Source organism: Prunus dulcis, chromosome 7 (assembly GCF_902201215.1).
Source record: "Prunus dulcis chromosome 7, ALMONDv2, whole genome shotgun sequence".
NCBI lineage: Eukaryota > Viridiplantae > Streptophyta > Magnoliopsida > Rosales > Rosaceae > Prunus > Prunus dulcis.
This window is the reverse complement of record NC_047656.1, coordinates 804,143-876,231: the sequence shown is the minus strand read 5'-3', so window position 1 is coordinate 876,231 and position 72,089 is coordinate 804,143. Positions and strand designations below refer to the sequence as shown.

The 72,089-nt window shown below is 37.7% G+C and overlaps 3 protein-coding genes and 1 long non-coding RNA gene across 4 annotated transcripts; 2 read left to right on the top strand and 2 right to left on the bottom strand.

Annotated features, from left to right (window-relative positions):
- Positions 1–16,778: 16,778 nt before the first annotated feature.
- LOC117635730 lies at positions 16,779–19,038 on the bottom strand. Its single transcript, XM_034370087.1, has 2 exons — positions 17,773–19,038; positions 16,779–17,220 (listed from the first exon to the last, which is right to left on the bottom strand). Exons 1-2 carry the CDS (start codon positions 18,571–18,573, stop codon positions 17,104–17,106), a joined length of 918 nt encoding a protein of 305 aa, XP_034225978.1. The 5' UTR covers positions 18,574–19,038; the 3' UTR covers positions 16,779–17,103.
- A 13,135-nt stretch (positions 19,039–32,173) lies between these two features.
- LOC117635874 (5'-adenylylsulfate reductase-like 5) lies at positions 32,174–37,805 on the bottom strand. The gene is made up of 4 exons (XM_034370253.1): positions 37,322–37,805; positions 33,706–33,887; positions 33,090–33,214; positions 32,174–32,937 (listed from the first exon to the last, which is right to left on the bottom strand). The coding sequence occupies exons 1-4, from the start codon at positions 37,469–37,471 to the stop codon at positions 32,519–32,521; spliced, it is 876 nt and encodes a 291-aa protein (XP_034226144.1). The 5' UTR covers positions 37,472–37,805; the 3' UTR covers positions 32,174–32,518.
- A 6,209-nt stretch (positions 37,806–44,014) lies between these two features.
- On the top strand, positions 44,015–46,958 carry LOC117635166. Its single transcript, XR_004586888.1, has 5 exons — positions 44,015–44,330; positions 44,442–44,692; positions 44,791–45,021; positions 45,141–45,273; positions 46,717–46,958. It is a non-coding gene; the product is annotated as an uncharacterized LOC117635166 (long non-coding RNA).
- A 2,927-nt stretch (positions 46,959–49,885) lies between these two features.
- On the top strand, positions 49,886–53,957 carry LOC117635162 (eukaryotic translation initiation factor NCBP). The gene is made up of 6 exons (XM_034369505.1): positions 49,886–50,238; positions 50,671–50,766; positions 50,853–50,957; positions 51,127–51,204; positions 53,342–53,461; positions 53,586–53,957. The coding sequence occupies exons 1-6, from the start codon at positions 50,059–50,061 to the stop codon at positions 53,715–53,717; spliced, it is 711 nt and encodes a 236-aa protein (XP_034225396.1). The 5' UTR covers positions 49,886–50,058; the 3' UTR covers positions 53,718–53,957.
- The last annotated feature ends 18,132 nt before the right edge of the window (positions 53,958–72,089 follow it).

Genomic DNA, 72,089 nt, shown 5'->3' with positions numbered 1-72,089 from the left:
CAAACCATGCATGTGGTGACTGTTTCAATCCGTACAATGATTTTCATAACCTGCAAACTATTCCAGTCTGAGTAGTATTATATCCAGGAGAAATGTCCATGTACACCTCCTCCATGAGTTCGCCATGTAGAAAATCATTCTTTACATCAAACTGATGTAGTGGCCAATCCAATTAGCTGCAAGGGACAATAAGACTCTGACGATGTTTAACTTTGCAACTGAAGCAAAGGTTTCTTCATAGTCTATACCATAAGTCTGTGTGTACCCTTTTGCCATAAGTCTTGCCTTGTATTGCTCAATAGATCCATTTGCATTGTGTTTTATAGTAAACACCCATCTACATCCGATAGTATTTTTTCCTCGTGGTATAGTCTCCAATGTCCAAGTCTGATTTTTCTCAAGAGCTTTCATCTCCTCTTTTATAGCTTGGACCCATTTAGGATCTTTCAATGTTTCAGAGATCTTGGTTGGAATATGAATAGCAGACAACTGATGCACAAAAGCCTTGAGTGGTTCAGACAGCTTCTTAGTGGATACATGATTTGCAATTGGATACTTGGATATCTTGCCAATATCAGGTGAATAACGGTTTGGTGGCTTCCCACGATTTTTCCTGAAAGGTAATTGATATCCAATTGTTTTATCCTCTAAATGCATAAGTCTAGTAAGAGTGGTTACCTCAAGGATATTCTCAGGAGATTGGTCTGTTGGTACTGTTGAGTTAGAGGGGGGTCTTCATCTTATTGTTCTGTGTAGTCTGTAGGTGTGAGACTCGGATCAGAAATATCTTCACATGACAATTGATCGCTATGAATGGGCGATTGGTCACTTTTCAGTAGAGAGTAATCTGGTGCTCCAGACTCGGGACGATCCATCATTTCTGTACTTAGGGGAATTTCTTCGTTTTCCAAGTTGCTCCAATTCTGCTCTTCACTTTGTATCTCTCCCTGAAGCGTAGAATTGGATGATGGGTCATGAAAGAACAGCTCAGATTCCAGAAAGGACATCCAAAGTGACATAGGTACATTGGGTAGGAGGGTGATAACAGCGGTAGCCTTTCTGATGAGTGGCATAACCCACAAAAACACAACGAAGCGCACAAGGATCAAGTTTGCTACCTTGATTTTTGTGAAGATGAACAAAAACCACACATCCAAAGATTCGTGGTGTGAGTACCAAAACAGATGGCAGAGGTCTATGTTGAGCAAGCACCTGTAAGGGGGTTTTAAAGGTCAATACACCAGAAGGCATGCGGTTGATCAGGTGAACTGTGGTGACAATAGCATCATCCCAATGATAGCGAGGAACATGAGCGCCAATCAGAAGTGCTCGGGCAGTTTCAAGAAGAGGTCGATTCTTTCGTTCAGCAACACCATTTTGTCGCGGTGTCTGAGGACAAGTCGTCTCATGGATAATTCCATGTTGTTGGAAGTAAGTCTAAAAGTCATGATTGACAAATTATCCACCATTGTCCGAGCAAAGAATCTGGATTTGAGCATTAAACTGAGTTTTCATCTGTTTATGGAAGGACTGAAAACAGGAAAACACTTCGTTAAAGATGTTAAAGATGTTAGAAAACCTCTTTAAACTTTTCATCTGCTTCTTTGAATGATTTAATAACTTAAAGATGTTAGAATTTTTTCTGATGTTATTCTATTTATGTTTTTGCTTAGCATCTGTAAAATTGATGTATCCGTAGGTACATTACTATTATTATTAAAGTAAGAATAACGTTAGTACAATTTTTGAGCTACATAATTTAATCTTAATATGCCCACAACCAATAATGTACATATGTACATGTTCATACTTTAGTAATAATATGCCAACATGAAGGAAGAAAATCAATTCAATCAAATAATTGTGCTTAATGAAAATTAGATATCATTAAAAAATGAGAATCTAATTTTTTAATAATAATTATAACATGAAGGAAGTTGAGGTTTCACCACAAAACTAATTGGCAATGGGAGTAGTAGTCTAAGCACGTTCTTCATAAATATATGCTCATTAAACTTGTGATGAAATCTTAGGAGCTGTCACAGATGGAAATCCTATCATTGCACCAGTGGAGGCAACAAATCGACAGTTTACATACTGTGAGATCCTCCAGATCACCAACAATTTAAAGATGATTCTTGGCGAAGGTGGATTTGGAACAGTTTATCATGGATGCATAGACAAAACTCAAGTAGCTGTCAATATGCTTTCACCGTCTTCAGTTCAAGGGCTTCAACAATTTCATTCTGAGGCACGTTTGTTAAAATAAGCTATGCAATCATTTTGAGCTCAATCTTATATAATAAACTAAGATGTTTCATTGGGGTCTCTTATCTTCTAATTTGTTGGAAAACGACCAATAAATTACCAGAGGCTTTGATTTTTTTTAGCACTAGAAATCTAACTTCTGCAGAAACATTCCTTGATCTCCACATTATTTTTTATTTTCTGTGGATGCAGTCAGCACTCCAGGACTTGGGAAGGTAGACTTCAAATAGCTACAGATGCTGCACAAGGTGTGAAACTAATAAATTATCTTATACTCCCTTTTAGCTAACATCTCCTCAGGCCTTTGCCTAATGCTTCTTATGGAACACAAATGCCGACAGATACCTTGTCACTTGCCGTGCGGTATGACACTGGTCCAACAGCACTTAATTATACACTACATAGGTGAGTGCAAAATCACCCTGTTCATGATCAATAGATTAACTAATAACTAATGATTGATAAAATATATATTTCTCCTGATTGTCTACGTTTCGTCTATGTCTATGCTTTGGATGTCATGGACGAAAATACAACTCGGGTGTACTAGTTTAGAGACCATTGCAACAATTAAGTCCAAAATATATTAATATTAATATATAAGAGTATTGTACCTGCAGCTAATATATGGTGTTGCAAATTTCCATTGGCCACTTACCCATAAACAAGTGCCACAGTGTCACCTTCAACGCAATACCCAATTAGAGAAACCAAGTTCGTACGGTGAACTCTCATCAACAATCTTGCATGTTTGAGTTGAAATTAGTCCCACATTGGAACACTAGAGTTCCTTGGAGGTCTTTATAAGACTTACTCTTACAAATAGAGTAGATTGGCTTGACCATGCAAGTGGCCCAATTGAGTGGCTTGTGGTCATATGACCTTTAAGTCGATGGTTAATTAATATACATTTAATTAATCAAAAGATTGGCCTTGGGCCGGGCATAGATAAACCCAACAATTTCGCTAGAAATGGAAGCCCTAGTGCTAGGAGTTTGATTTAGAAAGTTGTATTCTTGTGGAGCAAACGCCATATTTAATTTCATTCTTCTATTTGTTGTTTAAAATATAATTACTAGTTAAAGTAATTAGAAAAGGCTAAGATATTACTTAATTACATATATTAAATTAAAGAAGTAGGCCAAAAAACCAAAGTTAAGAACTAATTTTATATTTTCAAATATTTTTCCAAAAAAAAAAAAAATTTCCCAGATTAAATTTTCATTTCAAAAAGCATAGCGCACGGCTATATTATTTATATACATAAAAAGGGACGCTCCCAGGGGCCTAGGCGCCACGTGTCAAATGAGTAAAGCCGGGCGGCTATACTATTTTTGGGAACTTAAAAAAAAGGGAAAATGAGTATAGCCGAGTGGATATACTATTTCTGAAAAAATTTCAAAAAGAATCTGGTATAGCCGGGCGGCTGTAATGTATATGTATGCATACAGACCCGCCCAGCGCTTATGCACCATGAGTCAAACGAGCAGAACTGGTTTTTCTGTTTTAAAAAAGTATAGCCGCACGGCGATACTATTTTGAAAAGCAAATAAGGGTAAAACTGAGTATCGCCGAGGGGCTATACTATTTTATTTTTAGTATATATAATTTTTATTCAATAATATGTGAGAATTATGTGTTCAATGGTTAATTAATGTATATTTAATTTGTAATATCCCAAACCAAAAATTCATAATGAAGGAATTTTTTATTTTGCGAAAAGACAATTTTGCCCTCGTAATATTTTATTAAGAAAAATATGACTTTTTGATCGAGAAGGAATTTGACAATTCCGCTTGCGCCATTGCGTAGAGCATGGCGAAACGAGTTCATAGACACGTAGTGGGCCCGAATCGGAGTTGTAACGAAAGAATTATGGTCAAAGAGTCTCAGTGGCATAACCATAAATATCTCAAAGTTGGATCTATAAAACCAGCCAGCCTCTCTCTCTCGCGCAAAAACGAGCCGCCGCCTTCCAGAGCTTGCTGGCGCCGCCTCAGGGCACCACCGGTCACAGGACCGGTGGCGATGAAACCGCCGTCGAGTCCCCTACCTTTCCCGATCGATCCCCCGCCCGCCGACGACATGGGTTGGCCGAAAACTGTGAAAGAACGACGGGAACTCACCGAAACTTCAAGGCCTCCGATCTCCCTCCTCTGGCCACTATTCCCGTCGACCCAGGTATGGATCTTGAACCTCTCGAGCTGTTCTAGCTGCCTGTTGGGTCGGATTAGATCGATTTGTAGTGTAGCCATCGGATTTTTGAACTTGAAGTTTCAGCCAATTTTTGGCCTCTATTTTCGGCCACTTGCAGTCACTTTTTGGGGTAGGTCCAAGAACAAAAGTGGCTCCACATATGGTGTTTTACCTAGGGTAGGAGTTTGGAGCCGTGGTTTGAAGTTTTTCCGGCGAGCCAAAATCGCTTTAGACACCCATCGCTGCCGGCGCGTGCTGGGTCGAGTGGGCGAGGGTGGTGCAGTGGCACTCCGTCTTGTTACGATCCTTATGTTGTCACGAGCGCGTAGGATTTCGCGGATCTCAATTTGGATTCCGTTTGAGCCCCGAACGGATTTTTCATATTGTGTGATTTCCGGGTTCAATATTACCGAACCGTTGGATCATGCTCAATTTTGGACATGTTGTTCCAAATAATTTTAGGATCATGTAGGATTCGACGGATTGTGAATCGGAGTACCGGATACTCTGAAACCGCGAACCCTGGGGCTAGGGTTTGGAAATTATATGATTTCACGATCGTGGTCAATCCGATCGTCAGTTTCAGACCAAACTTGCAGGATATGGTTCCTTAAAGGTGAGGAACTTAAAAGAACTCTTAGATTGGTCATTGGAGGTCGTGAACCCCACAAGGTTCCGTATCGACCAAGGTGGAAGTTTATCGCTTAGTAAAGTCTTGAGCCTTTTCAGACGATTTTAAATATCTAAAATGCCTAAGTGGGCAGGAAAATGACTTTAAAGTTAGTGCAGGCACTTGTAGAAGTCGGGGGTCAGGATTTTACTTAAAAAGTTATCCCGAGCAGTTTTATTAATTAAATATTCATGATGGTTTACCCAGGCATCCGGGACCAGACAGGCCCGCAGGAGAGATCGTCAGGAGGTTTAGCGAGCTCGGACCAGGGGTGAGTGGACTTTCTTCCATAAATGATTTTACATAAATAAGTTATATAAATGAGTTTATATAAATGATTTTATATGATTCTATATAAATGAGTTTTCATAAATGCGTTTCTATGAATAAATTTCATTACTTGAACTTGAATAAGTTTTATGGAATATTTTCCGAGTATCATTTATGCCGTAAAGTATTTTTATTTCTATGCTGCTTAGTTGAGCATGCTGAAAAGTGATAAAAGCAGAGTTTGAGACTTTTACTAGAAGAAATAGCAGTTTCATTTCAAATCTACCGAAATGCAGTTATTTAGCAGATTCTTTCTAAGATATTATATTTTTAAGACCACCATGTACCCGTTTTTGGTGATTACCCTCAGATGGACCGATATCTATGGAAATCCAGTCTATTTACAGTTCTGTCAGTGCACTTGACAATGCGTCACGATTTTTGGGGACGCTCGGACCGTGAGTGCCAGGATATGCGCTGGGCAGACTTGGTGTCCCTAGACCTGCCAGGATTTGCGGCTCGACAAACTTGGTGTCCCGAGACCTGCCAGGATTTGCGGCTCGGCTGACTTCGTGTCCCCGAGACCTGCCAGGATTGCGGATCAGGCTGACTATAGTCCCCTAAATCCTGCCAGAGCGGCTCGAGTTGACTTTGTGTCACCGAGCCCTGCCAGCGGATCAGGCTGACTATAGTCCCCTGTATCCTGCCAGGATTTGCGGCTCGGATAGACTGTGTGTCGCCGAGACCTGCCAGGGGAATTGACGGAATTACAGGGGTACATCCGAGTGGTAGTTTTGATTAATTGCAGTGCTTTAATTCAAGTTTTGAGTACATTACTTTATTGCAGGTTTGATTTCAGTACTTTTATGCAAATTGGATTTCAATGCTTTTATGCAAGTTTTATTGCTCTTGAAAGCGATTGCATATATTTCTATAAATATGTAACTGCGTTGATTTTCATATGTTTCCAAGATAGTTTAGATATTCAGTCTTACTCAACTGTATTTGATTTCATTGTTTTTATGCGAGAAGTATCGAGTTCGAATATGATTTACATATAATGCCTTGAGTTTAGTATGCTTTAAATGCAGACTACGTGTTTAGATTTATTTCACTATTCTTACAATGGGGGTTAGTATATTCTTAGATATTTTATGAACCTTTATTTTTGGTCCACTCACACTTTCAACTGTTTTGCCCCCCCAGGCTGTAGCGTGCACAAGACATCCACCACCGGGCCATCTTGACTTCTGCGCCTTCTGGTTCAAAAGTGTTGGTATGTAAAACAATTAAGTGATCCGTAAGCTATCAAAATTGCTCTGATATATTGCCCTAGATAGGGAATGAAACTTTTGACAACTTTATTGAAGTGCTGGCTGTTGGTTGTTGGATATTTATGCTGGTTTCATAGGTGTAAGTTTTGGGATTGAGCAAAATATAGGGGAGACTCTGCCAAAATTTCGGTAGAAGTCAAGATCAAAATTTTAAGAAAAAGGGCAAATAGGTCTTTTGTGCCCGACATTCGCCAAGTGTCGGACAAGCACAGGGTTCGACTCGAATTCCAAAGCGGAATTTGATTCGGGTCCTGTCATAATTAATCAAAAGGTTAGCCTTGGGCCTTTGGGCTCTTGGGCTCTGTGATTTAAATCAAACATTATTGGTTAATTAATTATTTTTAAATAATGTTTCGAGTTTGTCCTATAAATTCGCAGCATCATTCTTGTATAGCCGCATAGATAAACCCAAAAATTTCGCTAGAAACGAAAGCCCTAGTGCTAGGAGTTTGATTTAAAAAGTTGTATCCTTGTGGAGCAAACGCCATATTTAATTTCATTCTTCTATTTGTTGTTTAAAATATAATTACTGATTAAAGTAATTAGAAAAGGCTAAGATATTACTTAATTACATATATTAAATTAAAGAAGTAGGCCAAAAAACAAAAGTTAAGAAGCTAATTTTATATTTTTAAATATTTTTTTAAAAAAAAAAAATTTCCCAGATTAAATTTTCATTTCAAACAGTATAGCCGCACGGCTATATTATTTATATACATAAAAAGGGACGCGCCCAGGGGCCTAGGCGCCACGTGTCAAATGAGTAAAGCCGGGCGGCTATACTATTTTTGGGAAGTTAAAAAAAAAGGGAAAATGAGTATAGCCGCTGAAAAAATTTCAAAGAGAATTTGGTATAGCCGGGCGGCTATAATGTATATGTATGCATACAGACCCGCCCAGCGCTTATGCGCCACACATCAAACGAGCAGAACTGGTTTTTCTGTTTTAAAAATGAATAGCCACACGACGATTCCATTTTGAAAAGCAATTAAGGGTAAAACTGAGTATAGCCGCTATTTTATTTTCAGTATATAAAATTTTTATTCAATAATATGTGAGAATTATGACAGGACCCGACCCAATTTCCACTTTGGAATTTGAGCCAAGTCTTGTGCGTGTCCGACACCTGCAAATGTCGGGCAAAAATGATGTTTTTACCCTTCTTACTTCAATTTATCTTTAAAATTCCCTTAGACTTCTGCCGAAAATTCAGCAGAGTCTCCCCTGTATTTTGACCAATCCCAAAATTTTCACCTGTTAAATATTCAACAAATCCACACCAACAGACAGAATAGGATAAACCAATATTTGCCAGTTTCAGTTTTTCCACTAAAGCTCGATATCAGAGCAATTTTCCAAAGTTCACGGGCTTTCAAGGATTTTTCTACAAACCCTACCTGACTTTGAAGCGCGGAGGCTAAGAGTGGTCCGGTGGTGGATCCTGTGCACTTCTACGACCTGGGGGCGAAAAACAAGTTTTAAACTGTGAGTGGACAAAAAGTGAAATTCTTAAAAACAATCCAGAATATAATACCCCCGTTTTGAAATAACTAGGGATATATATTTATATATCGAAAATTTAACTATATCTCAATATAAAAGATTCTATAAGCATGAATCAATATGCTGATGAATAAACTTACATAATCGATCAAATATACAAAGATATCACTGCCTGGAGGAATCAAGAACTGGTATAACAGAATAAAGATATAGAGATATAACTGTGCGAATACTAAAAAGCCGATATAAAATCGCTGAAAGTCATCCTTGAATAAAAGAAAACTCAAAATCCTTTGAAAATACCACCTATTTGTACCCCTGTCATATCCGTCAATTCCCTGGCAGGTCTCGGGCGCCACACAGTCCACCCGAGCCGCAAACTGGCGAAATCAGGGGACTATGATCAGCCTGTCCCGCCGGCAGATTCCTCGATGACACCAAGTCAGCTCGAGTCGCTCTGGCAGGATGCAGGGGACCGTAGTCAGCCTGATCCGCAATCCTGGCAGGTCTCGGGGACACAGAGTCAGCCGAGCCGCAATCCTGGCAGGTCTCGGGACACCAAGTCTGCCGAGCCGCAAATCCTGGCACTCACGGTCCGAGCGTCCCCGTAACTCGTGAGGCAAAGTCAAGTGCACTGACTGAACTATAATCAGACTGGATGTCCGTAGACATCGGTCCGACTCTGGGTAATCACCATAAAGAAACGGGTACATGGTGGTCTAATTAAAAATCTGGTAACTTTCTGAAATCTGATAAATTGACTGTAGTCTCGATGCTGTTGCTATTCTGTTATATAAAACTCGAGGTATGCTACTAAACATAACTTTCATCATATATGTAACTCCAAATATTTAACAGTATAAAACATGCTCAAAGATTTGCAAAATACTTATTCAAGATCAAATAATAAGATTCGCTTATAATAACTTATTTATAAAAACTTATTTATATAAAATCGAGATAAAATCCTTGTATAAAGTCACTTATAAAATCTTATTTATGGAAACCTCTATATAACTCATTTATATAAGATAATCCATGAAAGAAAGTCCACTCACAGATGGTCCGAGCTAATTTGGCCCTTTGAAGGTTCCTCCTGCTGATCGGCTGGACCTCTGATGCCTGATTATCCATGAACAATAAATCAATAAACCGCTGAAAAAAGAATTAAATTAAACACCCTGCCCCCGGCTCCTAGAAATACGTGCGTTCAAATCCAAGTTACTCTTGAGCCCACACTAGCCTTTTCAGACACTTGGACCAGTTTCAAAAAGTCCGACGCTCCGCTAAGCGATACACTGCACGATCGGCCGACCCGGGACCCCGTGGGTCCACGACCTCCGATGGCCAATCTGGGCTTCCCTGAAGGTTCCTTACAGAAAGGGAACCATGTTTTAGGAGTTTGGTCCAAAACGGACGGTCGGATTGGCCAAAATCGTGTTATCGCTTAAAATCCAAACCCTAGCCCCAGGGTTCGCGATTCCGGAGTATCCGGGACTCCGATTTGCAATCCGTTGAATCCTACACGATCCTGACATCGTGTAGACCGACATATCCAAAATTCAGCGCGATCCGACGTTTTAACGACATTCTTGTATAGCCGCATAGATAAACCCAACAATTTCGCTAGAAATGAAAGCCCTAGTGCTAGGAGTTTGATTTAGAAAGTTGTATCCTTGTGGAGCAAACGCCATATTTAATTTCATTCTTATTGACAGGACCTGAACCAAATTTCACTTTGGAATTCGTGTCGGACCCTGTGCGTGTCCGACACTTGGCAAATGTCGGGCACAATTGACCTATTTGCCCTTCGAACTGTATTTTGACCTTGACTCCTGCCGAAAATTCGGTATAGTATCCCCTGTAAATTGCTCAATCTTAAAAATTTTCACCTGACAAAACGAGCAAAAATATCCACACAACCAACTGCCAGTACTTCAATATACATGCCAATAGTTCCATTCTCACTCTAGGGCAATATATCAGAGCAATTCTAATAGTTTACAGATGAGTTAACCTTTTTACAAACCAACACTTTTGTAATAAGACGGCGCGGAAGGCAAGATGGCCCGGTGGTGATTTTCCTGTGCACGCTACAATCTGGGGGCGCAAAACATTTGAAAATGTGAGTGGACGAAAATAAAGGTTCATAAAATATCCTAAGAATATACTAACCCCCATTGTAAAAATAGTTAAGTAAAACTGACTATGTACTCTACATTTGAAGCATACTAAACTCATGGCATTCACATGTTGAAATCAAGGTCTTTATATCTTTATATAAATATATACAATCGTATTCAAGATCAATAAAATTTGCATGAAAGCACTGAAATCAAAACTTGCATAAAAACACTGTAATCAAATAAAACTACCACTCGGATGTACCCCTGTAATTCCGTCAATTCCCCTGACAGGTCTCGGCGACACAAAGTCTATCCGAGCCGCAATGGATTCAGTGGACTATAGTCAGCCTGATCCGCTGGCAGGTCTCGTTGACACAAAGTCAACCCGAGCCGCAAACTGGCAGGATTCAGGGGACCGTAGTCAGCTTAATCCGCAATCCTGGCAGGTCTCGGTGACACCAAGTCAATCCGAGCCACAAATCCTGGCAGGTCTCGGCGACACACAGTCTATCCGAGCCGCAAATCCTAGCAGGTCTCGGTGACACCCAGTCAATCAGAGCCGCAAATCCTGGCACTCACGGTCCCGGCGTCCCCGAAACTCGTGAGGCAAATGTCAAGTGCACTGACAAAACTGAGGGTAAACTGAATGTCTGTAAACATCGGCATAACTGAAGGCAACAACTGTAGCTGGGTACTCATGGTGGTTTAAAATAAAATATCTTTGAAAAGTCTGACAAATAACTGTATTTTGGCAAATCTGAACTATGCTGCTATTTTATCTGATATAAATCTTAAACTCTATTTTCTATAACTCTTTAGCATAATCAACTAAGCAGCATATAAGTACGATATTTAACTTCACAAAGCATGCTAGGAAAAATCACGATTAATAAAACTTATTCAAGATCAAATAATGAAACTCATTTATATAACTCATTTATACAAAATCATTTATGAAAGAAAGTCCACTTACTCCTGGTCCGAGCTAACTAGACCTCCTGAAGGTCTCTCCTGCGGGTCTGCCTGGTCCCGGTTGCCTGGGTAAACCATCATGAATATTTAATTAATAAAACTGCTTGGTATAAGTTTTTAAGTAAAACCCTGATCCCCGACTTCTAGAAGTGCATGCACTAACTTTAAAGTCATTTTCTGCCCACTTAGGCATTTCAGATGTTTAAAACCGTCTGAAAAGACTCGAGACTTCACTAAGCGATAAACTTCCATATTAGTCGATACGGAATCCCGTGGGGTCCACGACCTCCAATTACCAATCTGAGAGTTCCTTTAAGTTCCTCACATTTAAGGAACCATGTCCTGCAAGTTTGGACTGAAACTGACGATCGGATTGACCACGATCGTGTAATCGTAAAATTTCTAAATCCTAGCCCCAGGGTTCGCGATTTCGGAGTATCCGGGACTCCGATTCATAATCCGTCGAATCCTACACGATTATGAAATTATCTGGAACAACATATCTGAAATTGAGCGCGATCCAACGGTTCAGCAGTACTGAACCCAGAAATCGCACAATATGGAAAATCCGTTCGGGGCTCAAACGGTATCCAAATTGAGATCCGTGAAATTCTACGCGCTCGTGACAACCTGAGGATAGCCACAAGACACAGTGCCACTGCACTACCCTCACCCACGCGCCGCAGCACGCGCCGGCAGTGATGGGTGTCTAAAGCGATTACACCTCGCCGGAAAAACTTCAAACCACGGCTCCAAAGTCCTACCATAAGTAAAACACCATATTTGGAGCCACTTTTTTTCTTAGACCTACCCCAAAAACTGACCGGAAGTGGCTGATCACGGAGGCCAAAAATCGGCTGAAATTTCAAGCCCAAAAATCCAATAGCTACACTACGAATAGATCAATTCCTACCCAACAGGCAGCTAGAACAGCTCAAGAGGTTCAAAATCCATACCTGGGTCGACGAAATTGGTGTTCGGAGAAGGGAGATCGACGGCTTTGAAGTTTGGACGACGTCGGCCGCTTCTTCTCCAAATTCCGGCGAATCCGCGGCGGCTGGCGGCGGGAGGTAGCTGGGGTAGGAAAAGGAAGTCGTCCGGGTCATTTTGGTACCGGCCCTGTCCACAGCCGTGGCCGGTGGCCGGAGATACGAAGGAGAAAAGGAGGGGGGGCAGAGAGGTCGCGGAAGAGAGTGAGGGAGAGAGAGAGAAAGCTGGTTTTTATAAATCCAACTTTGAAATATTTACGATTATGCCACTGAGACTCTTTTGACCATAACTCTCTCGTTACAACTCCGATTCGGGCCCACTACGTGTCTATGAACTCATTTCACCGTGCTCTACGCAACGGTGTAAGTGGAATTGTCAAATTCCCTCTCAATCAAAAAGTCACCTTTTTCTTAATAAAATATTTTGAGGGCAAAATTGTCTTTTCTCCAAATAAATTACTAATTAAATAAGAATTTTTGTTTTGGGTTATTACACATATCATCATTCTTGTATAGCCGCATAGATAAACCCAAAAATTTCGCTAGAAATGAAAGCCCTAGTGCTAGGAATTTGATTTAGAAAGTTGTATCCTTGTGGAGCAAACGCCATATTTAATTTCATTCTTCTATTTGTTGTTTAAAATATAATTACTAATTACAGTTATTAGAAAAGGCTAAGATATTACTTAATTACATATATTAAATTAAAGAAGTAGGCCAAAAAACAAAAGTTAAGAAACTAATTTTATATTTTTAAATATTTTTCAAAAAAAAAATATTTCCCAAATTATATTTTCATTTCAAACGAAATAGCCGCACGGCTATACTATTTATATACATAAAAAAGGACGCGCCCAGGGGCCTAGGCGCCACGTGTCAAATGAGTAAAGCCGGGCGGCTATACTATTTTTGGGAAGTTTAAAAAAAAAGGGGGAAATGAGTATAGCCGCGCGGCTATACTATTTCTAAAAAATTTTGAAAAAGAATTTGATATAGCCGGGCGGCTATACTGTATATGTCGTTGATACATCGTTAAAATTTTATACTTTAACCTAACAGTTGTCCATATGTTCAACCATGAACTCGATTTTAAGTGTATATTTTTGTGGCGTCAACTTATGAATAACGCAGTATGTTCACAATGTAGTCAAAAACTAGTTTTATTATGAATTATTGAAATGTTAACTATGGTAGGCGTGCAATTTGGAGTCGAAGTAAGAGGTCCAATTTTTCGTTCTCCGTGCGAAACATTTGTTGTTTGCGGCAAATGCTCATGCATCGAGGGTTGGTGTACGTGTTAGCCACCTCAAGACATCTCTACACACCTGCAAGCAAAGAAGAAAATTCCATAATTGGTGCTACTATACCAAAGGACAATCTTCATGGGTGAGAGTGACCCTAAATTTAGGTTTTTTCTCCAATCTTGCATAAGAATTGTTCAACTCCAAAAAGATTTTGTGCTTAATTTTTCTTAAGTTAATTCCATGATCATTTATTTTTTTGAACATTTTAAAATAAAAAATCCTAATTTATTATCAACAAAAGAGTATGTATTTATGTACTTTAGGATGATTTTTGAGGTTAAATTAGTTAATTAATATTTTGACCATTGAATTTCATTTTGGGCCGATCTTTTTTATAAGGTTATTTAATAATAATAAAAATCATGGCCATTTGAGGTAAATGTCTAAGTTGTTATTTTATATAAAATAAAAACCAAAAAACAAACAGGCAACAAGTGGTTGGTCATGAATGACAAAGACTGATTTTTAGCATCAACACATCGGTTGTATTTTAGCAACAACACGTGGGCTGCACTTTAACATCAGCTTCGGTCCCCAAATTTAGGTTCGACTCAAAAGTTAGGCGGAATTGCGCCTGGATTAGTGCCTGTGAGGAATTTATGACTCTGAGTTCAATTTATTTATTTATTTATTTTTGTGGGCTTTGGTAGCTGTTCTATTGTGTCGGTTGATTTTTCTTCAACAATTAATTTAGTTTTAGATTTTAATTTTATTAAAAGTTGACAGTGTTAGGTTAGAGGTTTAGGGTGAGGACATGTATCAAGAGTTTAGAGAAGCAATAGGGGGGCCACACAGAAAATGATAATACGAAAATTGGACTTGACCTAAATATGCGTTGGCGAAGAAATTTGGGGCTAAAACCCAAAATTTAATATTTAGCACTCTCCACTGGAGATGGCCTAACAATATAAATGCAGTCATATTTCAGTTTTAAAAAAAAACTGGTTTACCAAACAAATTAAGGTTTAGGATCCCAATTTCATCAAGGTCCAAAGAGAAACTATTATCCTAATTGAAGTAATGTTGAATTAACAACCGTTTAGTTGTTTGGTCAGTTTCTCAAGTACGAGTCTTCTTCTTTTGAACAAAAATTGAAAGAATAATAGTCTAGGACAGGAAGTTTGTGGGTACATAATTGAAACTTTAACCTATTACATAAGTGCTCATTTGCAACAGTGAAAGTCCTTCAGTAACTTGCAGCATAAACAAAATATACCTCGCAAAGCTGAACTAGAAGCATCTTGCTCCTATTCTTCATTTTCCCTTACCTGCAGGCAGAAGGCTACATTGTTAAACTCTTGCACTTCCGAATAGAGAATCGAGTCTTCATTGACAAACTCCGTAAGCCTTTACAACTTGTATAAGTGAACCGCAAATTGTAACACGTACATGTATTTTTCACATAATCAACATCACCTATGCACTTATTTAGAGCATCTTAGGATTGTCGTCACTCCAAAAACTCTTTCATTTTAGCAATTCACATCGCGTCACTTGTCGATGAACATTATTGAGAATGCATTGATGACATGTTTACTAATCCGTAACGGAAATCAAAATAAGGAGTTGAATTCCGATTACAGATTACTCTTGTGTTTACTTCACATAAAGAAATGAAAAGGCAAGTGAAGCCCACACAAAATTAAGAATTCCACTCTTGAATTTTGAAGAAATTGGACTCTTGGTTGGGAAGTAATATTCTCATTCTTGGAGCCTTAGCCCATCAGTAATTCATTTTTTTTACTCATTATATCCTCACACAAATTTTAAATTTTCAAAATTATCATCTACTTTAACCCAATAATTTATTTACAAAAAGTTCATTTTAGTAATCAAACTAGTTTTAATTCCGATTCATGAGAATTTAATAAACTTGTAACTTATAAGGAATCAATATAATTTCTACCTCGATTCCACATAGTTTAGTAAACAACTTTAATAAAAATTCAAATTCCAACTCCTCATCAATTCAATTCCTCCTAACTCGATTGTAGATTAATAAACATGCCGACCATCAACCGTATATAAAATGTTTTCTTTCTCTGTACTGTACAGTTTACACGTGGTTTAACTTCCAACACCAGCACAAGAGTGGTTGTTGTTGAGAAGAGTCCTTCGAAGGTCGTAATCGATCTAATCAAATTAGAAGTCACCCAAGATGAGTTTGAAGCCATTATTTATTTAATGCAATTATAAAAGTCGATTCTGGTGGAGAGGCCTTGAGGGTTACTCCAAGCAAATCCAAAAAAAAGAAAAAAGAAATTACATCAGTGAATGATTTCTATAGTAATTGAAGGCGTCACCAGAACATGCATGCATCCGTTGCCCTATCACATCACATCTTCAATTGTGTAATCACATTTGACAAAATGTCACTGTGTATGTGTGAGGGGCTCAAATTCAAAAGTGGGTCATGACTCAATAACCTCATTTGTTTGGATGCCTATGGTGTTCAATCAATCAGAGTCCCCCTTCATGCCCACGACCATGGGAGTCCCATCAAAATATCTACAAGGGATTTGATTGCAAGAGAGATCTTCTTAAGCAATCAGCTGCTTCTGGATATCATCTTGCTTTTGCTTGCTTCTACACTAGGCCAACAACAACTATATACAATCATGGTTTACATTGTGATTAAGAAGGTTTTTCAAGAAAATTTTGTCAAAATTAAGATTGGCGTATACGATAAGCAAAATTAGGCATTCAACAATGGTTAATATCAGTGATATAATAAAGTTGGTTAGTAGGAGTGGTTAACGGATTCAAAGCGATGAATTATATTATTCTTCTTTTCAATCAAAATTAAAAATTAAAATTTTTTTTTTATTTTTAAAAAGGGCTAGTGTTGGCTTGCCAGAAAATATTTAGGCTTACCGAAAGAGATAATGATCTTTTGAATATCCCTACCCTACCCTGCCCATACAAACTATTTTATGATAAAGATTTTATTTATATATTTATAAAAATCAGAGAATCTATTTTAGGATAAGGAATTTTTTTTCTTGTGAGTAAGTTAAACTTAGAATCTGTGTCTCCTTTTCCTTTTAAAATTTTTTTGTCTTTTTCATTTTAAAAATGCAACTTTTTATAAAGGGTAAAAATAAGGCAAATGCATGAACGAAATTGGTATGTATCTAAAAGCACGATTGATAATTTTTTAACCACATGGGAAAATTTATTTTATTATTATATTATTATTATTTATTTAAGCGATTGTCTCGATAGTCTCTAAACTTATACGCTCTCAATACATCACATATGTTGCCAAACTAATAGACAGTAGGGAATCTAAAATACAAACGGGATTCAGAATCTATACAAGCATCCCTTGCAGTGTACAAATATTAATTAACTTTGCTTAGACCAAAAAAAATAAAATAAAATAAAATATAGACCTTTTACAGAAATTTATATATATATATATATATATTATTTAATTTCACCACTCCAAGGAATGGACAGGAGAGGTGTTCATAGACCATTATAGTGACCACCAAATGTGACATGAGCTCTGGTGATGGGTACCCCTCTAACTGCTGAAAATGCCTCATTGAATTTGGTTGCATGCTCAACTGCCTGCTTAATCCTCTGCATTTCCACAAGTGGGATTACATTGGGTCAGCTCCACAATTCATAAGCTACAACTATATGTGAGAAAAATATGACCGTAACATCACGTGATATGCATAATATTTTGTTATTATGTATCTTTACTTCTATAAGATATTGAAAAAATAAATGATGATGACATAATGTTATGAATTTATTATCTCTATAAGAGATGGAAAGATTAATAACCAGATTTGTTCGTGTGGAATTGCTTAATTGTTATTAATACTCATCTCATGTAATTTGTGAGGACGTCGTAAGCAGTCGTTGTCTTCTTTCTTAACACATTTTTCAACATTCACAAATTAACATCATTCATGTCCTCATGTCGCATTTTCTGTTTAATAGGTAACCGAACATTGTAAGAGCATCTACAGCGGCAGTAAAAAACATCATATGCAACTCATATTTATCTGAAATATGAGATCTAATGACTAGTAATTAATTAAAACAAAAGTAAATAACAATAAAAAGCTAACATCAGTAATGGGAATTTGGATAAAGTAATGAAGTTGGAGAAAATTTGCTGACCTTGTTGTCATCAGTGTAGATCTGGTAGCGATTCTGGTTCTGTTGATACTGTTTGTTTTTCTGGTGCGTACCCAAAAACAGAACACAGATAGTAGCAGCAGCAAAACCAAAAGAGCAAATAGCTCCAATCCCAGTTAAGCTCAGCTTCCAGATGTTGTTGCTGTTATGATCCCTCCCATTCTTGACCAAATCATCCTCCTCCTCCTCCTCCTTCTTGGTGTCTTCTGAGTCGAACAAGTTGTTGTTTTTCTCACCAATTTTCATTCTGGGAGAGGTGATCTTGCTCTCAATAGAAGCAACAGCAGCAGCAGCATCAGTAGTTTGATGCTGCATAAATCTTGGTGATCTGCAGGTAGGAGACTTTGGTGAGTCCATTTTCATGTCGGCAAATTCATTTTCCCAAGTTTTCTTGAAGTAGACTTGGGAGAGTTGTGTGTCTTGATCATCAGCTTCTAAAGCTTTTGCTTTATAATTAGTCTTCTCATCAACTAGAACCCTAGCAGCAGGGACTTGTTCTTCTTCTTCTTCGGCCTTGACAAAGCTTGGAGGTAGCTCCAATTGAATTGGAACAGGCACAAGCTGATTAGGCACCCTTGAATCAATAAACCCTTGTGGTGGAATTGGTGGTGGTGTCTCGATGAGTTTTCTTGAATTGGGTGATGGGATTATGAAGTAGTTCATGTTGAAAACACTTTTGGAATCAGAATATGCCTTGCTTGAGAAAATCCTTTTCTCTTCTTTCTCTTCATGGAAATCAAGAAACCCATCATCGGGGAGGTACTCCCACTCATCAAGATCCATCTTTTTTTCTCTTTCCAAACAAAATTTTGGGATTTTGATGAAAGTAGATGATCAAAGGAGGAGGAAGGTGTTTGCTAGAAGTAGGAAACAACTGGGAATTTAATTCAAACTTGGGTACTGTAGTTGAATAATAATTGAATCAAAGACGGTGGCTTTCATGGAGTTTTGTGTGGAAATGAATGGGAAGAGGGCACCCCCCAAATGGCGTGTGTGTCCTCTTGCTCTTGGAGTGAAGAAGATTGATTCAGAATCGAGGAGGAAGATATTGACAAGGTTTGAGAGAGTGCTTATCCGTTCTAAGGGACCCACCAAGGAGAATCGCTCTTCCTTCCTGATGGGGTTTGGTTGATATTTCTTTCCATTTGTAAATCACTTATTTAAATGCAGAGTTTGATTACTATAATGTAACTTCGGTTAGGGGTGGAGTATAATGTTCATGCTCACAACAGGATGCCAAAATAGCTCTCAACTTAAGGTTCTATTTTTGATCTCCTTGTGAAGACTTTTAGAGAGAGAGAGAGAGAGAAGACAGCGAAGTTTTCACTCATCCAAGGGAGATTCTTTTGTTAGTCTCACCCCGCAGAAGGGAAAGAAAACTACAGTGTCGGTTGCTTGGAATGACTTTAAAGGGTGGAAAAAAGAAAATTAAATGAAAGTGACAATGGGTAGTACAACTGTCTTTGGGTTGGAATCTTTATTTGGTTCTTTTAGTTATTTATTTTAGGGTTAATCGTTTTATTAGTCCTTGAATTTAGATTCGATTTGCATTTGAGTACCTCAATTTTCAAAATGGTTCCCGTGGTCCTTTAACTTTAGTTTCGTTTGCACAACTAGTCTCACTGTTATTTCTGTCCATTTTTTCTGTTAAACGGAAGGGCAAAATGATATTTTTATATTAAAACAAAAAAAATAAATAAAAAATTATATCTTTAAAATAACAATAAAAGAAAATACCATAAAAAACCAATAAATAAATAAATTTTGGGGGGAGTATAAATCGGGATAGAGGGGAAAGGGGGAATTTAATTTTAATTTTTTAGTTTTTTTAAATTTTTTTATATTCATATTTTAATCAATTTTGATACAAAAATACCATTTTGCCCATGCATTTAACAGAAAAGTTAGCAAAATTGACGGCATGACCATTTGTCTTAACGAAAGTGAAGTTAAAGGACCACGAGAACCATTTTGAAAATTGAGGTACTCAAATACAAATCGGGTCTAAGTTCAGAGACTAATAAAACGATTAACCCATTATTTTATTACTATATATATATATCAAGAAGTAGGACTTTTCAATACTGCTCAATTTTGATTACAATATATTTGAAGTTGGGGTGTGAGTGTGGGATGAGGGAGAACATGTAAATAGCCCTTTTTTTTTTTTTTTTCTCTTCTTTCAAAACTTTCTTTAGTTATTTTATTATTGGAAAATTACAATAATGATCCTTGCAAATTATTCCAATTTTCACTTTCATCATAGTAAATTGTAAACATTTTGCATTGTTAGTTCAATCTTTCATATGATATAAGGGTGAGAGAGAGTGACCAAGCCCAACTACAGCGTACGCGGCCAAAGCCCAACGTGCATAGCCCCAGGCGTCTCTCCTCATAGGCCCACACGTGGGGATATAAGTGCCAAAGAAGGGCCCACATAACATTTTACTAACACTTGTTGTTCACAAAAAGGAAGGACACACGTCAGACCACCACCGATCACCTAATTGAATGATGCCACATCATCAATGACTCTTTAGTCCTCATATCGGAAAAGGACAATAGAAAAGTCCAACCTTCCCTATATAAAAAGAAGTACTTTCCACCTTAAAAAGACCCTAAACCCTAAAAATGGATCTTCTCCACACTTGACCCTTTTATGTTTCTTTTTCAAAAAATAGGAACTAACAACCACCTTACTTTGCCATTCCAAGTAAAACCAAAGGATACAGAAGTGCATCGTCCTAACCAAGTCTATCCTTGAGGAAGGGCGGACTTGGATTGACTACACGCTGATTGGTTGAGCAATTTTTACACATCAACGTTCTTTAAAAACCATAAACTCCTTTTAAGGCCCCCCCGCCAGCACCCCCCCCCCCCCCCCCCCAAATTTGGGGTTTGAATGAGAAGATGTGCACTAAAATGGATGGAAAAAACTACTTGAGTTGAACGAAATGAAATATTTATAAAATTACAGGAACGGAAATGAAATATATATAAAATTACAGAAAACTATAGAAATGCAACTTAATGAGAGGGTTATTTGTGTCATTCTACAACAAAGACTTATGATGCATTAAAAAAACTATACATAATTAGGAACAGGCTTAATTGGTGATTTACCTCTGAAATTGTACCTAAGTTTTGTTTTACCTCCTATCCCTTTTTTAAAAAAGAAAATTAAGGACCCAAACTAATTTTTTTTGGCAATTTGCCCCCCAACATCAAAATCTGCCACTTCCCATTCATTATGCCTTCAAGTTGGTGTTTTGGTGGAGACTCCAAATGACAAAAGTAACCTCGAACTTTATAGCAGGATGGATGGGAAGTAGCAGATTTTGAAGTCCGGGGGCAAATTGGAAAAAAAAAAAAATTAGTTTGAGTCCTTAATTTTCTTTAAAAAAAAAAAAGATAGGAGGTAAATTGAAATCTAGGTACTAGTTCATGGGGCAAATCATCAGTTGGCCCTTAAGAGCAACGTACACTTGGAAAAGGGCAAGTAGTCTGCAACATATAACATCTCATCCTTCACACTAGACGCCACACACCCTTATTTAAGTCCATAGATGCAACTTTTATAGCTTCATATACTTTGTGATTTTCGGCCTTAGCCTAAAAGTCTTTACTGATTTTGGAACCTTTTTATATAAAAGACTTTAACCTAACTTGTGCAAGAGTCATTCTCTTTGATGGTTTTGATTACTTGGAGTACAATTATTCTAAATTCTGGTTAGTTACTTATTTAAGATTATGAAGAATCCTGATCAAATCAGGTGATTATTGCAATGACCAACATTGACGAATCCAACACTTAGAAGAATAGTTTTTTACATGTTTTAACAACCTATATTGGATCATGAAATAATTGTGCCTCATTCATTAAATAACTTAAAGCCTTGTCAAGCTCATTTATTCAATAATTTCAATATCATCTAAAATTGTGACAATGACAAATTTAGGCACAAACAATATTGAGAATATTGTTGTTACATGGATAAGTACATCTAAAAGAATTATGCATGAAATTGGAAATTTTTATTATCATAAACTGTTAGATCACCACAAAATATTGAACATACCAGTTTCAAAGACAAGTTATATAACTGTTGCATCTGTTGATAACAGAATGTAACTTACCCCTTTCTATCCTAAAGGACATAGTGACCTAAGCCAAAAGCCAAAAGTCAAGATCATATCATTTTTATATTATATCAAGGACAAACTACATAAAACTCTCTAAAATATAGGGTCATTTTCAAGTTCATACCCCATTTTAGAGACATTTACAAGTGCATTCTCAAACTTCCGGAAACCCTATAAATTGCCCCATTTGTTAGCTAAACTATTAGTAAGTTTGTTAAGTGCTTACATGGAAACTTTGGGTCCCACTTTTATGCTTATGTACAATCCATGTAAACAAAATAATATTTAAAAATTTAAAAATTTAAAGATTCATTTAAAAGATTAGAATAATAATAAACCTAAAATCTACAACAACCAAAAAAAAAAAAAAACAACTACAGCAACCCCCAACGCAGATCGCGTTGATATGAGTCCGTAGACATGTAGTGGGCTCAAATCGGAGTTGTAACGAAGAAGTTACAATATACGGAAGCCTAGTAGCATAATCGTAAATATTTTGAAGTTTTTTTTTTAAAAAAAAAACCAAATTTTCCTCTCTCTCTCTCTCTCACCTCCCCACACCCCGCCCCCCACGCGCACGCGCTGCGATGCCACTGCCTCATCCAGTCACCAAATTGGGCAGGACCGTTACCAAAGTAACCGGCTCACTTCCCCCTTCTAGCCCCACCCCATTCTCGTCGCAACCGCCCCCTCCAGTCGCCCAAAAAAGGAGAAAACCAACCAATTTTTACTTAAAACTTCAGACGTTCATTTGTTGATCCATGTCTGATTTCTCATCCTCTCAACGTGTTCTAGCTAATGGTTGGGTTGATTATGATTAATTTTTGAGTTTTGAAACTCGATTTATCGCTTAAAATTTAGACAATTTTTGACTCGTGTTTCCGGCAAGTTCTGGCCACTTTTTGGCCATGGTCCAAGAACAAAAGTTGCTCCACTCGTTGTCCCGATCACGTAAGTATAGGTATTGATGGGTATTTCAAGAATTTTTCGATCACTAGAATTTCTCAAGACACCCACGCTCCGTCGGTGCGTGGGCCTTGTTTGGGTGACCCATTTGGTCCTAAAATGATCCCTATATCTGTGTGCTTGGGTTGTGGGTACATTGAATATCGATGCTAGTTTTAAAAGAGTGTCTTGGAAAGTGAATAATAAGGGGTTAGGATGACTTTGGGTATGTTATGGATTTTGGATTTTGGTGCATTAGTTATGTGGTTATCGGACTTTGAATTTCAATATCTTTGAGAATGTTGGAATTATTATGTATATATTGATGGGCTATAGTTTTGGGAAATTAAATATATGGTATTTTGGATCTTATTATCTTACCTTGTGAGATTTTCAGAGGTTGTATATCCCTAAGTATATGAAGAGTGATTTGAATATTAATTAAATTGAATGGGCTTATTTAGTCTCGATGTTTTTCTAAATTATGGTTTTCAAAATGGAAACATGGGTATTATTATATATATATATATATATATATATGGAAATGATTTGTTTTGGAAATTGGATTTTGAGAGTATTATCTTTATTATGTATTAGTTTATGAAAGTAGATTTTGGATCTTTGCAATGACACGCCATCTCATGTACCCCCTTTGGATACTGATACTGGAATTGAGGGATACTGGATACTTGAAAACTGGGATTATGGTTTGGATATGATCGGAACCTGGGCACCCTTGACTGGATGTTTCGTAGACTCTTAGCGAGGTTAGTTTGCGTGCTTAAGACTTGTCACAGGTGCACGAGTATTGAGGATTCTGTTGTGCTTGATGGTGAGCCCAGTCCCCCGGTTGGACAGCTTGTCCCTGGCCACATGGTTGTTGAGGATTCCTCCGTGTGGTTCAGCCAAACAATCCCCAGTTGGATTGTTCCTCTCCTCCCCCTTCCCCTCCCACCCCCCCTCCCGCCGGCACTTGGATACTTGGATGTGGAAACTCGGATATGTATATTTGGATATGTCAGAACCTGGGCATCTTTGGTGGGATGTTTCGTAGACCCTTAGATAGGTAGTCTGCTTGCGTAGGACTTGTCACAGGCGCAAGAGTATTGAGGATTCTGCTGTGAGTGCTGGGAGCCCAGTCCCCCAGTTGGACGGCACATCCCTGGCCACATGGTTGTTGATGATTCCTCCATGTAGACTAGTCAAACAATCCCGGATTGAATTGTTTTTCCCCTGGTACGTGATGATAGTGTGAGGTGTATGTATATATATATATATATATATTTGTTTTCGGGTTGAGATTCTTGAACTTGTGCTTTGTGAGTACTCTTCACATATATGAATGTTTGAATTATGGTTTTGAAAGGGTTGTTCGGCAACATAGGCCTTGGATAGAGTATGGTTGCGAGAAAGAACAGATAAAAGGAAGTAACATCCCACATTGACCAACGGAGAGGGATGATGTGCCTTATATGTACATGTCCGCCTCCATCTAGCACTTGGACTAGAGCAATCCCAAGATGGGTGATCCACTGGGAAGTTGCTAGTGAGTTCCCAGAAACAAGACCATGAGGGTGCAGGCCCAAAGCGGACAATATCGTGCTATGGCGGAGCCGATCCCTGGATGTGATAATTTGGTATTAAAGCCACTCTGTCATGTGGTGCGAGTATGCCAACGAGGACGTTGGGCCCCTAAGGGGGGTGGATTGTAACATCCCACATCGACCAACGAAGAGGGGGTGATGTGCCTTATATGTAATATCCCAAACCAAAAATTCATAATTAAGGAATATTTTATTTTGTGAAAAGACAATTTTGTCATCGTAATATTTTATTAAGAAAAAGGTGACTTTTTGATCGAGAAGGAATTTGACAATTCCGCTTACGACATTGTGTAGAGCACGGTGAAACGAGTTCATAGACACGTAGTGGGCCCGAATCGGAGTTGTAACGAGAAAGTTATGGTCAAAAGAGTCTCAGTGGCATAACCGTAAATATTTTGAAGTTAGATCTATAAAAACCAGCCAGCTCTCTCCTCTTGATCAAAACTGCCCGCCGCCTTCCCGAGCTTGCTGGCACCGCCTCAGGGCACCACCGGCCACGAGACCGGTGGCGATGGAACCGCCGTCGAGTCCCCTACCTTTCCCGACCCTTCCCCGCCGGCGGCACGGCCTGTGCTGGCCAGAAATTGCAGAAAAGCGACGGGAACTCACCGAAACTTCAAGGCCGCCGATCTCCCTACTCCGTCCACCATTTCCATCGACCCAGGTATGGATCTTGAACCTCTCGAGCTGTTCTAGCTGCTTGTTGGGTTGGATTAGATCGATTTGTAGTGTAGCCATCGGATTTTTGAGATTGAAGTTTCAGCCGATTTTCGGCCTCTGTTTTCGGCCACTTCCAGCCACTTTTTGGGGGTAAGTCCAAGAACAAAAGTGGGCTCCAAATATAGTGTTTTAACTAGGGTAGGAGTTTGGAGCCGTGGTTTGAAGTTTTTCCGGCGAGCCGAAATCACTTTAGACACCCATCGATGTAGGCGCGTGCTGGGGCGCCTGGGTGAGGGTGGTGCAGTGGCACTGTGTCTTGTTGCGATCCTTATATTGTCACGAGCCCGTAGGATTTCGCGGATCTCAATTTGGATTCCGTTTTAGCCCCGAACGGATTTTCCATATTGTGCGATTTCCGGGTTCAAGATTACCGAACCGTTGGATCGCGCTCAATTTCGGATATGTTATTCCAGATAATTTCAGAATCGTGTAGGTGTCGACGGATCGTGAATCGGAGTCCCGGATACTCCGAAATCGCGAACCCTGGGGCTAGAGTTTGGAAATTTTATGATTTCACGATCGTAGTCAACCCGATCGTCAGTTTCAGACCAAAATTGTAAGACATGGTTCCTTAAACGTGAGGAAGTTAAAGGAACTCTCAGATTGGTCATTGGAGGTCGTGGACCCCACGGGGTTCCGTCTCGACCAAAGTGGAAGTTTATCGCTTAATAAAGTCTTGAGTCTTTTCTGCCGATTGTAAATATCTGAAATACCTAAGTGGGCAGGAAAATGACTTTAAAGTTAGTGCACGCATTTCTAGAAGTTGGGGGTCAGGGTTTTACTTAAAAAGTTATACCGAGCAGTTTTATTAATTGAATATTCATGATGGTTTACCCAGGCACCGGGATAGGCAGACCCGCAGGAGAGACCTTCAGGAGGTCTAGCGAGCTCGGACCAGGAGTGAGTGGACCTTTTTCCATAAATGATTTTATATAAATGAGTTTATGTAAATGATTTTATATTGGTTTTATTTAAATGAGTTTTTATAATTGAGTTTATATGGATAAATTTCATTATTTGGTCTTGAATGAGTTTTATTGGAGGTTTTCCAAACATGAATTGTGCCGTAAAATATCTTTGTTTATATACTGCTTAGTTGAAGATGCTAAAGTTATATAGACAGCAAACTTTGAGATTTATGATACAGAAATAGCAACTTAGCTCAGATTTATCAAATTACAGTTAATTATCAGACTTTGCTAAAATAGTTTATTTTAAAACCAACATGTACCCGTTTTTGGTGATTACCCTCAGATGGACCGATGTCTACGGACATCCAGTCTATTTACAGTTCTGTCAGTGCACTTGACATTGCCTCACGAGTTTCGGGGACGCTCGGACCGTGAGTGCCAGGATTTGCGGCTCGGCAGACTTGGTGTCCCAAGACCTACCAGGATTTGCGGCTCGGCTGACTTTGTGTCCCCGAGACCTGCCAGGATTGTGGATCAGGCTGACTACGGTCCCCTGAATCCTGCCAGAGCGGCTCGAGTCGACTGTGTCATCGAGACATGCCAGCGGATCAGGCTGACTATAGTCCCCTGTATCCTGCCAGTTTGCAGCTCGGATAGACTGTGTGTCGCCGAGACCTACCAGGGAAATTGACGGAATTAGAAGGGTACATCTGAGTGGTAGTTTTGATTGATTGCAGTGATTTGATTCAAGTTTTGAGTACATTGCTTATATGCAGGTTTGATTTCAGTGCTTTTATGCGAATTTGGTTTTCAATGCTTTCGTGCAAGTTTTATTGCTCTTGAAAGCGATTACATATATTTCTATAAATATGTAACTGCGCTGATTTTAATATGTTTCAAAGATAGTTTAAATATTCAGTTTTACGCAACTGTAATGGATTTCATTGCTTTTATGCCAGCATTATTGAGTTCGAATATGATTTACATATAATGCCTTGAGTTAGTATGCTTTAAATGCAGAATACGTATTTAGATTTATTTCACTATTCTTACAATAGGGGGTTAGTATATTCTTAGATATTTTATGAACCTTTATTTTTGGTCCACTCACACTTTCAACTGTTTTGCGCCCCCAGGCTGTAGCGTGCACAGGACATCCACCACCGGGCCATCGTGACTTCCGCGCCTTCTGGCTCAAAAGTGTTGGTATGTAAATTAATTAAGTAAACCGTACACTATCAAAATTGCTCTGATACATTGCCCTAGAGTGAGAATGGAACCTTTGGCATGTTTACTGAAGTGTTGGCAGTTGGTTGTGTAGATATTTTGCTCATTCTGACAGGTGAAAATTTTGGGATTGAGCAAAATTATAGGGGAGACTCTGCCGAAATTTCGGTAGAGGTCAAAGTCAAAATTTTAAGAAAAAGGGCAAATAGGTCTTTTGTGCCCGACATTTGCCAAGTGTCGGACACGCACAGGGTTCGACTTGAATTCCAAAGTGGAATTTGATTCGGGTCCTGTCATTATATGTACATGCCTACCTCTATCTAGCACGAGGCTTTTTGGGAGCTCACTGGCTTCGGAGTTATGAGAACTCCGAAGTTAAGCGAGTTAGGGGCTAGAGCAATCCCAGGATGGGTGACCTACTGGGAAGTTGCTCGTGAGTTCCCAAAAATAAAATTGTGCAGGTAGAGAGGGGGCCCAAAGTGGACAATATCGTGTTACGGCGGAGCCAATCCCGGGATGTGATAAATGTTTAGTGTACGCCTTGCAGAATTTGATATTGTAAATAAATCTAAATTTAATTGTTGGTATTACTTTAGATAATCATATATTATTTGAATCGTGATTATTGACAAAAGAACTACATGTGGCTTGATCTCTCAGTAAGGGTACGTAGGTAGCCTGGGTCTCACCCAAGTGCAGCTGCGAGATAAACTATATTTTTTGGAACTTTAATTTGGTCATCGGGGTCAAATTCTATTTATTAGATTTGTTGAGTTGGTTTTGGATTTGTAGGTGGCCTGAAGCCCGATTGAAATTTAGGTGAGATTAAATTCCTGTTTATATTCCAGTTTTTACTGAAGGGATGCGGTTAAAATGTGTTTGTAGTTGTGACGAGGCTAAAAACCGTTTTAGATTGATAAATGATTGTGGATTGAATCTTTACAACTACTTATGACTGTGCCTGTGGAAGAGGAAAGGTCTTCTCTAATTACTTTTACAATAAGTGCTACGGGTGTATGGATTGACTATGAGTTCTAAAACAAGGACGTTTTAGACATACTTGGTTATGAGGCGGAGGCCTATTATGTAAATTGCATGTTATTATCTTGTGCATGCTCTATCTACCCTATCTATCTATCTATCTATTTATCTATCCCTAGACCCTATCTATCTATCTATCTCTCTATACCTATGTATCCATATCTATCTATCTATCTATCTATCTATCTATTTGTCTATCTGTCTATCTATCTATATATGTCTATCTCTCTATATATGTCTATCTATCTATATGTCTATCTATCTGTCTATCTATCTATAAAAGTATAACAAGGTAATTACCTATAAATATACATATATTATAACAACTATATATATTTACTACTTACCAAGGTAATTACCTATAAATATACATATATAAACTAAGTAAACTGTAAAAATGTTTAATTTTCTTTTAAGAATACGTACAGGTTCTCACATGACTAGTTAAAGTTTGTTTATCAAAAACACTAGTGTTGGAGAAGAACGTCAAGGTTCAAAGTTGAATTTAATCAACTAATGTGGGAAAAGAGTGTACAATAGCACACAAATTGTGTTATGTGCGTATGTTTCTAGTGTGTTCTATATTGGATTGATGTGTGATCATTAATTATTCATTTTGTTAGTATGAAAATTGTATTGGCATTTTCTAGACTCTGGTATAGGTCGGGTATTAGTGTGTGAATATTTTTTACTGGAAGTTTTGGCGCAACACAAAAAATCCCGGATTTTCTAAATATGACTTGATCGATATGAGAAAACTGATTTAAGGTAAACCATGACATAATAATACATTCATGATAGGATTCTTAGTTGGAGTTATTTTCACTCAAGTACTTATGTGTTAGTCTTATTTTTAATAGGATTAGATTTTATCTCTTGAGATTACTTTTCTAGTTGGACCTTATATTTATTCTCATTAAATCATTACTTTTCCTCTTTTGACTTGGAGGGCACATTGCTCTATTAAAGTCCTCTCCTACCTAATTGATCTTATTGATTTTTCTTGGTAGATATTATTTCCTTCTATAACATTTGATTGTAATGAAAGACCTACAAAGAACGACATGATACAGTGGTCTCATTAAAACCTTATTAGGACAACCTCATGGGACAAACCCCAGGGAAGTAAAGAGTACCACACATGTCATGAACTAACAAGAGAGTCCGATTCAGGTCACTTTGGACCATTACAATAAAAGAACAAATAAAAAATGAAACTAACACATAGACCTCCGACGAGAATCGCAACTATAGACCAACACAGTAGACCCACATGAGAGGACAGCAGAATATCCCAACCGTCAAAAGAAGCCTTCTATGAGGAAAATCATAGTCCTTTGACACCCATACAAACTGCAAGACAAACCATAACAGAAATCATGAGAGAACACGTAGGAGGAATATATAAACAACAATAAAAGGACCCCTGAGAAGCACTCCACTTCAACTCAGAACCGTACAAAGAAATCTCCTATGACCAAGCATAGTTCTTTAGTCGGAGCAGAGTAGAGAAACATCTCAATAACTACCATTAGCGTCGTTGCTGCAGTTGCCGTTCAAACAGAGACAAAACATCAGCCACTATGTATCACAAATCTCCCGAGCAGAGACACAATCTAGCATCACCACATAAACAACAAAAAAAGGACCCCTGAGAAGCACTCCACTTCAACTCAGAACCGAGCAAAGAAAACCTCCTATGACCAAACATAGTTCTTTGGTCAGCGCAGAGTAGAGAATATCACTATATCCCAACAACTACCACTAGCGTTGCTGCTGTCGCCGCCGTTGAAACAAAGACAAAACATTAGCCTTCAGTTATCACAACTCTCCCCAAAAGAGACACAATCTAGCGTCACTACTGTCGCTGTTGTCGAGACAAAGACAACACCAGCCACCTAGAACACTGCAAAAACAATCAAACAAAACAAATAGACAAACAAATCTAGATTATCTAGGGAGGGGAAGGGGAGGAAAAGAGGGGATAAGAGGAAGGAAAAATATGGGAGAAAAAGATGGGGAGATGAGGAGAGGAAGGGGAAGATGGCCGGAGGAGCAGTGGCCACCTCCCCCTTAGCTTCCTTGTGGTTGGTTGTCGACAAGGAGAAAAGGGGCCAGAGTGCGGCTAGGGTTTTTTTTATTTTTTATTTTTTATTTTTTATTTTATACATTGAACCATTAAACAACCATCGTAGATGCTCTAAGATAGTATGCTATAAAATGAATTTACAAGTAAATATAGATAGATTTGGAGTAATTTTCAAAAAAATTAACCGGTTTTTCACCCAATACATGTTTTTCTCTTCACAAGATATGTAAAAAGTTACTCTTTTTTCTACAATCATAAAAAATTACTTGAATATGAACACCCAGGTCACATTTGGTGTACATGATTGGATAATTCCTCATTCGGATGAAATGTGAGATTTGTACCAAATATAAATATTTATTCACATCCATATTATACTTAATTTTATTTTAATCACGTTTGTTCTTTTAATGGTTTCCTTTTCAACAACATGCATGCATACATACAAATATGACATATTTAAGGTCCGTTTGGTAACGTTTTTATACAACGCCACCTCATGTCACAACAAGTCAAACCCCATGTCTCATTATTCCCGAACCCACCCACTACCTTTCCATTCCATCGCACTAACTCCATTTGCCCAACCCACCCCAAAATCCACGGCAATCCCATTAAACTGACTGCGCCATCACCTAATCGGCACTTAACTGAAATGGGTTTTGAAATTCTCATACATTTAAAACCGATGGATTGATTAGAAGGGTTGTTGATCTCATACCCTCATTCCTTGTCTCCCACAAAGACGAATAACATGTATCCTATGGACCATCCAATTTTCACTCAATGGTATAAGATGCATCTCAACCATCAGATTTAATTTAACGACTGAAAACGAATCCTCATTCACGGACTTGAGTTGAGTACGTAAATGAATATGAAATATCCAGTGACTGGGATTGAATTGCGTTGGACTACATTAAACTGAAAAATGATAACATTAATCCAAATGATGTGTTTCATACTACACATGAGTCATTCTATAGTGACGACTCTTAGGCAAGGTCATATCTCTTAACTGTTAAATCATAATAACCAATTTGATCCAATGGCTAATCAATTTGATCCAACAGTTAAGAGATAGGACACCACTTAAAGGTCATAAATAAAGCCCTCACCATAGAATTCTTGTACTACTGCTACACATAATTAAGGTGTTGGATTAATGTGCTATTACATGGCTTAATAGGGTTAGATATAATCCAATCCAACTTAATCACAACCCTTTGGTAGAATTCATAATTCTACAACATTTGGCATTAATGAGATTAAACATAATCCAATTCAGGTTTTTTTAAGCCATCAAACATTAGAATTATGAATCATATCCAATTACATAATCCAACTCACCAACGGCACAAGTTTATTAGGATCAAACTTGAAAAGTTATATCAATCAATAGATTAGATATGAATGGTTGAGATGTACAACACATGTTGGGAGGTAAGATGCATGTCAGCTGTTCATATACAAACTTTAATAACTTGAGATCTTGTTGTATCTTCTTAAGTGTTAATATCAAATACGAAAGAATAAGATACGCAATGTCCAGTGGGCGAGTGTAGGCATCAGATCCGTTTCAAAAGCATGTGATCAGTGGTTTTGAATAATATTTTTTCTTACAAACCTGTTAGAGAATCATGCACATATCGTTAATGGGGAGAGAGAGAGAGAGAGAGAGAGAGAGAGAGAGAGAGAGAGAGTTGTGTTAATAATCTTACATTCCTCTTGTATAAACTAAGAATCTTTACGTCAGATGACAAGTAATTTACAAAAACAAAGCTATTCTCAAATTTACATTGCTGGTTTCCTTTCCCCAAAGAAAAAAATACTCTACTCAAACAAGGACAACAGCTTCAGCTATCATCACTACCAGTAAAGAGATATATATATGAGAGAGAGAGAGAGAGAGAGAGAGAGAGAGAGAGAGAGAGAGATAATAACTACCTGCCTCAAGAACATCACAGCAGCTGATTATACACTATCAGTTGGAGATTTCTACCCTCAATTTTTCGTGTACAAGATTTTAAGTTCTGCATTTAAGATGACTATGACGATCTAGCTGATGATTCACCCAGAGAGACAGAAGTCAGTGAAGAAGCCCAAACCCTGGCATTCTTTGCACCCTTGTGGAAGTTTTGGGTCTTGCATAGTCTCAGCTTGGTCCAAATCCTCCTAATATCAACCATGTGGAGGATACGCCCCATAATTTGACTTGTCTCCCCAAATATTCCCAAGTTAAAATGGGGAACATATAGAACCCAGAAAGCTTGGAGGCAGGCCAATACCCTATGAAATATATACAGGAGTACCCTCAAACAGAGGAACAAAATAGCAAAAACTAAATAGGGTTCGCTCCTTGATATCTCTCTTAGTGACATATTACTCATTGACTGGATTATGGACTTTTCACTACTTTTTAAAATGACGGATTGGTTGCCATCAAAATATTGAACTGGTTCAAGTCCTGAAAGACAAAATCAAATGGCAAGGATGTATATGGTCAAGTCCACAAGATAACTGCTTCACAATTTGTGCAAAACAGATGAAAAGGAAAAGGCAACCTATTGGGCATTCCCCCACATGCATATAATATTCTTCAGTTTAGGAGACTTTTACCTGTGATTGTTTGGTAAAATCGTACAAGCGAGTATAAATCTTTCAGGCCATGATATCGCACCCTTGATGTCTGATTGACTATTAAAATCGAAGGCAAGCTATGGATTCCATATCTTGAGAAAACACTACAGTACAAACACATCAAAGGAAGGTGAGTATGCGTGATAATAGTGGTACTTCAAAGCATAGATAATTATATAACTTTGCGTATCCCATAAATATCTAAGTAAATGCGTCCCCCTTTGATGAAAGCATCCAAGGGTGGAATGCAATTGGATTTAGTACTACTAATAATAGATAATAAAAACTGAACAAATTGCCCCATGGCCATATAAAACTATGCAATTTTAATTGAATTTACAAATCTATAGCATCCTCATTGGCAACTTTAGATCATGCAATGGAAAATATTAAAAACGCACAGAAATATTTTTTTTTTTAACAACAAACATAATACAGAGCAAATATACTTTTTTTTTTTTTGGTCAAATCAATCTTTGGCCTACTATATGTATCTAGCCAGGCTCCAGTATTTGTACCACAGATCCAAAACCAAAAGGAATCTTACATAGAAAAAAGATAAAGGACAGAAGCAGGTCAATTTAAAGCTTCGCACCTTGGCAATGCTGAAGATTGCTCAATTGCCAAATGTTCTACTTGAGGGAACATGAAGCTGAGCATTCCAAATGTAGGATACATACTGCATGAAAATGGGCACCATGAAGCATAAAAGAGCACCGCCGTATAACCAGTCCTCTGTTTCGTTGCCAAAGCTCTCTCAAGGAAGTTTCCATCCACCTGAAGAAGATAAGAAAATAAATAACATTCACAAGACTCCATTTTTAACTGAGAGAAAGTAGGTCATGCAATTGTTGTATTCTTTAAAAAAAGTTTCATACTACCATCAACTGATTATTGAGTTAAAAGAACAATTATAATGGAAGCTAAGGAAAGGATGAGAAAAAAGATACTAAAAATAAAGGGAAAATTGCGTTAATGGTCGATATTTGGGAAATCACTAGATTCTAACTATATATTTGAATTTTAATAACCATATTTTTCTGACAAGAAAGTTTAAACTGTGAGATGACACAAAAGCAATCAAACAAACATTCCAGTTGACTTTATTATGCACTCCTCCACTACATACACTTGGACTCAAACCACAAATGCCATGACTTCCAGAGGATCAAACTCCATTTGTGCACCAGGTAAATGAACATTGATTTGAAACATTATAAGAGTCAAAACTTTCACATATAATTATTAGAAAAATATGGCAAAGAAAAAGGTCGCTGTCCTTTTTCTTTTCTTTACAGAATTAAAAAAAAATTAAGACAAAAAAACAAAAAAACAAAAAAATGCATAAAATAATCAACTAGCTATTGGTCTAGCGGAAAAAAAAATGAGGCTCTAAATACAAGGAAAAACAAGAACATTTTAAAATTAATATAAATTGGAAGCCCATTTTGATAAAATAAATGTGAGCAACAAACAAACTATAAACAAAGGCAGAATATCACTTCAATAAACATTATAGGCTGAGGTTAATCATCACCATTTGCCAGCAATTATTGTGTGCCACGTCAACCCACCTTCACAATCGTCAACACCTCATATCCTCATTTTAAAAACCATTTATAATCACTGCATTTATCTTCATTATAATTATTGCACCCATCACTACAATGTGCCACAAAGGCAATTTTCATCAGCATTAGTTTTTGCCTCCTATTCTGCAGTGGGTATTTAGGATCTAACAATACACAATAAATGAGTAATGTTTAAAAGCCATTTCCACTTCATTCTTTCTCCCTTACACTTAAAACTCTAAAACCTCACCTGTAACCAACCCCTAAATTTAACCCTTCACAAGAAGCAAATCCCATTGCATCTGGAAACAATAATAAAAAACTAAAACTAAAAACTAAAAGGTAGAATCCCATAGCCATCTTGACTACCCTGCTTTTATTGTCTTCTACAATAAAATTTCGTCTATTCTAAAGAAAAAGTAGAATCCCCTAAAGCTGGATCCTGTCAAAGAAGCTCTTGTGTGGGAGTGTGTCAATTTCTCTCTCTCTCCGTATGCAGACAAAAAGACACACTATGAACTAACTCCAAATTCTGCAGCGTACTCCTTTCATTCCAATAAAGAACATATTGAAAAGAATATCTGCAATAGCTGAGATGCTTCCTAGGAGAATAGTCGTTCTGACCATAGTTCTGGTAACTATGAAGATCTAGCTTTTGTGCCTATAATTTAATCTCTTTCTTCCATTGATATTCATGCACTGCAGTGACCATGTGTCCATAACCAACCCTATTTCTACATATCACCACCGCATTACTCTATTTTGACTCCTGAAAAGCCTTTCTATAACAAACCTCTAACCTTAACACTCTAAATCCTTAAGACACCTTATTCTGGACAATCATGCAGCAGTTTTCTGGCTCCTGCTACATCATTCAGGATTTAATCACTTGTAAGCCCTCTTCAACTACCAACTCCTAATCAAGTTTTAGATCTTCTATATCCTAATCTCCTTCATTGTTCCTAAACGTTTCAGCAATAATAAAAACTGTAATGAGGATATTAGTAGATACCGTTAAACAGCATCTTTATTTAATTCAGGACAGTCAATGATTGACAGCCTACTACTTCACAACCTCTCAATCGACTATATAAATGGCTCAATTTAGTGCCAAAATCAAAGAGAAGTGTGCTACAAAGGCATGGAAAATGTACTAAACCCACTGTCAGAGAATGGACTACTCAAGTAACTTATGATCACAAAGTTATTGAGAGATTGTAGAGAAAAAAAAAAAGTATTTAATTTCCATAAACAATTTAACAGTGACTAAAGAATCAAATGAAATAAGCTATCCAATCTACTTCTTCTTTTTGTTTTTTTAACAAAGTAGAAGGAAAAAAAAACTGTTCTTTCCAAAAAAATATTAACACTAAGAATTGGACCCAAAAAAAAGAATTCATGTTAACTACGAAAATGAGTACAAAACATATTCCAAATCTTCATCTCACATCTCAACCCAGCTGTTTTTTTGGTCATCAAGCTTGAGGAGGCTAGAAAGGACATGTCTATAGTATACTATGTTTTCAAATCAATTTGTACCATGATGATTACAAAGATGGACAATGAAGCAGTGTGCATTTGGGAGAAAAATTGAATTGACAAGGTAGTCAACCCATACTATAGACATGTGCTATTCTAGCCTCTTCAAGCTTGATGACCAGAAAAATAGCTTGGTTGAGATGGGAGATGAAGATTTGAATGATGTTTTGTACTCATTTCCTTAGTTAACAGGAATGCTTCTTTTGTCCAATTCTTTAGTGTTATTAATAGTAATGCTCGTATTATGAAGTAAAATTATTCAAGGCAGCTAAACATCGATGTAAGCACAAAAACGAATACCCTAAATCATACAAATTTTTACTTCATACAATGTTCTTCAGTGGATAACATAGTAACTAACACTAGACACCCCATTGAGTGATTAACCAGAAGTCCTATATAATGCTTGACCTAGGACTTTGGCAGAGTTATACAACAAGGGTTCAAGACATATTCGTAGGTTCACATGAATAAAATCAAACTCGAAGAGTAAAAGAAAAATGAACAAATCAAGGCCCTTGTCCTTGAGCATGCCTCAAACGAACTAATTAAAATGAATAAAATCATACTGAAAGAGTAAAGGGAAGGTTTACCTAAAACAACCACATTCCAGAACACAGCTATCTCAAATTCCAATCTTTCTTCTATTCTGTAATTAGCCAATTGATAACAAATAGGGAAACTTATAGAATTGCAACTGTTATTCTTTCAAATCTTTTATCTTTTCTGTTTTGTTTATCATCTGCCATCATCATTCTAACAGAGACAAAAATGTTATCCAAAAGGCAACCAATATCTCACATTCTAATATTTCAATTTTTGCACCATACAAACTCTACCACCCCGCATGACATACCAGCTACCCTTTTGCAATTAAAACCTCAGAAACTGATATACCCAGAATCCAGAATCACCCATTTTGATTAATTTAAACACAATCCAACAAAACAAAAATCAAGCATCACCAATACACAAATTCGCACCCAATAAAGATAAAATATTTTCAATAAGCAACACAGTCAACAAAAGAATCAGTCAATTCAGATAACAAATAAACGAATAGGTAAGCAGGTATGTGATAAATCGAAGGGTAACACGTACCTTGAGGGGTGGGTAGGGGGAGATCGAGATATGGGATTGAGATTGAAGACTATAACGGAAAAATTCCGATTCGTGGGGGCAGAGAGCGGAGGACGAAGCCAATAGCGAAGCCAAGGTAGTGATATACAAGAATATTAAAGATTTATCCATAGATGAACAATACCCAATCGAATCGAAGAAGGGGAAGATGAACCAGAAAAAAGGTCGGAGAAGAGAATACACAGGTGCAAGAAGGGTAAAATAGGAACAAAAGAAAACAGAAAAACCGAAAGGCTAAATATTTTTTTTCTTCTCAGAATCAAAATGTTGAATATAGAATGGCAAAAGGTTTTGTTTTTGCTTTTTTTTTTTTTTTGTTCAAATCGCTAGGGCAAAAGGCTATTGTTGGATATTTTTGTCTGTGCGCGTGGGAGTGTGATCTGAATGTTCTTTAACAAGGAGTTGGTAGGGAGGTGAGAAGTAGCTCTCTCGGCCGCCGCCTCGTGTGTGAATGAAAATGGATGTTTTATGACCAAAAATAATGGGAGGTGATTTTCGCATTTTTCATTTACATTCTCTTTTATTTTTTTAAATAATTTTTACTATAACAAAAAAAGAAATGTAAATAGACAAAAAAAGAGTGAAAAAATCAGTCTCGAAAATAATAATAATATTTGGATGTTCAAAAATTGAGAATACACAATTAAAATAAACTAATTATAGTAATTACATTCACATGAAAATTACAATGCGTTTGGATGAGGAAAATTAAAAGTAGAATTAAAAGTTGGGATTTATGACCTCCAAATTCTATGTTTTTTTCCCAAGCAGAATTTCTAAATTTCTATGTTTTTTTTATCGAAACACGGGAATTGGTTCATGTCAATTTAGAAATTCTGACTTTTATCAAAATCTCAAGTTTATTTCCTTCATCCAAACGCACTATTACTAAACCAAATACATGAATTGTTATATCCATGCCCTCTTTTAGCTACTAATCAGAAATCATGTTAGCTTTTCTATAAACAGGGTTGATAGTCACAGAACTGAAATTCCCATGAAGTCGTCAGATATCTTTTGCAAGTGATTGTAAGCTCCATGGTATATTGACTTGCCTAGTGATTATATGTATCAGCGTCTTAGAATCCCCCTCAATTTCTACCTATGAAATCTTTAATCTTGTTGCCAAAATTAGTGCTTGTTTAAAAGCAAAGGCTTCATCTTGTAAAGCTGACAGAGCTTGTGCATTGCTAATGACAAAGCCTGCAGCTAAGTTTCCAATTGATAAAATAGAGCAATCAAAATTAATTTTATAGCTACCATTGTTAGGAGGGCTCCATCCATAAGATTAAATATGAGTAGCATGCCAATTGTTGAGGTCCCAAAAATCTCAACGAATGTCTATGCATATTTTAAGGCTAATGCATTATCGTGTTATAAAAGAAGCCTAATCAAGGTATGCGGAGGCCCATCAAATTCGGCTATAAAGTTCCTAAACAAGCTTTGATATTCCTGCCATGCCAAGCAAGAGTACAATTTAGCATGTGATGAGGTCATAATACGGGTTTACCAATTTCACATGCAAACCTATAAAGTTTAACAATATCACATACCCGAGCTCACCTAGCCCACTGCTTTGTGAAGCATTATCCAACACAACCCTAAGCCACTGCAATACAACGTAGCCCAAGCATAAGCATGCAAATAACATGCCATGCCTAGTGCCTTCCTTTAGTGCCAACCCACCCGACAAGCTTAAGTGGGCCCAAGCCATGTAAATGCATGGAGCTTGCTGAGCGGATTGTGATGTGGATGGGAACGAAGGTCCAAAGGCCCACGGAAATTAATGGATAATGGAGACTTTGTGCTGCTTGGGAGCACCGAAGTCCAAGCCCATTCCTTTAGTTCTCCCACATGGGTAAGCAAATGGGATGTTCTTCAAGCACTCCCTATTACCCGCTGGAAAGAAGTTGTTTCTGACACTCCTTTTTACCCATAAGAAATCATCAGTTTCTAGTACCTAGCTTCACATGCTGGAAAATAGCATGCCTTAGTGCTTCCTTTTAACCATTAGAAATAGGTTGGTTCTAGCACTTCCCTTTACCTATTGAAAATAAAGGAAAACCCTCACCCTCTATAAATTGGCATTCATGTGGCTTAGGCAAACGAGGACCATTCTTCAGCCATCAAGCCTTATCCTTTGGCTGTTGTAAGCATCCCAACAAGCATCAACCTCATTCTTCATTCGTCACACCTCCTTTCTAGTTGTTACAAGCACCCCATCCATAACCTCCTCTCATTGAGCCAGTATTCCATGTAAAGTACAGACACAAACATAACCCCAAGCCTTTACTTCATCCTCTTACCTCTAGAACTCATAAACATCTCTAAGTATCATACCCATAAACATCATAGCCTTCACATTCTCAAGCTATGCATTCCATCACCATAGTTGTTTGTGCAAATTTCTCACTTGAGAATATTCACATGTAGATTCTTCACCTTTTGAGCTCCATTCTCTCCCTTCTTCTATTCCTGTAAAACAAATAGGAGTAAAAGACCACACTCGAGGTGTTGGCCAAAGGCCATCTAATGCCTAAGATAGTTCAACTGGATTTTTGAGAAAAGATGCAACAATAGCTAAAAAGGGCACGAAGCTTTCTCTCACAAGGAGAGCTAGGTGGTTGGAGTTGTGTGTTGAGGCACTTAGTTGTGTGGGAGAGACGAGAGTGGGAGAGGCCGGCAGCTATGGAGGCCATCGACTAGGAGAGAGAGAGAGAGAGAGAGAGAGAGAGAGAGAGAGAGAGAGAGAGAGAGAGAGAGCTTTTAGGGGGTTTTAGGGCTAGGTTTTTTATTTACTTTATGTGTTGAATGTGGCCATGTATTTATAGGGTTCTAGCCATCTAGGGTTTTTCAAAGAACATCTTCCTATTTAGAAAGAAGATACTCTTTCACCAAAATAGAGAGATTGAGTCAAATAGGGATTTTGATTAGGATCAAATCCCTAATTGATGATAATATCTCTAAAATAAAGATAATATCCCTATTTTTTGTATCAATAAATTGGCCAAATAAATGGGCTCAATTATTGACTTAGGAGATATTCTTCTTGTCCACGTGGCATTTTGTGATTGGAAGCCGGAATATTTGCTCCCACTATAGTCAAAGCAAAATTAACCACCAAAATCTCATAAAACCCTTATTCTCAAGCTCAAGTATAGCCAACACCAAGGGAAACACATGAATTCTGACAGGACCCGACCCAAATTCCACTTTGGAATCCGAGCCGAACCCTGTTCGTGTCCGACACTTGACGGGTGCCAGGCACAATGACTAAATTGCCCTTCTAGTTAAAATTCAAGTTTATTACAAGTTCAACTTCTATCAAAAATTCGGCAAAGTCTCCCCTGCAATTTGATCATTTCCCAGAATTTTCACCTGTCAAAAGCATAAATATACATATCCCAACTGCCAGCATGCTTCCAATTTAAGATCCAAACAGTTCTGATAAACTAAACGGCCTCAGGCCACACAGAAAGTCCTAGGGCAAATCATCATAGCAACTAATTCAGGAATATACAACAGAACAATTTGATTTCAAAACTGGAGCGGAGTGTGGAATCTACCCGGTGGTGGCGCTCTGGTGCACATCTATTGCCTGGGGTGCAAAACATTCAAAAATGTGAGTGGGCAAAAATAAAGGTTTGGAAAATAGCATATGAACATACTAACCCCACTGTAATAACAGTTATGCAAAACTGAATTTTCCTCTTCATTATATTCGTACTGAAATCAATGCATTCATATATTTATATACGTATATGCCAATCATACTCATGGTCAATAAAACTCTCTTAAAAGCATTGAAATCAATTCAAAACTACCACATAGGTGTACCCCTTTAATTCTATCAATTCCCAATATTCGTCAATTCCCAATAATCCGTCAATCCCTGATAATCCGTCAATTCTCCTGGCAGGTCTCGGTGACACAAAGTCAACCTGAGCCACAAACTAGCAGGATTCAGGGGACCGTAGTCAGCTTGATCCGCATTTCTGGCTCCCACGGTCCCGACGTCCCCAAAACTCGTGAGGCAAATGTTAAGCGCGCTGACAAAACTGAAGGCAACCTGGATGTCCGTGGACATCGTCATCTCCGAAGGCAACATATACCGAAGACAACCTGGGTGTCCGTGGACATCGTCTTATCTGAAGGCAACCTGTTTAAATAATTGGGTACCTAAGGTGGCTTAAGAAAATATAAAATCTCTGACAAATATGATAAATAACTGAATTTCTGTTAAATCTAGAACTTTGCTGCCATTTATCTGTTATTTAGCTAAAATTTCATTTTCCTATATCCATAACGGATATCTCATTCGGTAGCATGTGAATTCAAAACATTTAAAAGCATATATCAACTAATAAAACACTAATATTTGAATAAAACTTATTCAAGATCAAATATTGTAACTGAATAGCATAAATTCATTTACGAAAACAAAGAGTCCACTCACTCCTTGTCCGAGCTAGCTGGACCTCCTGAAGGTGCCTCATGCGGGTCTGCCTGGCCCCTAGTGCCTTGGCTCAACGATCAATTCAAACATTAAAGCCCTCAAACGAAGCTTTCTGTCTCTTGAAAAACCTGAGCTATGGCGGCTGGAATCTGTTGGAAAATTCCTCGAAATTTCTGGGTTCAAAGCTGCCCGTTTTCGGGCTCAACTTTGGCTCGATTTTCTGGTTGATTCGCTTGGAATCAAGGCTAGATATGGGTATGTATGGGAAGAGGAGAGAGAGGCGAAGAGTTTGCAAGTTGTGGCACTCGTGGTGGCCAGACGGAGGAGAAATGGTTGTCTGAAAATGGCTATTCGAAACATTCCCGAGAGGAAGAAGAAATCTGGGTTTAAAAATTCTGAACTTCGAAAAATTTATGATTGTGCCACTGAACTTCTTTTGATCGTAACTTCTTCGTTACAACTCCGATTTGAGGCCACTATGTGTCTACATACTCATCTCGACGTGCTCTACGTAATGGTCCAATTGAAATCCCCAAATTCATTCTCAAGCAAAAAGTTAACTTTTGACCCAATAAAATATTCCCGGGGTAAAATAGTCTTTTCCCATAATAAATTCATAATTAAAAATTGATTTAGGAACGGGTTGTTACAAATTCTCATTTGCCAAACTTGTGGATATTTAGCTCCCACACCTCATGTCTCTCATGCCAAGCCCTTTTTTAATTTTGTCTCAAGAATTGAATCTCATTCCAGCTGAAGGAGCTAATGAGGAGTCCAAACAAAGAACTCCCTAAAATCCACCATCTTTCGAAATGTTTGGGCCAGGTAAATGTATGGGACTTGCTGAGCGGGTTGTGCTTTGGATGGGTACAAAGGTCCAAAAGGCCCATGGAAACTATTGGATAATGGAGACTTTGGGCTGCTTGGTAGCATCAAAGTCCAAGCCCATTCTTTTAGTTCTCCCATATGGGTAAGCAAATGAGATGTTCTTCAAGCACTCCCATCTATGTTTACTTAACTTATTTTATTGGTGTAACTATTTACTGAGCACACTTGCTCATGCCTCATTTGTTTTACGTTTGTAAATCTAGTGCTTTATCTTGTCCTTATTTTGAGATGTTAGTGTGAAATTACATGTAGGATGATTAAGAATGCCTAGAGGGGGGTGAATAGGCTAATTTAAAATTATAATTAATAAACAAAAATAAATTTTGGTAGCAGGATTGATATGGCTTATTAATCCAGAAACATGCAGAGAATTATTTTACGTAGTAAAACCCCACCTCTGGGGAAAATCCACAGGACTTTTTAATCCAACACAAATCCACTATAGAACTATGATTACAAGAAGTACTCACACACTTATCCTAGACACATTTTAGATAATGTTTACCCACTTCTCCATAACTCAACTTCTGTCAAGGGATGATCTTTCGACACTGATTATGTTGAACACAATACTCGTCACGATTGCTTCAAGCTTGCCGAAGGAAAACCGCCACCACAGTTTTGGTGCCCTCAACCGTATGAGTCACCGAACAATGCAAATGAATGCAATATGAATGATTAAAGTGTTTGATAAATCACCAAGTAAACATGGAACACTTGATGATTTATCTCATATATACGCACAACAGCTTTCTTAAGAATTTTAGATGCTTAACAAAATATGGGAAAGTTGTGTGTGCAAAAGAGATGCACACAATATTTTATACAGAACCCATTCCCCTCTTTGCAACAAAAGTGCACACAGCCATGTATCAATATCTTGCCATTGATTAGATTTGATACACCTAGACTCCTAATTGATTTCGTCAATTTATGACTCACTCCAACTAATTATTTATAGAGGGAAACAATCTTAATTAATGAGACAAATTGGCTACTAATTAAAACATGCTCTCCAAGTCAAAGATGATGAAAACATAATATTTTAACTTAAAATTAAAATAAGGTCCAACTAGGAAAGAATCTAAAGAGATAAAATCTAAGAAAATTAGTGTATGGTGACAAAAAAAACTTTAGTAATTAGCATATGATACATTACCTATTTTTGTTTTGGATATGTGGATGAGTTTTAAATTTTATTTTGTTAAAAGCCAATGGCCATACCCATGTTCTCTTTAAGCTTGTTTAATTTGTATTTGAAAATAACATTTTTACCCTTTGTATTTTATATGTGAGGCAGATCACGCCTCAACTTTGGATTCATCCCAATGGAGAGCACGAGGTCGCAACCACCACCAACAACGACCATGGCTAAGAAGGTCACTGCAAAGCACCAGAGAAAGGCCTTTTCTTGGGGAGAAGCAATCGATGAAGGAGAAGGCATTTTCTGGCGGAGGAGCAATTGATGACGACCATGGCTCGTCTTGGAGTCACGATTGGCCGCAGAGAAGGCGTTCTCCAGTCCATGGAGAAGCAATTGGAGAATCGATGCCGGCGGATTCGCAAAACTTTAAGGCTCTTCCTGCTATTTCGGTGACTCGGCCTAATAGATCTTCTTCTCCTGCGGTAATTCAGAACCTATGTTAATTATTGTGCTGTTTTTTAGGTTATGCGATTGAATTACTTGGAAACGGGCTTTTCTTGAGATTTGTTTGTTTAATTTCATGACCATGCCAGTTTCTTGTCCGTGGAGCTACCCAGAGAGAATAGCAGTTGTGGGGGACCTTAGCTTGACTTACAAGTTACAACACAACTACCACAATTGGTCACTTGACTAGTAACGATCCTGATCTTGTTCTATTGATTGGTGATGTTACTTATGCAAACCTATACCTCACAAATGGAACTGGTTTTGACTGCTATTCTTGCTTATTTCCACACTCTCCGATACACGAGACCTATCAGCCTCGATGGGATTACAGGGGAAGGTAAAATATAAGTATCTTTGTCTCCACCACATGCAATGACTTCCGTAAAGTATGACTAATGGAACTTGTTTTCTTATGTTGCCAACTTGCCATTGCAGGGCAATTTGTGTAGGTTTATGGATCATTTAATTTCTAAAGCTCCAATAATGGTGATAGAAGGGAACCGTGAAATAGAAGAACAGGTTGAAAATAAGACATTTGTGGCTTATAGTTCTCGGTTTGCATTCCCATCTGAAGAAAGTGGATCCTCATCCACACTCTACTACTCCTTTAATGCAGGGGGATTCATTTTATTATGCTTGGAGTCTACATTGACTTTACAAGATCGGGTAATAAGAGTATGCATAACTGTTTAGATCATGCTTTGCCTAAATATCCCCATTTTTTATTTTTTATTTCCTCCCCCACCCAAACAGTGATTACTTAACATGTTTCTGGCTGATTACAGGGAAACAATACAAGTGGCTGGAGCAAGATTTGGCTAATGTGGACAGATCCACAACTCCATGGCTGGTAGCTACTTGGCATCCACCCTAGTATAGTACTTTTGAGGCCCATTACAGAGAGGCAGAATGTATGAGGTTGGAAATGGAAGAGTTTCTCTACTCTTATGGAATTGATATAGTGTTCAATGGACATGTAAGTAATGATAACCGATGATTAGGATAGTCTCTGATATTAGGTAATATGTTTCTTCCTAATAGTCAGAAACTATATGAAGAAGTGGAAATGAGCCTTTGATTAGGGTTTTCTTGTATGCCAGATAGTGATAGAGACAACTGCATTTTAATTTTTTTTACTTTTGAGGAAACAAAGTATAACGTGAAGTCAATTGATATTGGATTCCAGTGCAGCTAAAACATGCAAGAATTATTTTACATGCTATCAGAAGCAAATAATTGCTGATGGCTTACATGATGAAGTGGAACTCTGCCATTTCTTTTTGGTATCTTGAGCTAATGATATTATCTTGAACCTAGTTTCACCACAGTAGCAATTGGATTTTTGCTCTTTCCTTGGCCTTCAACCTCACCAATTTGAAGAGTAGATGCTACCCATATGAGGAATTGGGTAGGCAAGAGAAAAGTAGAACTACCCAAGAAGGGAACTCAAAATTGGACTTTTGGAAATTGCATTGCAGTTTTGATTTAATTACAAATGAATTTTTGCTCTTTCCTTGGTCTTCAACCTCACCAATTTGAAGAGTAGAGGCTACCCAGATGAGGAATTTGGTGGGCAAGAGAAGGGTAGAACTACCCAAGAGCAAGGGAACTCAAAATTGGACTTTTGGAAACTGCATTGCAATTTTCATTTAATTACAATTGGATTTTTGCTCTTTCCTTGGCATTCAACCTCACCAATTTGAAGAGTAGAGGCCACCCAAATGAGGGATTTGGTGGGCAAGAAGAGTAGAACTACCCAAGAGAAAGGGAACTCAAAATTGGACTTTGGGAAATTGCATTGCAATTTTCATTTAATTACAATTGAATTTTTGCTCTTTTCTTGGCCTTCAACCTCACCAATTTGAGGAGTAGAGGCGACCCAGATGAGGAATTGGGTAGGCAAAAGAAGAGTAGAATTACCCAAGAGCAAGGGAACTCAAAATTGGACTTTTGGAAACAGCAATTTTGTATTGCAGTTTCCGCTTCTACATTGCAGTTTCCGTTTCTGCATCTCAGTTTCCATTTTAGTACTTTCATCTTGGTTCCTCCATTTTGCTTCAATAAAATTAATTTTTGTTTTTGTAGCTGTTTTCATTTTCATTTAAAAAAAAAAAACATAATTGATATCTACATTGTATTTTTGTTGCAGTTTCTGTTTTTATTTGCAATTTTTGTGTGAATATGTGTTGAAATGATTTTTTTTTTAATAAAAAAAACTGTTGATTGTTTATATAAATATTGTATAATTGAATAAATATTACAAAATCAAGTTTAGTGTAGTGGTTTGTGAGTGAGCCTTCCTACTTTGAGGGTTAAGGTTCAAGTCCCTTCAATGACATAAAATCTTTTTGTTTTTTAAAGGTGAATAAAGAGCAACGGAGTTGGTCCTCTATAGACGGAGTCCGGTGGTGGCCGGTGGCAGTTGGCCTGCGGCCAAAGTTCGGCCGTGGTGGCCGGCGGCAGGTGACTGGCCGGCGGTGGTAGTTAGCTGGATATGGACATGTGGCATAATATGCTTGCCTTATAAGGAGTGGCATTCTGTTTAATTTTGATATTTTTCAATGATATTTTTGTAAAATTAGGTACTACATTTTGGTATTCCCTTATGCTAATTAGATGAAATTGTATTCCTATGTTCGAAATTAGTAAACTATATTGTGCTTTAAAACTAAAGCTCCAATCCTATTAAAAATATGATTAACATAAAAGTGCTTGAGTGAAAATAACTCCAACTAGGAATCCTATAATGAATGCATGATTATGTCATGATTTACTTGAAATCAAGTTCCTTATATCGATCAAGTCATACTTCGAAAATCCGAGATTGAATGTGTGCGGCCAAAGATATTCACACACCAATACCCGACCTATGCTAGAGTCTAGGAAATGCCAATACAATTTTTGTACTAACATGGTGTTTTTGGGTTTCTATGGGCGTGAAGGAAAGAAGATAAGGTTATTTGTGTCTTGTAGTGTTGTAGAAGCTTGTGTACATATGTGGGAGTGACCTGAATACAATATTATATATTTGAGATATTAGTTGTAGAATAAACTTCTGTTATCCTTGTAGGGGCTTTTTTGTTCTGGCAGCTACAAACGGGCTGGGCTGCTGTAAAGGGCAGATGGATGAAATTATCCCCTGTGCTTGAGTTCAAAGATCAAGCCCCAAAAATGCTTCGAAAGGACAGAGAAGCCTTAGGAAACACCTTGGTTACCTTCACCAATGAAAATAACAACAGCTTACAGATAAATTCTTAGTGCTTACAAGTAGAATCTTAGCTTGGCATGAGAGACTTGTGGCATGGGACCAAAGTTGTCATGAGTTTAGCACTGAAGAGAAAATAAGTGTTCCTAGGGGAAAGATGGGGTATTAAGGTAGGAGAGAAAGGATTTTGCAGAGAGGTTTGGTTGAGCATGAGGAAAAAGAGACAAAATGGTGACTTGAGTATTTTTCCGGCAGCTTGACAGAGACTCTGTCAAGTGTTAGAACAGCTTGCCAAGAGGGAAAACTAAGGGAAAAGGATGGGTTGAGCACGAAATTGCTGGGTTTTAGGAGTAAGAGAGGAAGCTTGCTCTCTGATGTGGGTTGTCCTTGGTTGGGTAGAAGAGGCCCCTTTTATAGCCGCTAGAAGCCATCTTTTTCCAAGAAACCCTAATGGTTTCTATCTATCTAATTTGGCCAAGCTTTTTCCTTCCTTTCTCTTCCCCTTCTTTGACTTATCTTATTCTAGCAAAATATTCTCTCTCCAATCTCACAAAATCAGGGATTTTTGGGAGCTCAATGCTCTTTCCCGCAGCTGCCTCTATTTCCAGCCATCTCTTTCTTTTCTTTTCTTTTCTTCCTTCTTCCATGGCCAGGTCTGATGAGGGAAAGAGAATGGGTATGCATGCTGGTTCAAAAGGCGATTCCTCTCCTAGCAGGCTGCGCGCCAATATCCTTTGGTCCCTTAGGTGTCTTTTGCTTGAAACTTGCTCCTTTCTCATGTGCTGGAACCTCCCAGCAGCTTTGTATAATGGACCTTCAGACTTCCCCTTCGTGGCTTTTGTTTTTCCAACCAAGTGCTGGGGCTTTGCAGCTCTTTATTGTGATTGTATGGGCCAAGTTGATTTACCAAGTAAGTGGGCTATCCTTATCAAGCATTGAGCTTTTTGGTTGAGTTAATGGACTATTTTGGTTGGGCTATTTTTCTCTTTGTGCTCACCCACATGTTTGGGCCTAAATGGCCTTGAGTCCCGAGGCTCCCAAGCAACCCGGGACTTCCATTTTTTGGGCCATCAATGGACCTCATGACAATTTATTACTATCCATACCACAACCCACTCAAGTAAGCCCCGGGTATTTGAGTGGCTTGGGGCCCACTTAAGCTTGTGGCATGATTTTGTGCGGAATAATAATTCCTTTCTTGGCGTGCTTCAATTTTATCGTCCTTAAAGAGGGACACGGTGCTTCGTTTAGCATGGGCTTGTATTTTATAATATTATCTCAGTCCTTGACATGACAAATTATTTATTTAGCATGGCATGTGGACTATGACTTGTATATGACAAGCCTTCGTGTACTCCGATATGTGACTTTTCTTAATACAGTATCATATTGGGCCGGAAACTTATTTGGGCCTAACTATGGACTTTTTTGGGCCTCAACAATCCTTATTTATATTGTTATACTATATTATGATATTCCAATATTTGTGTGCCTGATTTTTGTGGATCTTGAGATCTAAGTGTGACAACTTGACTTTTTTAGTTTAAGAAAGTTTTGTGTAATTGTTTCATGTATTGATTAGGATTTAACCCTCTATTTTGACCGAATTTAACTTCCCTTATTATGTCATTATGTTAACTCTTACACAAGTAGTATAATATATCAAACTTTTATATAAATACATAAATTTCTACAAAACATTGCGTTGCTAACTCTCAATTAGATTTGTCGTGGTATTTAGGGCCAGTTTGGGATTGCTGCTACTTTAAAAAAAAAAAAATTGCTTATATTGTGCTTTGAAAATAATTAGCTGTAAAATAATTGGAATATTTTATTTTTACTAAACACTTTAAACTGCTTAATTTTAAAGTGAATCAGGTTTTTGGCGAAAAAAGCAATCCCAAACAGGGCCTTAGATTGTAATCGTGACTTAAATTTAAAAAAAGTACTTGTTAGTGTTTTGTGGAGAAGCACCTTTTCACGAAGCATTTTCAAGTACTTTTTCACAAAATAATCGAACTTTTGTTTGAATTCTTAACATGTTTGTGAGTAGAAGTATTATCTTTTGATTATCAAGTGAGTTGAATAATTGATAATTTTTTTAATACAAGTGCTATTTGGGGAGTGGGAAATTAAATCCAAGACCTCAGGTCGGGTGCAAGGGTAATTCTTCGCAATCACTTGAGCTACAAGCTCTAAGCCCCCTTACAATAATCGATAAAATTATTAAAAAACTGGAAATATTGATTATAATTTTTTTAACCACTTAGGTCAAAACCGGTTATCTTAGATTTGGGCGGTATAAAGTCCAACCCGAAATCGAATTCCATGCTAACTGAAATTGAGCCCACGATCATCTAGTAAAGCCGCGTTTCTCTTCCTTCGTTATTCGTTTCATTTGCTTTCCTTTTTTGGGTGGTTGGTTGTGTTGCGTTGCAGAGAGCGAGAGAGAGAGAGATAAAGAGGGAGGAGAGTAAATTAGGGCTTTTTGTGGGAGGATGGAGTTGGTAGCAGAAAAGGAGTCTGACCAGCAGAACAACAATAACAACAGTGAGAAGAACAACAATACTAGTTATGCACAAGCACTTGTAGATTCTCATGATTACAATAACAAGGAATCCGATGAATTTCGTGAACGTCAAGCTCGTGACCTCAAAGCTGGCCTCCATCCCCTCAAGGTTTTCTCTCTTCTCTCTGTTTATATTATATATATTTATTGACCTAGATTTGTTCATCTACCCAAAATTGTGGTATTTCATAGGAGAATTCATGCTTGTAGAGCTGATTTTATTTTGATAAATTTTTAATATGTTAGTTTGCGCTCAAATGATTACTGCTTGAATCAGTTGGTTTGCTGTTGAATTACGTATGTAGGGCTAGAACTAGGAGTCCATTAATTTTGATTTCGTCGTTTTATTCTCATTCATTGTATAATGCGGTGAACACCGGTTTCTTTCATTCTACTTTCAGTATCTCGCTTATCAATTTTGTATTCTTCCATTCTCTGTTGGAAATGCTCTCCTTCTTTGTTTAAGTCCATAGGCTGTCTTTTATCCAATTGATAATTTTTATGGTCCTGTAGCACTCATCTTTTATGTTTCTATGATTAGCACAAATTCGTGTTTTGGTACACTCGTCGAACACTAGGAATGCGAAGTCAGACACCGTATGAGGACAATATAAAGAAAATTGTTGACTTCACTACGGTAAAATCTATTTTATTGTCAGAAAGAGAAAATGTGATTGAGTTTAGTACTTTCATTTTTATTAAGTTTTTGCTTCTTGGATTTAGGTTGAAGCCTTTTGGGTGTGCTATTGTCACCTAGCCCGTCCTGCTACTCTGCCTAGCCCAACAGACTTGCATCTTTTCAAGGATGGAATTCGCCCTCTCTGGGAGGTACATATCTGGAGCCTAACTTTCAATTTGCTCTTTCTTATCACTGGCTGCTTCTCTTGTTTTCCATTAACTCCTCCCTACCGAATGTAGTTTTATTGGAATTGTTTCAAAGATATTAATATTTTTGGACAACAGAATGCCAACTTCTGTGGAATTTGTGGTTTTTCAGGACTCTGCTAATTGCCATGGTGGTAAATGGATAATACGATTCAAAAAGGCTGTGTCGGGCCGTTTTTGGGAGGACCTGGTAAGGAGAAAAACTGAAATTTCTTTGTTGTTATTGTGCAGTTTCCAGGCTACTTTCATACTATCAGTTGATTGTACTATTTCATTTTACCAATGCTTTGCTTTGAAGCAATTATCCTACTGAAGCTTAGTGGCTTTCAATGGGAAATTTGCACATTTTCTAAACATTAGTATTTTCTTAAACTGTTGTCTCTCTCGATTAACTTATGCCTGCAATAAACAGTGATGATGATTATTGACAAATTGTAGTATTCAGCCCTTAGTTCCGGGTGCTACTGGGATTTGTTTGTATTGATACTTTGATGTATACGAAATTTCTAAAGATGTGAGGGATATAGTCACAATAGCCTGCATATATATATATATATATTTTTTTTTTTGACATGAAAGTAATTTTTATAAAAGGGGAAATTTTGGAAAACTCAGATATATAAAGATTTTTGGTGGCAATATAGTTTAATTTTCTACATTGGATTTATGCCTCATGTAGTGCTTTGTTTGGAGAGAGGTTTAATTTTGTCCGAGGAATTCTTGAAATATTGGTGAAAATATAACAATTTTCTTAAAAATATAGATATTTTGAATGAAAATTTGGAGGTGGTAAATGAATAATGAATGCATCAATTCAACATGTAGGCTTTGTATATCCATATACAGATGATATGCAGGGTGATATTAGAGTTCACTGCTGACACATATAACCATGAAAATTGAACATTAGTGTACGAAAATATTATATCTTCTTCTTGTTGAAAACCTTGATGGTATGAGGAAAGTTTAGATGATAAGAAAATCCACACTTAGACAAAGGATGCTGGCTACCATTAGGTTGGAGAGAGAATTAAAGAATTATTCTTCCTCTGACGACAAGAATCATGATCCATAAAGCAGCTTGATTTGTGAAATCTGCATAAAGGAGATTTCCAATTTTTAAGAACAGGAGACCCATCAATTTTTAAGAACAGAAAATCTACGCTCAGCTTAGTGAGTTGTTTTACTATCCACCTGTGGTCTTAACTTATGCTGAGCCCAACAGGATCAAGAAGCTCACTCGGGTCCAAACCAAGGAGCTCTTGGTTTGTAAATCACAGGTGCAACGTTTTGGTGGATATTCATCAAAACTACGGTCCTCTTTTGATAAGATGCTGGGAAATTGTCTATACATCACTTGCCTATTTCTTGGTGGCATATTGCCAAGATGTCAGTGATACAGGGAAGATTATACAATCCTCCCCTGTATAGTTGTTAGCACCCTAAAAAATCTGAAATTTTGAGCATTGCCTTCACCTAGGTATGGTTAGTCAACTTATGATCTACAGAGATTATTTTTTGCTGGTCTCTCTCTCTCTCTCTCTCTCTCTCTCTCTCTCTCCCCACCGTAGTTCAATTATCACAAATCTGAAATTGGACAGCTTTTCTGTTTTCTGTAATGAAGTTGGGTTTGGTTTTAATTTTGCTAATAATCTATGGGTAGGTAACTCAAAATATTCCATAGTTTTCTCTTTACACTGGTACTGTATCTACTTGATATTGTTGAGGAATGAAAATCATTCTCTAATCTGCATGATGCTTTCAATTGTTAGATCAGTTCTGGCAGCTTTATGTGGAGACCCTGTTCTGCAGGATCCCAGGCCTTGTGAACGCGTTTTGCCCTTGTCTGATGACAGCCTGATGCCTTTAGGGTGTAAAAACCATTTGAGGTTTTGGTTTTAGCTCTTGGGCCAAAACCTTAGACTTAAACCCTAAACGAGTGCATTTTGGCATCTTCTTAAAGCAACCATTCTTTGGCCTTGGATGCCATTCAAATATATTGATACGCATACATGGGTTTATACATAGGCCTGGACATGCATTACACAATACATATTGATACACATGCATTTTTATTGGTGTGCATCTATTATGGGGTTTCACTACTAATTTAATGTGGCTTTCTCTAATGTATTTTGATAAGTTAGTTGAGATATTTGCGGTGGGTACCAGGAGTATTTGAGCATACGATCTCCGCTTTAGAGAGGAGAGCTGTGGCTACCAACTAGTCTATATGTCTACCATGACTGTCTACCAAAGTTAGAGCTTGAGGCTGATTAGAGCTTGAGTCTGAATTTAGTATTTCTTACTCTTGCTTATGTTTGCAGGTTCTTGCCTTGGTGGGTGACCAACTTGATTATGGAGAGAACATATGTGGTGCGGTACTAAGCATTAGATTCAATGAGGACATTTTGAGTGTCTGGAATCGCAATGCTTCTGATCATCAGGTTGGTAATTTATGACTAATTGCTACTTCTGTTGATACTCTCTCTCTCTCTCTCTCTCTCTCTCTCTCTCTCTCTCTCATGTGCGCGTGTAGTGTAATATCTTGACCTTGCTTTTCTTCACCAGGCTGTAATGGCTTTAAGAGATGCAATCAAGAGGAACTTGAAGCTTCCACACAGCTATCTCATGGAATACAAGCCACATGATGCTTCACTGCGTGACAATTCATCATACAGAAACACATGGTTGAGGGGTTAGATATTTGCTGTTTCTTTCGATGCCACCAGATAAGTAGTAGTTTCAGAAGAATTTCGTGAAGGTGACTGATACACAATTCATGATCAAAATCAGTAAATCTTGCATGATGAAAAAGAGATGTGCAAAGTCTTAGAGACTTCATAATTGGTGGCAATCTGTTAGGTTGAACTGTAACCGAGTAATGTCTGTACTAAAGTTACTTTTGGATTATCAAACAGATTACGGATTCTATATGCTTTTTCTTCATCCTTCCAATTTGCTGTTGTGCATCTGTCACCTTCACAAAAGGATATAACTTATTACGTTTAATTACAAATGAAACTGAAGACATGGCGTTTGCTAAAGAAACCCCAGACCAAAACAAAACAACTGCTCAACAAGTTGCAGTTTTTGGTTTTTTTTGAAGTAAAAGTTTATGGAAATAAATAAAATGAAGAGTGGAAGGGTATTTTTTGGTCAAAAGTTTGGAGGTATTTTCTTGTTATTTAGTGGAAATGGTACATAACTGATTCAAATGCGAGTTTTTTCCGATTCAAACGTATGGGTTTTCTAATTTGTAATATGTTGTTGTAATTTTGCTCAAAACCTCTTGCTTTAAATGGCCTTTTTCGTTTTAAATTTATGTTCTACTAGTCTCTTCGCACACGCCTCGCCCACGAGAGAGGCTTTTTTTTTCTAAAAAAAAAAAAAATTTATTTTAGAATTAAAAAGTTAATAGGTAGTTGTGTTCCATAAAATTAAGATCCATTATTTGATTTTTCTTTTCATTTTAATTTTTTTAAATATGAAAAAGTATGAATTTACCATATTATTCTCATTTAATTAATAATTCCAATTCTTAATGTTTACATTAACCAATGACATTTTCTGGTATTTTGAATGTTTCACAATTCTCTACTTTTTGCTTTATATGTATAGATTTGTGGGTGAGTATAATAGAGCATTTAAAATACAAGAAGCATGGTACCTCTAGTTTGTTGATGATCATCTACCACAAAACTCATTAGTTTGATAAATGCACAATTTGGACACATAATATGTCGTTTCGAGGTACAAAATTGTTCTAATTTTATTAAAAACCTTCGGGAAGTTTTCTCATTTCAAGTGGACACCAGATTGTGCTTTAGGTGATCTTAAGCAGGAGAAATACAACTTTCTAGTTGAATAAAATCTTCAAGTACGATGCCTAGAGGCACAACAACAATGGATATTGTGAATAATCTGATGTTGATCTTTTTGAGAGTTACTCCATCCTAGAACTAATGACGACTAGCCAAGAAGGAAATTAATATGATGATACACAATAATAATAATAATAGTAATATTTTACAAATACAGTTATAATAAAAACCATTTCTTGGACCATGTTTATAAGTTTACATGTGAAAAGCCCTATTTTATAACAAAGATCCGTCATGTATTAAACCCACACTTGTGAATACAAAGATCCGTCATTTTTCTCATCTTCAAACTTCACCTTAGGGTTGTACTTCATTCACTCAACATTTCTCACTGTTCTTTCTATGTTACTTGGTGGCAACATCGATGAATTGCCCTCATCCTCCATAATTTATAGCTATGGTGTGTTGATTACACCTACTGTTCCCTCACACACAAAAATTTCAGAGTGTACCAAAGAAGCTAAAAGCAATAGAGATTGGTACTCTTTGCAGTTGTCATATATAAATTTGCATCCAGTCTTTTTTTTTGAGAAATTCTAGGATTGCATTCATAATTCAGCCAAAAAAGGCATTAGCTACAAAGGACCATTACAATAACAGAGCGGTCTAATATCAAAATTAAGATAATCTGGTGCGCATCCACTAACGATCACGCAAGATCAAAAAAACTATGACATAGGCATTCCAACTGGATTGCAAACTCAGAATAATCAAAAAGAGATAAAGCTTGAAAGAACCAAGTTATAACAATATAAATAAAACTCTCACAAAGGAGAGATGAAAAGCTCTCACAAAGAAGAGGTGAAAACTACACAAAGAACCCAAAGACTCTTTGTGACTTATTCCGAACATGAAGAAACTGCAAAAAAGATGGTGGTGGAGATCCGACGTCAAAATGCGGATGGAGATCTGACTCCGAGACGCAGCCTCCTATGATGGTTGGAGGAAAATCATAACAAACCGAAGACAAATAGACAAAATTTGCATCCAGTCTAAGTGTAGATGGCACTTAAGTCTCACCTATGTGTATTCGGTCAATTGTGACCCTGTAGTTTCATAATTGTAGCAATTTAGGGACAACGCACGAATTTCATCAATTTCTTTCATGGCATTAGGGGTATTTTTGTCCATTTCTAGTTTAAAAATATTAGAAACTTAAAATTAATTTTTTTAAAAAAAAAATCCCAAACAAGAAACATACAATTGATTTTGTTATTGAAATGAAATTCCCAAGTTACCAAAGTAGCAAATAACAATAAAAGCATTCCCAATCTAGCTCGAAATTCATTAGTTAACAAAACCTAATGTCAAAATATCGCTCAAGCATATCATCTTAGAGTTTTCCTTCAATTGACTGAAATACCCCTGACACCGTGAAAGAAATTGACGGAATTTCGTGAGTTGTCCTTGAATTGCTATAGTTATGAAACTATAAAGGCATAGTTGACCAAATTGAAACTAAAGGGACGAAAAGTGAAAAAGAGGTAAACCACCTGAGTGAGGATCGGTTCAGAACGGTAGAGGGCTCTTCTGTTAACCAAACCAAAGAGTTCGGTAGACCAATTTCTCTTCCGTTAACCAACCATTAGGACCTTTAACCGTTCGGATCGGTTAACCTAACATTATATTCGGTTGATTCGGTAGGCCGGTAGTACCGTAATAAAAAAATACTAATAAAAATACAATTTATAATCATTTAACATAACATAAGTTCTTGAACAAATACAACAAATTATCCTTCTAAAATATAAAAATTCAATAGTCTAATTCATCCAAGAACGAAATGAAAGAACTTAATTCATCCAAGAACGAAATGAAAGAACTTAGTTTTAAAGTTACAACCAAACATGAAAATTACATAATAAAATAGCAAATAATATTACAAACCAAAAAGAAATTAGTTTAAAGGTTTCAAAGAACCAAAAACTGTAGCTATGATAAAATAATAAGTTGATAACTTTCAAAGAACAAAAAAGAAATTAGTTTAGGTTATGTTGTTCCGTGTTCTAGTGTTTCGCAACATATGATTACTTTCAACTCCATCACTAGTAAATTGACATGTGTATATTAGTAGTTAAAGAATAAAATAATTATAAATGCCGGATTGGTACGGATTTCCTTCATGTTAGGGATATTGTTACCCGTTAATCAAACTAAATGTTTTAGTACATATTGGATCGGAATAATTAAAATTAAAAAATAAATATTTAACCAAACCAAACTAAATTGTCGATACGGTACAGTCGGTACATGGATAATTTGGATGAGATGTCCACCCCTAATATGGACCAAAAGTGACTTTTAGCCAAAAATTTATACTACAAAAAAAGAAAAAAGAAAACAAGAGCATTGGATATCTCTGCGAGAAGCAAGAGAGATTGGTACTCTTTGTAGTCTCAACTCTTGTACATATATCTCAAAACTTAACCTCAAGATCTCAATCCCTTTACTTGTGCTATTACATGTTTCAAACACCTTGAATATCACTTCATATCAATACAAAATCTCTACTGAAATTCCTCTCATCTGAACTTCCAATTGCCAAATTCTACACACAATTATAACCCAAACTTGAAGCCCACACTATGTTCCTTTCCAATTGCTGGTAATGTCTTCCTCGAAACTCCCACTTCTCTCATTCCTTTACAACGCAAGGGATTAATATGAGTTAGGGTACTTTGTTGATTGTTATGTGAATATGTAATTGCACCATGCTAAGTACCCTCCTCTGGTTATTGTACCCACATGTGGCGTTGGATTATCCGGTGTGTGATAAATCAGTTTGCGTGTGTAGGACTTTGTGGTTGGGTTTGGCCACACGTGGCATTGGATTTTTCAGCGTGTGTGACAGTGGTAGTCCCCCGGTTGGACAGCTCATCCCTAGACGCAGGGTAGAAAGTTGAAACCCTACATGCTAGTCAAACAATCCCCGTGTTGGATTGTTTACCCCGGTACTCGTGTTGGTGTGATACTATATATAATATATATATATATATTATATTATAATAATCGTATACTTACGGAATTTGGGGTGTATATCTATATAGTTACGAGATTTTTGGTGGTTTCTACGTATATAACTATAAATATGTTTACATATATACACATACGTTTAACTATTTTAAATGTAATAACCCAAACTTTAATTAATATTTAATTAGTAATTTATTATGAGGAAAATACAATTTTGCCCTTGGAATAATTTATTAAAGAAAAGTTGACTTTTTGACCAAGAAGGAATTTGACACTTCCACACACACCGTTGCGTAGAGCATGACGAAACGAGTTCGTAGACACGAAGTGGGCTTGAATCGGAGCTTTAACGAAGAAAAGACGGTTAAAATACTCTGAGGGGCAAAACGGTAATTTGAAAAATCAGATTTTAAAAACCTCATTCTCTCTCTTCTCCCTCAGTCTCTCTTCCCTCCCTCTCCCAACATCCTCCCTTCTGTCGCTCTCCAAACCCCCATAACTTCCATCACCGACCACCCCAAGCCGTAAGACCGGAGCCAAAACGACCGGCCAAGCTTCGCCGTCAGCCTCAGCCCACCTCGACGCCAGCTGCCGCCGTGATCCCGTCGGAAAACGTCCAAAACCCAGCCAGTTTTGAGAAAATTTCCAAGTTTTCGAGCTCTCTCCTCCGGCCGCCAAATCAGTCGAGTAAGGTATGAATCTTTACCTATTTTTCATGACTTAGCTGCTGGTTGGGTAGGGGTGGAACGATTTTTAGCCTAGATAGATCAAATCATGATCCAAAGTTCCAGCGATTTTGAGTTTGAAATTCCGGCCACTTCCGGCCAGATTTTGGGGTAAGTCTAAGAACAAAAGTGGTTCCAAATAGGGTGTTTTACCTAGGATAGGAGTTTGGGCCAGCGGTTTGGAGATTTTTCGCCCGCCAGAAATTTATCAAGCCACCCACGCGCTGCCAGCGCGTGGGCAACTTAGTGGAGCTCACTTTCAATCCTAGAATGATCCTCGTGTTATCACGAGCGCGTAGGAATTCGCGGATCTTAATTTGGATACCGTTTGAGCCTCGAACGGATTTTTACATATTGTGCGATTTCCGGGTTCAATACTATTGAGCTGTTGGATTGTAATCATTTTCAGATATGTTAATTTAGACCATTCCTGGATTGTTTAGGATTCGACGGATTGTGAATCGGAGTTCTGAATACTCCGAAATCGAGAACCCTAGGGCTAGGGTTTAGAAATCATGCGATTGTACGATTGTGATCAATTCGACCGTCCGATCGAGAACAAACCCTCGGGACATGTGTCCTAGGTATATTGGAACTTCTAGAGGCTTCCGGATCATAATTGCGAGGTCATGGACCCGCGGGGTCCCGGCTTGACTTTTTGGGACTTTAGCGTTTTTTGAGTCCCAAGATACTACTAAACTATTCCAAGTGGAAGGAAAGCTTTTACAGGCATAGGAACAACTTTAATCTGACGCACGTACTTCTAGGAGCCGGGGGTCAGGGTTTTTAAAGTAATACCATATTGCGTATTGTATTAATAGAATATTATGGTCATTGAATCAGGCACCCGGGCACCAGTTGACCCGCAGGAGGGACCTTCAAGAGGTCCAGCAAGCACGGACCATCAGTGAGTGGACTCTTTGTTTTATAAATGAATTTAAGCAGTTCAGTTACATTATTTGATCGTGAAATAAGTTTTACTCAAAGATTAGTGTTTTATAAGCTGTTATATGCTTTTAAATATTTTGTTTTGCATGCTGCGGAGTGAAACATCCTTTAAAGGATATAGGAAAAGAAATTCTAGCTAATTATCAGATAAATGGCAGCAGGGTTTTAGAGTTTACAGAAATTCAGATATTCAACATATTTTCTTCAGAAACTTTATATTTTCCAGAACCACCTTAGGTACCCAGATATACAGATGTTGCCTTTGGTAAATAAGTTGCCTTTAGATCAAATGTTGCCTTCGGATTTTATTAGTTGCCTTCGGTTTAGTCAGCATGCTTGATAGTTGCCCCACGAGTTCTATGGTACCCGAACTCGTGTGGAGCGAGTAATGCGGATTAGGCTGACTACGGTCCCCTGAATCCTGCGAGTTGCGGCTCGGACTGACCTTGTGTCACTGAGACCTGCGAGTACGTGTCACCCATGGTGATGCGAGGAATTGATGGATAGTAGGAATTGACGGAAATAAGGGGTACACCTAGGTGGTAGTTTTAAATTGTTTTCAATGCTTTAAGAAATTAATGTTGACCATGAGTATGATTGGCATTTATATGTATAATTATATGAGTGCATTGATTTCAGTACAAATATAATAAAGAGAATAATTTAGTTTGTATAACTGTTTTTACAGTGGGGTTAGTATGTTCTTATGTATTTTTCTAAACTTGTTTTTGGGTCCACTCACCCTTTCAATGTTTTGCGCCCCCAGGCAGTAGGCGTGCACAGTGATCCACCACCGGGCCGTTTTCCACCTTCCGCGCTTTTCTTTCTGATGTAGGACTTTTGTTTTGTAAAAGAATTGACTCCTTTGTAAATTCTTAGTAGTCGCTCTGATATTTTGCCCTAGAATTAGAATTTAACTGTTGGAATGTATATATACGTATGCTGGCAGTTGGTTGTATATATATATACTTGTTTGGCAGGTGTAAATGTTTTGGTATTGATCCAATTACAAGGGAGACTCTGCCGATTTTTCGGTAGGAGTCAATCTTGTTATTTTATCGTGCTTTGTAGGGAAGGGCAATTAGGTCATTCGTGCCCGACATCCGCAAAGTGTCGGACATGCACATGGTCCGGCTCGGATTCTAAAGCGGAATTTGGGTCGGATCTTGTCATTAAAGCTATCTTTACATATATCGTTTTATAAGCTTATGTTTCGAGAACGGGTTTGGTTGGAGTCAAATGGTTTGACTTGGATGTTATTGTATTATATTGGGGATGTGAGTGTACTTGGATTTCCTATTGATTACGTATGAATAGTTCCAATTGCATATATTTAGCATTGTTTTCCAAATGGTGGGGTTAGTATGTTATTTTCAAATATAACCAAACTTTGTTTTTGTCCACTCACACGTTTTATGTTTTGTAGCCCTCAAGCAGTAGCTAGACTTGAACTGAGTGGTCGAGCCGAGACTTGCTCTACCGAGCCCCGAACTTCTGTAGGGCCACGTTTAATTGTTTTTATTTCCGTTCAACTTTACTTACGTTTATAAATTCAATTTCCTTAGATATGCTCTGTAAATTGTGTGTTACTACGTTGTGCACGCTGCTGGATGGGATTTATAAATGTGTTTTGACAGGTTTAAAATTTTTGGGAAATCTCCATTTTTCAAGGGAGATTGCTGAAATTTTGGCAGAAAGTCTCAACCCTCTTTTCCTTTGATTTGGAGAAGAGGTTTTGGTTAGTAAGTGGGCCTGGCATCAATTTGATGTCAGACATATCACTGGATCTGTCACAGATTCCGAGGAATTCGGGGTGGGTCCTGCCAATATATTCTATTATTGGTACAAAAGTTTGACTTTTAGCAACTCCATGATGAACGCATTGGATTAAAAAAATTGTTCATGTATGGATTTTCTAAACAAATAAATGTATCGAATTATAATGGAAAATAAATTGGCATAATAAGATTGTGATTTTATTCCTTATATAATTAGTGGCTTAAAATTATTGAAGCAATATAGCTTAATTTTTCACAAATATATGTGTACATAAGTATAAATCCAATAAATTGTGTATTCATGAAAGGATTTTTTTTAAGAGATTAATTTGTTAAACAAAACAGTTATTAAATTGGCATGTTATGTTTCATGCCATAAATTGTAACATCCCTGACCCATTTAATCGATTTAATCCAATTTAATTATTTTGTGAAATTACAATTTTGCCCTTGGAAGTAGGGGTACTTTGGTCACTTTTAAATCCAGAAGGATTTTGGGGAAATGAATGGCACCATTACGTAGAGCTTGCTCTCCCGAGTTTGTAGACACATAGAGGGCCCAAATCAGAGTTTTAATAAAGAAGTTGTGGTCAACGAAAGTGCAGTGGCACAACCGTAAATTTTAAAGTTGGATTTTAAAAACTAACCAGATCTCTCTCTCCCCCATGTATTTTCTCTCTCCACGTGCGCGTCTGTCTCCTTTGTGCGACAATCGATTATTCAAAAGGTGTTTTCTCCTCCTTCCAGCGACCAAATCCGAGCCACCTTCGAAACCCAAAGATTTTGGACTGAAACCGAGCCCAAACCCACGTTTGGTCGTATGCAGTGTTTGTGCGATTTTCGTCTTATGTGTTGGGTTTGGGTTAATTTTGAGGTTTTGGAGATTGATTTCTAATCCCTAATTATGCCGATGGTTTCGGCTTCATTCTGACTAGTTTCGGTTAGTTTTTGGCCATAGTCTAATAATAAAAATCACTCTCCTTGTTAGTCTGAACACAATTGGTACAGGTATTGTAGGGTGTTTCGAGAATTTTTCGTCGTTGGAATTTTCTCAAGACACCCAATATGCGATAGCCCATTATGTTCTAAAATGTTCCCCTTATCGTCCTGAGCACGACAGTATGCTCAGATTCTAATTTGGTTATCGTATGACAGTTGAACAGATTTACGCCTATTTGGCGATATGTGAGTTCAATATGTTCGGACCATTGGATCGGCTCCAATTCCAAGTATGTTGTTCTATGTACCTCTAGGATCATGTAGGAACTCATAGATCTAGAATCGGAGTCTTGGATACTTCGAATCATTGATTCTAGGGTTGGGCAAAGCGATCGTTGTCTGATTGTGCGATTGGCTTACATCTGACAGCTCGATCGAGACCAAACTTACAAGACTTGTATAGTGGACATCGTTGATTGCGTAAGAACTTTTGGATCAGAAATCGGAGGTCGTGGGCTCCTTGGGCCTGGCTGATCAAAATGGGAAGTTTGACTCCTCAGTTGACCGTGAGCCTTCTGAGGTAGTTTCACCTTTCAAAAAGTACTATAATGACCTTATACACCTTTTTAAAGGTTGCGCACACCATGAGACCCGAGAACTTGAGTGTTGAGTTAGAATTCGTTGTTGGGTACGCTTATTAATTAGATCCACATATGCTTTCAAGTGAGGTACCCATACTTCGCGTACTCCAGAGGGAGATCCCTCTCAGGGTGAGCTTTGTGTTTGTTTTATTGATCGTTTTTATTGTGGATGAAATGTCATGCGTATGTATGTTTGATTATCTTGACTATTGGGATTATGAACTCTTATTGTAGTTTTAATTGTGGTGATTGGATGTTATATTAATATTTGAAGTTGATGCAATATTTGGAGTCATGGGATAATTGATTGGTTGTGAAAGCAAATCTTGGGACTTGGCTATGATTATTAGGAAGTGAGTGGACTTTGCTTTTAAATGATCATTACTTTTAAAGATGGATTGTCTTGCATTTGCATAAATTTGATTATTTTGACTATTGAGATTATGAAATTATATTGTCTTTTAATATTGGAATATTAAGAATTTGGATTTTGGTTTCGGTTGTGAGTTTTTGGGAAATTGAAGGGAGGGTATATTATATTATATTATATATATTATATATATATATATATATGGGTTATGAATGTGGAATTCAGATTTTGGCTATGGATTACATGCCATTATATGTACCTCCCCTTGGATACTAGTTACTTCACCCACATGTGGCGTTGGATTTTCTGGCGTGTAAGCACACTTGATTATTGATTTCTGTTACTTTACCTACACGTGGTGTTGGAGGATCGGCTAAGGATTGGTTCAAGTCCTTGAACCCGAACTCCATCAGCTTAAACAGAGTTTCGTCAATCAATTTCTATATGCTTCAAAGAAGAGGTATCCACCCAACTACCTGCTTCACATCAAGCAAGGCCATAACGAAAAGTTACAAGACTACGTTAACCGTTTCAATAGAGAAGTAATTAGCATCCCAACTTGTTCCAAGGATATGATCTATACTACCCTTCTAGCTGGGTTTCAAAGGGGACCTTTCCTTTTTCATGTCAAAAAATTCCCACCTAAGAGTTATGAAGACTTAGTGTATGAGGCATATCGTCATGCCATTGCTGAGGTGATGACGTATGACACACCAGAAGGGAAAGATCCATCATGGTCTAATGTAGGGGATAAACGAAGAGAATGGCGAAATGATGTGTGTGATTAGGTTAGATGACAAGAAAAGGAGATTTGAGACTCCTAGGCTTGGTGAGAGAGACAACTATACCACACTGAACACTAATCATGAGGAGGTTTTCCTACATATCCAAGTTGAGCTGCCAAAATACAACGAACTAATGTTTTGAACTCCAAGATGAGATTGAAGCACTAATTAAGCAAGGTCATCTTAACCGGTTTGTGGCAGAAAAGAAACAAGTAAACCAACATGATAACACATCCAACGAGCAACCTCGAGTTAAAAAAGATATCAATGTTATTTCAGGCGAGGCAACCCTAGCTGGGGACTCCAACAAGGCACAGAAGGAGTATGTACGACGTACTCAAGTGGCGCAGGCTATCGTACACTGAAGTCACCCAATGCCGTACATGTTGACACCTTTAGCCATGATGAGGAAAGATGTGTAATTCATCCACATGATGACCTATTCATAATCCAAGCTGAAATTGCCAATTGTTCTGTGAAAAATGTCTTCATTGACACAGGCTACTTGGTCAATATCATATTTACGCTAAATTTCGAGTAGATGGAGATATCGCGAAAAGGACTTGAGCCTGCGGCCACTCCCTTGCTCGGATTCACTGGAGACATCATTCACTCCATTGGAAGCATCACACTGCCTCTGTCACTTGGAACGACACCTCAACAAACAACGGTATACATTACATTCCTAATAGTCGAATCTTCATTGGCTTATAATGTTATTTTAGCTCGACTAGCCCTATGTTCTATCCAAGCCCTTATTGCTAGCCACATGCCCTTGATGAAGTTCCCAATCAAAGCTAGTGTGGGATATGTGAGAGGTGGGCAACAAAAAGCTAGGAAGTACTATGTCGTGGTGGCTAAGCAGAAAGGCAAAGAAAGGCTAAGGATGTATGTCATTGAACGAGATAGAACAGACTTTAGTATTAAGCTCAACCAAATGAAGCTTAATCTGGACTTGCTAGATGAATGGCGTGATCAAGCTTAGTTGTGTAGCACTTCACATCAACATCATGTTGCTCGCTATTACAAGTCCCAAGTCAAACATCGAGCTTTTCAAGTTGGCGACCATGTACTTCGTAAGGTCATGCTTCCTACTTGCAATTCTTCATATGTAAGCGTGGGACCAACTTGGGAAGAGCCTTATCGTGTCATCGACATCATGCTTCCAGACACTTATCTTCAAAAGGATCTGAAGGGAAAAAATTTGTCTCACCCTTGGAATGATGGGCATTTTAAAAAGTATTACTAGTGACTTCGTCATCCTCTACATGCTATTTGAGTTAGGTTTACAATTTGAGACTTAGGCATTTGTTTTGATTTTCTAGTTGGTGTAGGACTATCTTTTTATGATAGTTCATGAGGTAGTTTTTTCGACTTAGTCAGCGAGCATTTGAGCTATGCACTTTGTTTCAACTTTTTGATAGTGAATTGAATTTGGATTTTTCTAATGTATTGCCTCTTCAAGCCCTAACAAGGGGACTTAAAGCGCCAAGTTCAAGTTGGGGACCAATCCAGCTTCATAGATATGCCAAGCTCATATGGACAAAAGGTCTACGCTCAATTTATATCGAGCTCTGGTGGAAGCAAGGTCCAAACTCAATTTTTGGCGAGCTTTGATAGACGAAAGGTCCAAGCTCTATTTACATTGAGCTCTAATGGACAAAAGGTCCCAACTCAATTAAGGCTGAGCTCTGATGGACGAAATGTTCAAGCTTCATTTTTATTGAGCCCGATTGGAAGAAAGGGCTCGGCTTAATTATAATATAGCTCTGATAGGTGAAAGGTCAAAGCTTAACCTTTTCCAACTTCATGCTCAGGTTGGTGAAGAACACACCTCGGCATGCCAAGCTTATGCTCAAGTCGGCGAGGGAACCACATGAGCAACCTCAAATTGCCAAGCTTAGACTCTGGTTGGCAGAAGTCCTTGTCGAGCATAGGCCTAGGTTGGCAAAAGAACCAACCCCAAATTGCCAAGCTCAGCCTCATGTTGGTGGAGATAAGACCTCACGATGTGCTGAGCTTAGCCTCAGGTTGACAAAGGTCAGACTTTGAGGGTTGATCAATGCATAATTGTATATCAATTTGTAGCACTCTAGCTTATTGTTTGGTTATATTTTTTTAATTAAAACTTGTGCTTTTAATCTATTTTGTGTCTATCATTTAGTTCATTATTGAGCTCTAGATACCATTGTAGGCATTTGATACAAAATGATGCAGAAAAATGTGCAAAACTGATCATCGAGCTATCAACCTTATTTTTGATGTACCATCTTCATGAGATGTTAGATCGAGGCTCACGATATATGGTTGGAAAGCCGACATTCTAGGCTTCAATTTATAGTGCTCGAAAGGCTCATTTGAAGATGTTATGCTCAAGTTGATAGCCCACAAAGTTTCTTGGTCATGCTGGGATAAGCATGAGCTCTTGTTGCTGGTGACAAAGTTAGGTCTGCTAATTTATTCAAATGGAGCATTAATGAGCAGACATAATGAAAAGGACAGCAAGAGATCACATTCAATTCAATCCATGCATGTTAAGGGCTGAATAGAATGAGAGAAATATGAGCTTAAAGACAAACCCAATTTGGGCTACACTCCCTTGTCAGCCCGGTTTCGTAGGTCACATTTTAGGCCTTATTTCATCAACGTAGACAACTCATATGAGGAGACATTCTTGATAGAAGTTGTTCCAATGAGTATCTATTATAGCATATCCAAATTTCAGCCCCATGGGATAATTCTGGGGTCCTCAGCAATTCAAATACCCAACCAAGTTCACAAAACGTCCTAGTTGGCTACTATCACATTTAATGTGGCCACATCCCTATAGCCATGTGCTACACATAAGAGCAGCCACGTATGGGAGAAAAATTAGCTTGGGAACTCAGAAAGGGGAATAAAAGTCAAGCTTACTATGAGGAGACCAAGAAGAATAGTCCACCAAAAGCATTTATTGGGCAGCTGGAGTAGTTGGCACTTAATGAGGTAGTTGGGCAGCAGCTAAGAAGGCTGTTCCACACCAACCAAGGGGTGAACGAATTTGGCACTCTATAAATAGAAAGCTACACACATTCATTCATTTATCTTCCATTCACACCCTCCACACATTCATATGCCATATTATAAAGTGAAATTCGTTGATACCAAGTAGGAGAAGAGGAGAAACCACCAGAAACACAGAAATACCATATACACTACTCTTCATCTCTGGCTGCAAGCACACAGGTTAGAAGCTGTGAGGAGCTCTTCAACATCATAATTCGTTTTCAAGGGTTTTTCTTATACCCTTCATGTTTATTATGATTCAAATGTTGTTGCTTCCATTAATGGGGTGTTACTAATTACCATAGCTAGAGTTTCAATGTAGCATGAGAAGAGAGTTTCATGTTTTCAAGTTAATTTTACTTTTGTTGATTAGTTCTAGTTTTTGGTCTCACTCACTTGTTCTTAGTTGAATCTTTATGCATGTTTAAATAGTTGGCCATTATTGACACTTGCATGTTGGTTATATAGTTCAAGTTTTCATAAACACCATATTTAGGACAAACACCATGTTTAAATGTTTACTTGGTTCCTTATTGTTCTTCTCTAAGCTTAATGGATTCATAGTTTAGGCTAAACACCATAGCTAAATTATGTATTCTAAATACTTGATTAAAACCAAACACCATATCGATAATCATATTTAAGAAAGAACGAACTCCAGAAACTGAATTGATCAACTTTGATGTTTGTTAACTTGCAACATGGAATTGGATTGTTATGGTGAAGTTGAACCCCTAGTGCTTGTTATCATTGTCTCTAAACTCTTCTAAACATTCACTTGCTGGTCAATTTATTATTTTGCATTCCTTTTACTAGTTTTCACTCCAAACAAACAAAACTCAACCTCATTGTGAGTTTAAGTAGTAGTAAGTGTCTGTAATTCATTCAGTAGTGGTAAGTCTAAGTAGTAGCAAGTGTCTTTCATTCAAATCTCTGTGGAACGACTTAGTTCTTGCATTCCTATACTATAATTGGTTCGTGCACTTGAGAAAAAAAAATAGAGTAAAATAAATCTAACAAGAAACTTGTGCTTTTAATCTATTTTGTGTTTGTCATTCGGTTCATTGAGTTCTAAATACCATTGGAGGCATTTGATACAAAATGATGCAGAAAAACGTGCAAAACTGATCACTGGGCCAGCAACCTTGTTTTGGACGTACCATCTTCATGAGATGCTAGATTGAGGCTCACGGCATATGGTTGGAAAGCTAAAATTATGGGCTTCAATTTATAGTGCTCGAAAGGCTCATTTGGAGATTTTATGCCCAAAGCCCACGAAGTTGCTTGGTCATGCTGGAGACAAAGTTAGGTCTACTAATTTATTGTTTACAACTCAAGTGGAGCATTAATGAGTAGACATAATGAAGAGGGCAGTAAGAGATCACATTCAATGCAATCCATATGAGCTTAAAGACAAATCTAATTTGGGCTACACTCTCTTGTTAGCCCATTTTTGTAGGTCACATTACAACCTTCTTTCAGCAACCTAGACAGCTCGGATGAGAAGATATTCTTGATAGAAGTTGTTCCAATGGGTATCTATTATAGCATATCCAAATTTTCACCCTATTGGAGATATTTGGAGTCCTCAGCACGTCAAATATCCAACCAAGTTCACAGAACGTCTTGGTTGGCTTCTATCACATTTAATGTGGCCACATCCCTGTAGTCATGTGCTACACATAAGAGCAGCCACATATGGGAGACAAATAAGTTTGGGAACTTAGAAAGGAGAACAAAAGTCATGCTTACCATTTGGAGAACAAGAAGAAGAGTCCACCAAAGCATTTATGGGGCAGTTGGAGCCGTTGGCAATTAATGAGGCAGTTGGGCAGCTGCTGAGATGGCTGTTTTACACTAACCAAGAGGAGAACGAATTTCACTCTATAGGAGATAAATGAATGAATGTTTGTAGCTCTCTATTTATAGAGTGCCAAATTCGTTCTCCCTTTGGTTGTTGTAGAACATCTCTCTCAACTACTGCCCAACTGCCTTATTAAGTGCCAACTACTCCAGCTGCCCAATAAATGCTTTTGATGGACTATTCTTCTTGGTATTCTCATGGTAAGCTTGACTTTTGTTTCCCTTTCGAAGTTCCCAAGCTAATTTGTCTCCCATATGTGGCTGCTTTTATGTGTAGCACATGGCTATAGGGATGTGGCAACATTAAATGTGATAGCAGCCAACTAGGACTTTCTGTGAACTTGGTTGAGTGTTTGACGTGCTGAGGACTCTAGATGTATCTGATGGGGATGAAATTTGAATATGCTATAATAGACACTCATTGGAACAAGTTCTATCAAGAATGTCTTCTCATCCGAGCTGTCTAGGTTGCTGAAATAAGGCATGCAATGTGACCTACGAAACTGGGCTGATAAGGGAGTGTAGCCCAAATTGAGTTTGTCTTTAAGCTCATATTCCTCTCATCCCAATCAGCCCTTAACATGCACGGATTGTATTATATGTGATCCCTTGCTATCTTCTTCATTATGAATGCTCATTAATGCTCCACTTGAGCTGTAAACAATAAATTAGCAGACCTAACTTTGTCCCCAGCAACAAGAGCTCATGCTTATCCCAACATGACCAAGAAACTTCGTGGGCTTTCAACTTGGGCATTAAATCTCCAAATGCGACTTTCGAGCACTAACACTTGAAGCCCAAAATTTCAGCTTTCCAACCATATGTTGTGAGCCTCGATCTAACATCTCATGAAGATGGTATGTACAAAACAGGGTTGCTAGCCCAGTGATCAGTTTTGCACATTTTCTGCATCATTTTGTATCAAATGCCTCCAATGATATCTAGAGCTCAATGAACTAAATGATGAACACAAAATAGATTAAAAGCACCAGTTTCTTGTTAGATTGATTTTACTCTATCTGTTTCTCGCTAGAGCACGGACCAATTATAGTATAGGAATGCAAGAACGAGGTTGTTCCACAGAGATTTGAAAGAAAGACACTTACTACTACTACTTAGACTCACTGAAATGTCCAACACACTGGTGTCACCCACTGAAGCTCTTTTCTTTACAGGTTCTGGAGGACGACTTTGTTAGTCACACTGACTAGTTCGAAAGAAGTGCCCAACCTCGATCTCGAAAAGGTCATCTTATGTTGAACCAATTTTAGGCGTCAACACCATTAATATTATTTAGAAGAATCAGTATATCCCTCAATATAAGGGTTTTTATATAACTAGGGAGGAATTTAAATATATTAAATACATTATTAATTTTGTTTAATTGTCGAGTTGACGAAAAGAGACTAATTTCCAAAGACCTCCCAAAGCTTCTCATAGACATGAAGCTCATAATGGGTATGATTTGTGGTGGAGTTAGGCAACGGTATTCCATCCTTCGCCAAAATGACATTTAAAATATACGTATTAGGTAGAATAATTCAGAGTGATTTATTCTTCTCTCTAGAAGGGTATTTATATATGTATAAGTATACAACAAAAAGAAAAGTAATTACAATCTCATCTAATACGGGATTACAATTCCTAATTTAAATCAATTACATGATTCATGTCAACACTCCCCTCGAGGTGGCGCATATACATCTTCAATGCCCAACTTGACAAGTGAATCATGGAATGCTTGACTAGATACGGCGTTTGTCAGAATATCAACCAGTTGATTTGTAGTCTTCATATGCGGAATCTGCATAATATTATTTTCCAATTTCTCATACACAAAATTACGATCGATCTTTACATACTTAGTACGATCATGTTGCACTGGATTCTCTGCAATTTTGATCATTGACTGATTATCACAATAAAGCTGCATAGCCCCTTTAGATCCGAAACACAGTTATTCCATAAGTCTTTTCAACCACAATAATTCACATATGCATTTAACCATAGCTTTATACTTTGCTTCTGCACTAGACAGAGCAACCACCTTTTGTTTCTTACTACGCCATGTAACCAAATTTCCTCCTACAAAGGTAAAATATCCACAAGTGGATATTTGTTTGAAACATTTGCCACCCCAATAAGAATCTGTATACCTTGTATTTACATTTTTTTTATTTGGAGTCTGTTGAAGACTAAGTAAAATTCCCCAATAATCTTTTAACCATTTAATGGTTTATGGATTAACTTTCTTTATGCAAGCGTGCCATTGTTAGCATGTAATACCCTAACAGATTTAAGTGACTTTATATACTTGCGCCCCAAGGAATAATGGACTTTGAACAAACAATTGTGATTTTGGGTAGGAAAACCTCCGAAGAGAGTTCTTTCCTATGCCTTAGGCTGGTGAGGACTTCACAATTTATCGAGAAAAAAATGATAAGTAAAGCAAAATACACGAATTTATGGATAACATAACAAACAAATCCAAGCAAAATTGCCTGAAGCACAAAGAATCGGATGAATCTCTAAATCTAATAAATTCTTAGAGATGTTGAATTTTGACCTCTGCTTGGAAACATAGTTGCAACGATGATTTATGATCTGGGTGGACTGGATTGAATGTTTATGTACTGGAATTTCACGTTAGCACCTTCAACTACTAGGGATTAGCTGCAAATCGATACGAAGTTTCAAGTCCATAGAGCTATAAACGAATTAAGCCTTGGACAGACTAGGAACCCAATTCTAGTCGATTCTGAGTGATCTAGAAGCTATCTAGACGACATCAAAACATTAAGATGTCTTTGAAAAATTTATTGAGGTTTTCATATAATGAAATACTTGATTTCTTCTTGTTCTTATCTAGTTTGCTGAACCAAATTTGTAAGAGAAATCAATCTCTTTTGAGTTCTGTCTGATTTACCTTCTCTGGATTGCGAGGGAAATCTTGTTTTCTTCCTGGTTTTCTGAATTCCTTCTTGAGTTGGATTGCTTCTAAAGGAAGATTACTTGCTTGCTTTTGGTAGTTGCAAGATCGTATGATCTTCGGTTTCTTTTGGTCAATCTGGATTAATTGTTTAGTTTTTGCTTGATTGGTTGGTTGGTTGGGTGTGTTTTCTCC

Bases quoted from the DNA above. Each gene is read 5' to 3' on its own strand.
- LOC117635162 (XM_034369505.1), top strand. From the start codon at position 50,059: ATGGAGTTGGTAGCAGAAAAGGAGTCTGACCAGCAGAACAACAATAAC. The intron at 50,767-50,852 runs GTAAAATCTATT...TCTTGGATTTAG, and splicing joins AAATTGTTGACTTCACTACG to GTTGAAGCCTTTTGGGTGTG. The intron at 50,958-51,126 runs GTACATATCTGG...GTGGTTTTTCAG, and splicing joins GAATTCGCCCTCTCTGGGAG to GACTCTGCTAATTGCCATGG.
- LOC117635730 (XM_034370087.1), bottom strand. From the start codon at position 18,573: ATGGATCTTGATGAGTGGGAGTACCTCCCCGATGATGGGTTTCTTGAT. The intron at 17,221-17,772 runs GTCAGCAAATTT...GTGGAAATGCAG, and splicing joins TCTACACTGATGACAACAAG to AGGATTAAGCAGGCAGTTGA.
- LOC117635874 (XM_034370253.1), bottom strand. From the start codon at position 37,471: ATGGATAAATCTTTAATATTCTTGTATATCACTACCTTGGCTTCGCTA. The intron at 33,888-37,321 runs GTACGTGTTACC...TATCTTCTTCAG, and splicing joins CCCCCTACCCACCCCTCAAG to GTGGATGGAAACTTCCTTGA. The intron at 32,938-33,089 runs GTAAAAGTCTCC...TTTGTCTTTCAG, and splicing joins ATTTTACCAAACAATCACAG to GACTTGAACCAGTTCAATAT.